Consider the following 72,089-nt stretch of genomic DNA (forward strand, 5'->3'; position numbering starts at 1 on the left):
GCTCAAAGGGGGATTAATAGACACACTCAGTTGAGTCTGGAAACTAATCATACTTTTCAAGTATTAAGAGGGGAAAGAGTAAGGGGAGTAAAGGAGGGACTGGCAGAAGGAAGGGAAAGAAGAAAGGGGTAAAGGGTGAACACATTGAAAGAGGTGGTACTCAGAAGCAAAATACTGGGAACTAGGGACAAGGGGGAAAAAGGGGAAAAATATACCTGAGGGAAAATATTATGGAGGGCAATAAAGAGTTAGTAATTATAACTTTGAATGTGAATGGCATGAACTCTCCCATAAAATTGAAGTGGTGGATTAAAAACCAGTATCTTATAATATGTTGCTTATAAGAAGCACATTTGAAGCAGAGAGATACATACAGAGTAAAGGTAAAAGGCTGGAGCAGAATATATTATGCTTCAGCTGAAGTGAAAAAGGCAAAGATGGCAATTCTATTTCAGACAAAGCTGCTGAAAAATTGGATATCTTCAAAAGACATAAGGAAGGAAACTATATCCTCCTAAAAGATACTATGGATAATGAAGTAATTTCAATACTAAATATGTATTCACCAAGTAGTATTGCATTCAGATTCTTAGAGGAGAAGCTGAATGAATTACAGAAAGACATAGACCACAAAAATCTACTGATGGGAGACCTCAATCCACCTCTCTCAGAATTAGATAAATCTAACCATAAAATAACAATAAGGAAATTAAGGAGGTTAAATAGAATGTTAGAAAACTTAAACATGATAGACCTTTGGAAAAAAATTGAATGGGGGATAGAAAGGAATATACCATTTTTCCTGCAGTAAATGACACCTACACAAAATTGACCATATGCTAGGGCATAAAAACCTCATAATCAAATGAAGAAAGGCAGAAATATTGAATGCATCCTTTTCTGACCCTTATGCAATAAAAATTGTGTGCAATAAAGGGCCATGATGAGATAGACCTAAAACTAATTGGAAACTAAATAACCCAATTTTAAAGAATGAATGGATCAAACAACAAATCATAGAAAGAATTAATGATTTTGTCCAAGACAATGACAATGAGACAACATACCAAAACTTATGGTATACAACCAAAGCAGTTATTAGGGTACATATCATATATGAATAAAAGAGAGAGGAAATCAATGAACTGAGAATGCAACTATAAAAATAGAGAAAGAACAAATTAAAAATCCCCATTTAAAAACCAAATTAGAAATTCTGAAAATTAAAGGATAAAATCAAAAAGCAAGAAAACTATTGAACTAATAAATAAAGCCAAGAGTTAGTTTTATGAAAAAGAAACAATAAAATAGATAAACTTTTGGTTAACCTATTAAGAAAGGAAAGAAGAAAACTAAATTACTAGTATAAAAAATGAAAAAGATGAATTCACCACGAATAAGGAGGAAACTAAAGTAATAATTCAGAACTGTTTTGCTCTACCATGTGCCAATAAATTTGATAAATCAAGTGAAATAGATGAATATCTACAAAAATATAAATTATCCAAGTTAAAAGAAGAGGAAATTCAATAAGCCATTGTTGAACTCCCTAAGAAAAAAATCTCTAGAGCCAGACGGATTCACAAATGAATTCTATCAAACATTCAAGTAACAATTGGTTCCAATTCTATATAAACTCTGAAAAAATATGTGAAGATGGAATTCTACCTAATTCATTCTATGACACCAATATAGTGCTGATACCTAAATCAGGAAGAGTCAAAACATAGAAATAAACTTATAGACCAATATCCCTAATGAATATGAATTCAAAAATTTTAAATAAAATATTAGCAAAGTGATTACATCAAGTTTTCACTAGGATAATACATTATGCCCCAATAGGATTTATTTCAGGATTTGGTTCAAAATTAGGAAAACTATCACAATAATTGACTATATCAACAACAAACCTAACAGAAATCGTATGATTATCTCACTAGATGCTGAAAAAGCCTTTGACAAAATGCAGCATCCATTCCTTCTAAAAAACACTCAGAAAATGTAGGAATAAATGAATTGCTCTTTAAAATGAAACCATCAACAAACATTATATGCAATGGTGACAAGCTAGAAGCATTCCCAATAAGGTAAGGGGTTAAACAAGGATGCCTGTTACCATTATTATTCAATATTGTGTTAGAAATGTTAGCTTTAGCAATAAGGGAAGAATAGGGAATGAGCATTCTCAGAACTCACTGTTTATAGATGATATAACTAGAGAATCCTAAAAAAATCATCTAAAAAAACTACTGGAAACAATTAGCAACTTTAGTAAAGTCACAGGATATAAAAGAAACACACAAATCATCAACTTTTCTATATATTACTAACAGGATACTGCAGCAAGAGATAGAAAGAGAAATCCCATTTAAAATAACTTCAAACATAAAATACTTGGGAGTCTACCTACCAAGGCAGACTCAGAAACTCTATGAAAAGAATTGTAAAACACTTTTCACACAAATAAAATCAGATCTAAATAACTGGGCAAATATCAACTGCTCATGGATAGGCAAGGCTAATATAATAAAAATGACAATTCTACCTAAATTAAACTGCTTATTTAGTGCCATACCAATCACACTTCCAAAAAATTACTTTAGTGAGCAATAAAAATAGTAACTAAATTCATATGGAAGAACAAAAAAATCAAGAATATTAAGGGATTCAATAAAAAATGAAAAAGAAGGCAGTTTAGCTATACCAGATCTAAAATTATATTATAAAGTGTCAGTTATCAAAACTGTCTGGTACTGGCTAAGAAACAGAGTGGTGGATCAGTAGAATAAATTAGTTACAAAAGAGATAGCAGTAAATGATTATAGTAATCGTCTGTTTGTTAAACCTGAGGACTCCAGCTTCTGGGATTAGAACTCATTCTTCAATAAAAACTACTAGGGAAAATTGTAAGATAGTATGGCAGAAACTAGGATTAGACCAACATCTCACACCCTTCACTAAGATAAGGTCAAAATGGGTGCAGGATTTAGACATAAAGGACAATATTATAAGCAATTTAGGAGAACAACAAAAATAGTTCATCTGTCAGATCTATGGAAAGTGAAGAAGTTTATGACCAAAGAAGAGATAGAGAACATTATAAAAACCAAACTGGATATTTTTTTAACTTTTAATTTTATTTATTTAGAATTTTACAATTTTTCCCCTAATCTCACTTCCTACCCCCTCCCCCCACCACAGAAGGCAGTCTGCTAGTCTTTACATTGTTTCCATGGTATATATTGATCTAAGTTGAATGTGATGAGGGAGAAATCATATCCTCAAGGAAGAAAAATAAAGTATAAAAGAGAGCAAAATTAAATAATAAGAGAAAGTATTTTTTTAATTAAAGGTCTTTGTTCAAACTCCACAATTGTTTCTCTGGATGCAGATAGTATTCTCCATTGCAGATACCCCCAAATTGTGCCTGATTGTTGCACTGATGGAATGAGCAAATTCAATAAGGTTGATCATCATCCCCATATTAGAGGTAAATGTTCTTCTGGCTCTGTTTAGCTTGCTCAGCATCAGTTCATGCAAATACTTCCAGGCTTCCCTGAATTCCCATCCCTCCTGGTTTCTAATAGAATGTTAGTGTTCCATGACATACATACACCACAGTTTATTAAGCCATTCCCCAATTGATGAACATTAACTCAATTTCCAATTCTTTGGCACCACAAACAGGGCTGCTATGAATATTTTTGTATACATTATGTTTTTACCCTTTTTCATAATCTCTTTAGGATATAGACCCAGTAGTGGTATTGCTGGATAAAAGGGTAGGTAAATTTTTGTTGCCCTTTGGGCAAAATTCCAAATTGCTCTTCAGAAAGATTGGATGAGTTCACAGCTCCACCAACAATGTATTAGTGTCCCAGATTTTCCACATCCCTTTCAATATTGATCATTGCCCTTTCTGGTCATATTGGCCAGTCTGAGAGGTATGAGAGGGTACCTCAGAGATGCTTTAAATGTGCATTTCTCTAATATGTAGTGATTTAGAGCAATTTTTTTCATATGACTATGGATTGCTTTAATTTCCTCATCTGTAAATTGCCTTTGCATATCCTTTGACTATTTGTCAACTGGGGACTGGCTTGCTTTTTTTGAAAATTTGATTTAGTTCTCTGTATATTTTAGAAATGAGTCATTTGTCTGAAATACTAGTTGTAAAAATTGTTTCCCAAATTTCTACATTACCACTACAGTGGTTTTGTCTGTGCAAAAGCTTTTTAATGTAATGTAATCAAAATTATCTAGTTCATTTTTAATGTTCTCCATCCCTTCCTTGGTCATAAACTGCTTCCCTTTCCATAGATCTGATAGGTAAACTATTCCTTGATCTCCTAGTTTGCTTATCATATTGTTTTTTTTATGTCTAAATCCTGTATTCATTTTGATCTTTTCTTGGAGTAGAATGTGAGGTGTTGGAAAAGTGGATATTTTTGATTACACTAAATTAAAAAGCTTTTGCACAAACACTACCACTGTAACCAAGATCCCAACTCAGGCACATCAGCTGTATGACCTTTGGAAAGTCATTTTCTTAATTTCTGTCTTATTTTCCTCTATTAAAAAATGGGGATAATGATAAATATCTGCCTCAAAAGAGGATCAAATAAGATAATATTTGTAAATTTTCACAGAGCCTTACAGTCAATCAGTATCAAGACATTTTAAAAGGATTATTTGCCAGACAATGTGCAAAAAGAGGTAAAGGATGGTCCCTCCCCTCAAGGAGCTTATAATCTAATGCAGTGATAACATCTAAACAAATAAATAAATACAAAACAATCTATATACAGGTTTAATAGGAAATAATTATTGAAGGGAAGAAACTGGAATTAAGAGGGTTTCAAGAAGGCTTCCTGTAGATGGTGGGTTTTAATTGGGACTTAAAGGAAGCCAGGGGAAATCAGTAGTTAAAGCAGAAAAGGAGAGAATTCAAGGCATACTGGATAATCAGAGATAGAGTGTCTCATTTGTGGAATAGTGGTCAGTATCATTGGATCAAAGAGTACATGTTGGGTAGTAAGGCATAAGGATATTGAAAGGGGCTAGATTATGAAGGTCTTTGAAGACCAAAAGGATTATTTCATATTTGATTCTGGAGGTGATAGGGAGACACTGGATTCTGTTGAATGAGAGTGTGGGGTGTGGTCACATGACATGGGAGGCACATAATAAATGCTTATTTTCTTCTTTCTTAATCTGTCTCAATTTCCTCATTTGTAAAATGAAGATAATAGCAGCACCTCTCTCCTGCACTGGTATAAAAATAAAATGAGATGCTTGTACAATACTCTGCAACCTTTAAAATATATGAATGTTAGCTATTAATAGTTTAGCTTAAATTTCAATCACTGCAATCCTGTTTTATGTCTGCATTGACCTGACAGAAAAGGATCTGTAGGTGTATCTCTCTATGAGTGTAACATTAATTCAATTGTTAGCACTCTAATGTAAGATTCTTATTCAAAGACCCTTGTTTATCTACTTCCATTACTAGATCAAGTGTTATTGACATTTTGGCAATAAATGAAAACCAAATTTGAAAATTTCTTCATTAAAACAGGGTATATGAATGGAAAAGCAAATCAATGAGTAGGTAAAAATAGGTTCTTTGTGTCCCTTTGGGCAACAAGGAACATTGTGGTAAGCCACTGTAGAAAATTAAAGGTCTACACAAGATTGAGATCATATATTTTTTTTTAATATGGATCACTGTGACTTTTGAAGATACTATCATCTATTTGTCATATCTATAGAATATAAATATTTTGAGGTCAGTGTCTATTATGTTTTTGTCTTTGCTTTTCTGTCATCTAGTTCAGTGCCTTCTTTTGTCCTAGGAACTTAATGAATATTTGTTTAATTGAACTGAATTAATTTCTGTATACTTAGAGAGATTGGTCTGCAACTGACAAATATTCTCTTACCTGACACATTTTAAATCTATCTAATGAGATACATATATAGAGTTCCCATTCGTTGGATATCTAGCCCTTTGAAACCCCATTTCATCTCTATGACTCATCTGACTAGGAGTTTTGTGGAGAAGACCTCTAAGAGTGTAATCAGCATTAAAATGTTTAATAACATCATACTTAGTAAAAGTGTCTAGGAAAATTATTTGATAGAATTTAATAAAGAGAAGAGTACATGCAAATGAATGGGAGAAAAGGTATGGAAGGCAAACAGGCTGAGCAATCAGTTAATACCATAATACCAAATGGCATTTTTCTGGTTTGTTTTGAGAGAACTCTACTTTAAAAAAAAGTATTGATTTACTTTAGGTATTCGAAACAACAAAGTGAAGTAGAAAGAATAGTTAGTTGGAATCAATAGACTTCGAATTCTGGATCTGTATCATTTTGGGTAGTTACTTAGGCTTCAGTTTTCTCACCTGTTAAATGATGAGGTTAAATCGGATAATAACCAAGGTCCCTTTTTGTTCTAAATCCTATCTACAGAGGAGGATTTTAATCTAACTTAATACTTTATTATAACTTTAGGTAACTATTTCTATTCATTCATTACATATTCATTTAATTCTAGTAAGCTTTTACAGATAAAGCCAGATTGTTTTATCTGAAATCTCTTTGATTACATATCATTAAGGATCTGATTATCTTGACATTTGAGGTTTTTTATTGGTTTCTTTAAGTGTGAGAATTCTACTGAAATAAATTTTACAGCTTTGGTTTTAAGTGATGAGGAAGAAATGTAATCTTATAAATAGAGCAATTTTCATTTATTGTATAATTATTCAATTTATAAAATCATAGTCATCACTAAAGCTTCACTATTTACAAACTACCAAATAAAAATTAATTTGTACAATTGTACAATTTCCTTGGAAAAATCTTGTTACCATTCATGTCTGCCACTATTTTGATTCAGGAGATCCTCCATTCCTTCACCTCTTTGAATTTCCTTTACCTATGGTGCCCCAAATCCAAAAAAAAAGTTTAACTCGATTTTTCCTACTCCTGTTTCCTCCTTTTAGGATTATTTTTATTAATGACTTAGATCAGGTAGTGCTTTTCAGGGACAATATTCTCAACTCCTTAAAAATATAAATATTAATTTATAACAGCTTTTTCACATTTCATGGACTTTAATGATGATTGGGTTTTTTAAACTGAATTTGTATTTAAAGACTTATGTCTGATTTTCTTTGAAGGATTGGTTGAAAATTTGTGACACTTCTGAATATTCATCTTTTTCAAGAGGAATATTGACTTTTTGGGATTATATTTGGAAGAATTTCATTTTTTTGCAGGTTATTTCAGCATTTTCTTTTATTTGTTATTCATAAGTAATCCTGTGCTATTCAAATGAGAATTTTTTTCATGTGGTAATCATTTAGATCCTTAATCTGGAACTTGATTTTGACTTTTATTTTGGTAGAGTTAAATTGGAATTTCTCTCTGAGAATTCTCATGATTTGCATTTTGCCCTCTTTGTCCCATACTTCTAAGCAATATTTCTTTTTACAATTTCTTGAAATATGATGGAATATGAGATGCCTCTGCATGTAACAAGATTGTTCAAATGCAACATACTTTAGTTGGGATCAATAGTCCTTGTATGAATTCAGTTTGAAGATCGTTTCAATTCGACTCTTAGGGAGGCCAGAAAAGACACATTTCTAGTGTTGCCTTCTCATACCCTTTTATATATAGGAAATTTTAATAACTGTTAGGAAGAGAAGTAGGAAGTTGTGATCAGAGCTAATCTTTCAACAAAGAAAAAGGGTAAAGGACTGAAATTCATATGATTATATATAGCTTTAATTTCTTCATTTGAAAACTGTTTATTCATATCCTTTGACCATTTATCAGTTACAGTATAACTTGTAATCTTATAAATTTGATTCAATTCTTTTTTTTTTTTAGGTTTTTGCAAGGCAAATGGTGTTAAGTGGCTTGCCCAAGGCCACACAGTTAGCTAATTATTAAGTGTCTGAGGCTGGATTTGAACTCAGGTACTCCTGAGTCCAGGGCTGGTGCTCTATCCACTGCACCACCTAGCCACTCCCCCCCCCACCCCAATTCACTTTTAAAGTTAAGATTACTAATTCTCTGTTTCCCTCCATATTTTCTTTACCCATTTATACTTTCCTCTTATCATTTTCCCCAATGTTTTGCTCCCTTTTCCCTTTAACTTTTCTTTAAAATATTTACTTTAAATCTACTTTCATTTATACCTTCACCTTCCCTTTTATTAGTCTCTTTTTCCCTTTTCTCCCCCCCCCACTTTCCTGTAAAGTAGGATAAATTTTAAAAATCAATTGGGAATGTATGATATTTCCTCTCTAGACTGAATCTATAGAGTAGGAGTTTTTCACCTTCCCTTCTTTCCCTTTACTATAGGTCTTTGTGCCTCTTTACTTGGTGTCATTTATTCATTAATGCTTCACCTTTTCCTAGTATAGTCCTTTTTATGTTTTTGTTTTAACTTTGTCTTGTAATTACATCCCCTTTTTCAAAACATAATCTTTTTGTCTGACTTGATGGAAGAACTATTCTGAAAAGTTGATTGATTGATTACTTTTGTTTGATTGACAATCACCATTGCCTCATAGTCAATAAAAACCCTTCCCTCTTCTGTCTCATTAGAAAAACACTTCTCAAGAGTCATGAATTACATCAAATTATAATCACTTTATTCCTTACCCACTTTTCAAGCACCCTCCATGGTCACACAATGCTCTTGAGACAAAACATCATGCAAAGCCAAATCATTTCATGAACCATTCATACATCTCACCCCTGAAGCAAACTCCCTTCAACATCAAGCAAAACAAAATTTCTTCATTTTGTTTTCATGTTCATTCCCTTTAAGTATACTCTTTCCCTCTCTCTAAAGAACTCTAACTGTAGCCAAAGTTCTCCCTAACCAAGTATCAGGTACATTCTTTCTCACTGTCCCTTTAGTATCCCTATCATGGTTCTTAAACCCTCATTGAATAAAGTATGGATTAAGATCAGATCATTTCCTAATCTCTTTATGTCCAGCCCTTCTAAAGTAAATTCCCATCTTCTACCCCCATTGTACTACAAATTTCTAAGTATTTAATAGTCAAGTCACTTCTGATTTAATTATGTATAGAGTAACTTGGTCTCTCTTAAGAACTTTAGAATTGATTTCAAGATGGGAAACACTGGCCAGTAGCAATCAGCATAGGGTACCCTCATCAGAGAAAGTCCTGAGCTCTATGAGCAAGGCAGAATTAAAGTAACTCAAAAGAAATGTGGGATATATAAGCTCAGATTGGTTTTATAAGCCACAGTGGGACACACTGTAATTTGTCTCAAACATAGTGATGTCATTTTTGCCTTCTTCAATAATGAAGGGCTTAACCCAACCATACCCATATCATCTAAACACAATCTCTTCAACTATATTCAATCCTTTAACTATCCTTAGATGAATGAAATTCTCAAGAATTTCAAGCGTTATCTTCCCTTGTAGAGTTATATACATTTTAATGCTTTTGACTAACACTTGGGTTTTTTTCCCTGTTTACCTTTTTATGCTTCTCTTGAGTCTTGTATTTGAAGATCATATTCTCTGTTCTGTTCTGGTTGTTTTATCAGGAAATTTTGGAAGTACTCTATTTCATTGAACATCCATCTTTTCCACTGACAGAAATAAGCTGAATTTTTCAGGATAATAAATTCTTGGTTGTAATTCAAGGAGCTTTGCCCTCTGAAATATCATATTCCAGGCCCTCCATTCCTTTCATGTTGAAGCTGATAAGTTCTGTGTAATTCTGATTGTGCTTCCTTTGTATTTAAATTGCTTCTTTTGGGCTACTTGCAGTATTTTTCTTTTATCTGAGAATTCTGGAATTTGACCATGATAGTCCTTGGAGTTATCTTGGGGTCTCTTTCTGGAGATGATCTGTGTATTTTTTCCAAGGGCTTTTTTGTCTTCTTAATTTAATATATTGGGACAGTTTTCCCTGATAATTTCCTGAAAGATATTTTCCAGGCTCTTTTTTGGTCTAGGTTTTCTAGTAGGCCAATAAATTTTAAATTATCTCTCCTGGACCTATTTTCTAGGTCATTTGTTTTTCCTAAAAGGTACTTTATGTTTCTTTGGGGTTTTTTTTAGCTTTTTGATTTTGTTTAATGGAATCTTGGTGTCTCATAGATTCATTAGTTTCTATTTGTCTAATTCTAATTTTTAGGCTTTTATTTTCATCAGTTAACTATTGTATTTCCTTTTCCAATTGGTCAATTTTAATATTTGAAGAGTTACATTCTTTTTTCCAGTTGGTTATTTTTACTTTTAAAGGAGTTGATTTTTTGGTTAATTTTTTTATAATCTTCCTGCAAGGCTCTCATTTCTTTTTTCCATTTTTCTTCTTCCTCTCTTCTTTGGTTTTTAAATTATCTTTTTTAAGTGCTTCTATGAGGTTTTGGATTTGAATCCAATTCATAGACTCCTTTGAGACTTCCCATGTAGGTAATTCTTCACTGCTTTCTTCTTCTGAAATGGCATTTCTATCAGCTCTATCTGCATAGTAGCTTTCTATGGTTAGCGCTCTTTTAGTTTTTTTTTCTCATTTTAATTGTTGAGGTATAGGGAGTATAGTCCCAGGCTTTTCATGCTGGGTCAAGGATCTGTTCTCTGGCTTATCACTGGCCAAGATTTTGCCTATGCATTTCTGATGACCCCTATGCTAAGGTTTGTTACCTCCTTTATGTCCAGGATTTCACTGTGTAGTAGTATGTTCCCAGCCCAGTCCCAACCCTTTTATCCCAATGTTCCCAAGGTTTGGACTTTGTCTGAGCTTGGAATCCTTTCTGTTGGCTTACTATCTAGTTGTTGGCACTTGGACTACACTATGGCTAAAAGCCTACTACTAGCTTTCCCACTTTCCTGCCTAGCTGGGTTTTACTTCTCCTTTTCCCCTGAAAAGATAGACCTTCCCTGAAGATTCTCTATGATATCTTCAGTTGAAAACTTGTTTTGATTTTTTTTGGGGTGGGATCTGTAGCTTTAATGTTTGTATAGAGGCTTCATTCAATGTGTGTAGGGAAAAGCATGCTAGCTAACAATGTCACCATCTTGGCTCTGCCCTCCTTGAACAATATTGCTGTTACTATATACAATATTCTGTTGTTCCTGCTCATTTCACGGCAAAATTTCATGTAAATCTTTCCATTTTTTCTAAACCCAAGCTGCTCATCATTTCTTACAGTTCAGTAGTGTTTTACCAAAATCATATATCACAACTTATTCAAATTGAGGGTGTACCCTCAATTTCTTATTCTTTGCTGCCACAAAGAGCTGCTATAAATTTTGTTTTTTAGGTTTTTGCAAGGCATATGGGGTTAAGTGGCTTGCCCAAGGCCACACAGCTAGGTAATTATTAAATGTCTGAGACTGGATTTGAACCTAGGTACTACTGACTCCAGGGCCGGTGCTTTATCCACTGTGCCACCTAGCACCCCTTACAAATATTTTTAATTTTAAAATTATTTTATCTTTTCTAATTATTTTTAAAACTGAATGTTCACTTTTAGAAATATTTGAGTTGTAAATTTTCTTCCTCATTAAGAAAGCAAGCACTTTGATATAGATTATCCATATGTAGTCACATAAAACATATTTCCATGTTAGCCATATTGCAAAAGATAGCACAGATTAAAAAAGGCAAAAGACAGACTTTTTTTTTTTAAAAATGTGCTTTTATGTTAAGTGACTTGCCTAAGGTAACAGCTAAATAAATATTAAGGGTCTGAGGTCAGATTTGAACTCAGGCTCTCTTGACTCCACGGCTGGTGCTCTATCTACTTTACCACCTAGTTGCCCTAAAAATATGCTTTAATCTACATTCAGACTCATTTAGTTATTTCCCTGGAATGAGATAGATTTTTCACCAAAAAGTCTTTCAGAATTATATTGGATCATTATATTGCTGAGTATAATGAAATTATTCACAGTTGTTATTACTATGAACAATGTTCCCCTGATTCTGGTCACTTCACTTTGCATCAGTTCATACACATCTTTCCAGGTTTTTCTGATTATACTCTGCTAAACATTTCTAATAACAAAATATTATTGTATCACAATCATATAATTCAGTCAATCCCCATGTGATGGGTATCCCTTCAATTTCCAATTCTTTTCCATCACAAAAAAGGTGCTATAAATAGTTTTGTACAAATCTGAACATTTTAAAACATCACTATAGGATAATGATCTAATGGTCAGATCTAATGGTGGTATTGTTGGGTCAAAGGTTATGCACTGTTTTGTTGTTCTTTGAGCATAGTGAGAAATTGCTCTCCAGAATGGTTGGATCAGTTTATAACTCAACAACACTGCATTAGTGTCCTAATTTTCCCACATCTCCTCCAATATTTATTATTTCTTTTTCTGTCACATTAACAAATCTGATAAGTGTGAACTGGTACCTCAGAGTTGTTTTAATTTGCATTTTTCTAGTCAGTAATGATTGAGAGCATTTTTCATGTGCCTACTGGTGGCTTTAATTTCTTCTTCTGGAAACTGCCAGTTCATATCTTTTGACCATTTATCAATTAGAGAAGACTTGTATTTTTATAAAATCGACCCATTTTTATATACTGAGAAATGATGCTTTTATCAGACATATTAGCCATAAGAATTGACCCCAGTTTCTTACTTTCTGTCTAATATTTATTGCATTGATTTTGTTTGTATAAAATCTTTTTAAATTAAGGCATTCAGAAATTTACAGATTACAATCTATAATGCTCTTTTTCTTTTCTTTGGTTATTATTTATATACAGATCTAACAGGTAAAATTTCCCATGCTCCATTAATTTGCTTATGGAATAACCATTTATGTCTAAATCATGTAATCATTTTTACCCTTCCTTGGTATACAGCATGATATGTCTATGTCTATATATCTATATATCTATATGTCTATATGTTTATATGTCTATACTTAGTTTCCTTTTTTTGGCAAGGCAATGGAGTTAAGTGGCTTGTCCAAGGTCACACAGCTAGGTAATTAATTATTAAATGTCTGAGGTTAGATTATACTTACTTTCTGCCACATTGTTTTCTAGTTTTACAAATAATTTTTTGTCAAAAAATGAGTTCTAACTCCCAAAGCTTGAATCTATAGGCTTTATCAAACACTAGATTATTATGGCCGTTTACTACTATATAGTATACTTAATCTATTTCACTGATCCATAGCTAATACAAATATTTTTGGGATTATCATTTTGCAATAAAGTTTGAGACATGGTATTGCTAGACCACCTTCCTTTACCTTTTTTCCCTAACTTATTCTGGATCTATAGTTCTTTCAAATGTGTTTTTTATATTTTTTCCTAGCTCTACAAAATAATTCTTTGATAGTTTGTTCAGAATGATATGGAATAAGTAAATTACTTTAGGTAGAATTTTCATTTTAATTATATTGACTTAGCTCATCCATGAGCAATTAATATTTCTTCAGGTTATTTAACTTTATTTTCTTTTTAAAAGTGGTTTTTATTTATATACATATAGTCCCTGGATTTGTCTTGGAAAGGATACTCCAGGATATTTTATTTCCTATATTTATTTAAAATGAAATATCTTTTGCAGTCTTTTCTTTCAAGGCTTTGTTGGTAATATATAGAGAATACTGATGATTTATGTGGGTTCATTTTATATCTTGGTTCAAGTAATTTTTAATTGAATATTATGGATTTCCCCAGCCTTCCATCATATTAACTGCAAAAAAGAGAAAGTTTTATTTCCTCAGTACCCATTCTGATAACTTCAATCTCTTTTTCTTCTTTTATTGCTATTGCTAGCGTGTCTAGGACAGGATTTAATAGTGATCAAAATGGATATCCTCACTACACTCCTGATCCTATCAGAAAAACTTCTAACTTATTCCCCTTATAGATAATGGTAGTTCATGATTTAGGTAGATGCTTCATATCATTATAAGGAAAAAATCATGTATACTTATGCTTTTAAGTGTTTTTAATAGAAGTGAATGTTGCATTTCATAAAAAATCCACTACTTTTTCCTGCATCTAATTACCATATCTACAGTTATGTATATCATAAATTATGTTGACAATTTCCCTTATATTGAACCAGGCTGAATTCTTATCTAAATCATTCTTGGTCACAATATATAATGTCTGTAATATGTTGCTATAGTGTCCTAGGATTTTTCACCAATATTTATTAGTGAAATCAGTATCTGTTTTTGTTCTTCCTAGTTGAAATATTAGATCCATATTTGTTTCACAAAAGGAATTTTGTAGGACTCCTTTGCTTATTTTTTCCAAATAATTTATCGAATATTGAAATTAGTTGATCTTTAAATGTTTGGCAGAATTCACTTATAGATCCATCTGGTCCTTATGCTTTTTCTTAGGAAACTCATTTATGGTCTGTTCAATATCTGCCCTCCCCCAAATTTGGCTTATTTAGATATTCTATTTCTTCTTCTGTTAATCTTGAAATGTATTTTTGTAGATATTTTTCCATTTCACTTACGTTATTATATTTGTTGGCATATAATTAGGTCAAACAACTACTAATAATTGCTTTAATTCATTTTCTTTAGTGACATATTCACCCATTTAATTTCTGATACTAGTGATTTGATTATTTTCTTTTAAAAATCTTATTAACCAATTGTTTACCTTTTACTGTTTTTTCTCATAAATCAACTCCTAGTTATATTATTAATTTAATGATTTTATTCTATTCAATTTATTATTCACACATTTAATTTTGAGATTTCCAATTTGTTGTTTAATTGATAATTTTAATTTTTTTCTTGTTTTTTAAATTGTATATGCAAATCATTGATCTCTTTCTCTATTTTATTAAGTTAAGCATTTAAAGATAAAAATTTTCTTCTGATTACTATACATTTTAGTATGTTGACTCATTACTATCATTCTTTTTAATACAATTATTTGCTTCTTTGATTTGTTCTTTGACTCATTTATTCTTTAAAATTAGGCTATATGATTTCCATTTAATTTTTAATTTGTGCTTCATGTTTCTCTATTGATGTAATTTTTATTTCATTATGCTATGAAAAAGATGCATCTAATATTTCTGCTTTTCTGCATTTAAATTTAAGATTTTTATCTACTGATTTACAGGCTATTTTTGTAAAGGTTCTTTGAGGTAAAAAGTATATTCCTTTCTATTTCCATTAAGTTCTCTCCAAATGTCTTTCATTTCCATCTTATCTAAACTTTTATTCATCTTGACTTATTTTGTATTTTTTTGATAAATTTATCTAATTATGAGAGGGGAAAATTGAAGCTTCCCACTATTATGATTTTGGTATCTATTCCCACTTATAATTCATTTATAATTTCCTTTAAGAATTTATAAGCTATGACAGTTGGGACATACAAATTTAGTTTTTCATTATCCATTGTATTTTATTTAGCATGATGTAGTTTCCTTATTTATCTGAGATCATGACTGCTACCACTACTTTTTTTTACATCTACTGAAACAAAATAAATTCTACTCCAGCCCTTTATTTCTACTCTATGTGTGTCTCTCATTTTTAAATGTGTTTCTTGTATATTTCTTGTTTTGTCTTTTTTTTGATCCATTATGCTATTATTTTCTATTTTGTGAGTTAATTCAATTCACTTTCAAATTTATAACTTCTAGTTTTGCATTTCCCTCTATCCCATTCTTTTTTTTTTTTAGATTTTGCAAGGCAATGGGGTTAAGTGGCTTGCCCAAGGCCACATGGCTTAGATAATTATTAAGTGTCTGAGGTTGGATTTGAACCCAGGTACTACTGACTCCAAGACCGGTGCTCTATCCACTGTGCCACCTAGCTGCCATTGTATTTTATTTAACATGATGTAGTTTCCTTATTTATCTGAGATCATGACTGCTGCCACTACTTTTTTTACATCTACTGAAACAAAATAAATTCTACTCCAGCCCTTTATTTCAATTGAAAATTACAATAACTTTGAGATATTTTACACCTACTGCCAGTTTGACTAAAATGAGAAAGGGAAAGTGAAAAATAGTGGAAAATTGGAATACTAATTTGTTGGTGGAATTGAGAACTGATCTAATCATTTCTGAGAACAATCTGAAATTATGCTCAAAGAATTATTATACTATCTTTATCCTATGACTTGACGATACTACTATTTGGTCTATGTCCAAAGATGGTTAGGGAAAAAAAGAAAAGAAATTATATGTTCTAAAATGTCTATAGCAGCCATTTGTGGTGACAAAGAACTAAAAATTGCTCATCAGTTGGGGAATGACTGAACAAGTTATTATTTATGATTGTGATGAAATTCTACTTCACTGTAAGAAATCATGAACTCAATCATTTTAAAAAAACCTGGAAAGACTTGCGTGAAATAATGAAGAATGAAATGAGCAGAAGCAAGAGAACACTATAGTAACAGCAAAATTGTTTTAAGAATGACTTTGAATGAATAATTTATTTTGACAATTAAAAATACCCAAATTAAATATAAAGAACATATGAAGAAAGATGTTATCCGTAACCAGAGAAAGAACTGATGAATAGAAGTATACATTTTTGCAACTTTGCAACTTAGCCATAATCTTTCTCTGAGTTTTCACTTTGGGCTCTCTTTTAGGTAGTTAATGGGGAATTTTTTCAATTTCTATTTTATTCTCTAGTTCAAATACTTCAGGGAAATTTTGTTAATAATTTGTTGAAGTATAATGTCTAGATTCATTTTATTATCATGAATTTCAGGTAGTCCAATAATTCCTATTTTATTTCTTCTCATTTTTGTTTTCCAGGTCAGTTGTTTCTCCAATAAAATATTTTTATTCCCTTTATTTTTAATTCTTTTGATTTTTATTTTATTCTCTTTTGATGCTTTATGAAGTCAGTAGCTTCCCCTTGACCAATTCTAATTTTAAGGGGTTATTCAGTAGATTTTCAAGCCTCTTTTTCCAGTTTCTTGACTTTCTTTTCAAATTCTCTTGCATTACTCATTTCTTTTCCCAATTTTTCAAATAGATCTCTTTTTTTTTGTAAAAGTTCCCTTTATGGACATTTTACATTTTCTTTGAAGTATTACAAGAAGCCATTTTGTCTTCACTGTCTTTTTCTGAGTTTGAACTCTGTTCTTCTTATCACCATAGTAGCCATTTATAGTCAGGTTCTTTTTATCTTGTTCACTCATTTTTAGCAGCTTAAGTGTTGACTTAGTAGTTAAAAAGAATTTTACTTAAAGAGTTGTCAAAAAAGATGAGAAAATAATGGTAATTTGAGATACAGGATACCATTACAGTCTAAATTCTCAGTTTTTACCATCACCTATGCAAAAGGTCCTATGAGTCCAGGTAGAATAGATGCCACAAGGAATTGATTTTGAGACCTATTGATTGTCCTCAGAACTCAGAGCACTTTTCTCCTGGTAACACTCTGGTTACCTGAAGTTGTATCAAAAGATTCTAACCTCTTTTTTATTCTTTTTAATTTCATCTTTACATTTTTGTATTTTTCTGTAATTTTCTTTTAAATAATAATTGAAAATTTCTGTCATTTTTTCCAAATCATTACTTTTTGAATTTCTTTAAAAATTTTTCTTTTAGAGCTCAAATTTTCCATCTTATTTCTTTTGTAACTTCTTTTAAATTTTCAAACACACTAGAGATTCTGTAGAGAATTCTGATAGAGGAGTATCAAGTTGTCATTAGAGTATTAGTCCTCTGCCCTATAGATTTATCTTCATTTTCTTCTAGACTATAGAATTTATTCAAAGTGTTGAGTTTTTTGTCCTTTATTTCACCAGTCTCTCTGATAGTTTTTCTGTTACTTTTTATTATTGATAATTTTTTCCTTTCCTCTCTTTTCTTTTTTTGCATGTAAAAGGATATTAGCCAATGAAGGCTTAGTCCTAGGAACATATACATTTGGTGAAGTTGTTTCTGGAAGTGTCTGATAATGTGGAATGAACAATCCCATTGTTCTCCACTTAAGTACTAACATGGATTCTTTAATGATTTTTAGGCTATTAACCACCTGGTAAAGAAACAGAGTTTGATTGACTGCTAATCTGAAGCTGTGTGTGCATTCAAAAAGCACCAACTGACCAAAATAAGTCTCCCCCCCCCCCATTTTTTAAATTCTATGCAACATTTAAGAGAGGAGGCAAGGGTTGTAAATGATCATTTGGGGAAAACATACTCTCTTACCATCAAGTGGTTCTCAAAGCAATTTTTTTTTGCAAGGCAAATGAGGTTAAGTGGCTTGCCCAAGGCCACACAGCCAGGTAATTATTAAGTGTCAGAGACTGGATTTGAACCCAGGTACTCCTGACTCCAGGGCCAGTGCTCTATCCACTGCGCCACCTAGCCTCCCCTCTCAAAGCAGTTTTACCAACTATTTGTGCTCTCATGACTAAAGGCACAATGACTATTTCTTTGTTACAATGTAGTTTTATTTTATTGGTCCTATTTCTTTATGTTTCAATATAATGAAAGGAATCTGGACTTAGAAACAACCTAATGTTTAGGTCTCCTTTCTGCTGTAAATCTCTGCCATGGCTTTTTTGTGATCTACATTTTTCTAAAGAAATATGATAGTAGGGGCAACTAGGTGGCGCAGTGGATAGAGCACTGGCCCTGGAGTCAGGAGTACCTGGGTTCAAATCCGGCCTCAGACACTTAACAATTTACTAGCTGTGTATCCTTGGGCAAGCCACTTAACCCCATTTGCCTTTCAAAAGCCTTAAAAAAAAAGAAATATGATAGTAGTTCAAGGTTTAAAGAATAACCCTTTTAAAATGGTTATTTCTTTACAGCAACTTTAAGTTTTCTTTCCATCCTGTATCTTGTTTCTATCTTTCTGAAGCTTGCTTCTATTTCTTTTAATACTCCTCCAAGATGTAAGGTCAGTAATAATATATCCATTCTTCACAGTGTCTTTCAGATGGGAGGCACTCAATAAATATCTACTTAATGCAAACATTTCAATAAATTTTTTATTGAAATCCACTTCTCCTATCAAGGGAAAGTGAAAAATTTGACTCACCAGATAAACAACTATAAAAATTACTTTTTCTGTCTATGCTCAAACTATGGAACAGTTACATGCTTCAACTTTATAGTATGTTCTACTGTAATTAGAGCATTTGATTTGAAGTTAGAAGTCTTGAATTTGAAATATAGCTTTGCCACAAATAGTTCTCTGAGGTTGGAACTAGATGATCTCTCATGTTACTTCTAATTAGCACAATTCCTGGCATATAAGTACTTAACAAATTCTTGACTTGATTTGTTATCTTAGGAATGACTTGAAAATGACCAAGGGAAAGTTTGTGTCTGTTCACTATCCTTTTTTCCTATAGTAGAATAATTATATTAAGATTGTTCATTGCATATTTAGTGTGTGTGTGTGTGTGTGTGTGTGTGTGTGTGTGTGTGTACACATATGTAGTCTTCATTGAATGTTACTCCAATCTAACTGACTAGTAAGCCATGCAGGTAAAAAAAAAAGTTATATTAATCAGTAGAAAGTAGTGGATAGTAACACATTGACATGAAAATAAAAATAAAACAAAACAAAAAAACCCACAAAAAACCAAAAATAAAACCATTTTTCTCTAGTGGTCTAAAGAGCCCCCTGGTGGTGTCCTCTTGAGAACCTAACTTACAGCAACAAAGTCCAAGAAATAAGAATGATACTGTTTTTCTTTGCAAACTATCTTGGCTGAAACTATTTCTTAACTACTAAAGCTTGCAAATATGTTACAGGTCTGAATCTTAACCTGACATTTTAAGATGTATTTGGAGACTACTTTTAAGAGAAAGAAGAGTTAGGCATGGTCATTTAACCAAAGTAAAAAAACAGACAGCAATTTTGCAATTCATTTGGAAAAGACATTTTTTTCTTGGTACAAAAAGTGCTTCAATAAGTGGCCAATGGGAAAGAAAGATTGCATTTGGAAGATTTTATTAATCCTACGTTATAGACTTATTTCAGTAGGCATTTCTACCTGTTCTTTTCCAAAAGGAATAAGTGCTTCCAAGATATTTGGGTATTCAAAGTCCCACAAATCACAGGGCACTAAAGAAAAACATCTCAAACTGACCAAAAAAAATGAGTAGATGACATAATGAGACTTTCTCATCTCCAATATCTGTGAAACATATTATTTAGTAATACATCATAGACTAATATGTAATTTTAAGTAAATTAATATTTTGAGCAGAAAAAAGAAATATTTTAATCCTTCATTCCTATGTAGTTGGTATGAAATGTTTTGTGTTTCCATAGCATTTTTGTTCTGTGGTCTGGTTTAGGCAGTAGATAGATAATTCTCTGCCTAGATCTGTCAGAGGCTTGAGTTGCTCAGTGATTAATTTGGCTAATTCATTATAGTTCTCTTATTCTCAAGTTCATAATATGTGTAGTAGTACTATAATACTTTTCCATTGGGGAATCATATAAGTATTAATGAGAAAATATCTATATAAATTTCCCTGTTGCCAGGAATCTGTGCAGTGACTTAGGTAGTAGAGTTTAGAGTCCTTAGGATTTATATGTAGGAATATACTTAAATAGCCATTTCACCTGGGTTAGAAAATGGGTGCATGCCATTGATAATCCTGGATAATTTCCCCATTTCTGTGCCTATCCACTGGTTAGTATAAATAAGTTGTGGGAATTGGAGTGATTTGTCACCTCTTGAAAAATCTATGATATAGATATCCCAAACCCATTCTAAAGAGTTGAGAACAAAATCAGAGCTTTGGCAAAATATATTTGATTCATTCATTCAATATAAAATGCCCACTGTGTTCTAGGAACTGAGACTCCAAAGAAGAAAATGGAACAATCCTGACTTCAGGGAGTTCCTATTCTTTCTATTGCTCATTCTTCTTGAGGAAAAATCTTGCAAGAGAAATGTGATCAGGCCTATGAAAGAAGTTGAAGAAGCTTCATGGATTTGAACCAGTCTAAAAGTTTGTTTTGTTGTTTGATTTCTTTTTTTTAGAAACTAATCACTTGCTCAGTGGACAGAGTTCCACAGGGAAAAGGTACTACAAAAAGAACTTCCAGATTCCTCTTGTTTTTAAAAAATGACACAAACCAACCAAAAATCCTATTGTGCTAGCAGTATGCTTGTAGCAATTAATTAGTTTGAGAATTTTATCAGAAATCAGAATAAGGGTGGCTAGGTGTTGCAGTGGAAAGAGCACTGGCCCTGGAGTCAGGAGTACCTGAGTTCAGCCTCAAACACTTAATAATTACCTAGCTGTGTGGCCTTGGGCAAGCCACTTAACCCCATTTGCCTCGCAAAATCCTAAAAAAAAAACAGAATAAACACAAAGGCAGCAACAGTGGATAGAGCCTTAAGTTGAGGCAAGAAAAAGGGCCTACTGGCACAGCTTAGATAATTTGTCAGATTTTGAACCAACTCTACTGGTCACCTGTCAGAGAAGACCACTCTGTGTGAACTCCTACAATCAGAATTAGTTTGGTTTCATATGAACTAAATCCTCCTCAAGGACAGAATATGACAGTGTTGGAATTCAGATTTAATTATTATATAAGTTACACAATGCAGCAATTTTAACACAATTTTATTTTGACTCATAATGATCATTATTCTTTTAAGTGGGGGAGTGGCTTCAGTTTATTAATTTCTTTATTCAACAGAATTTCCTTGGATTATGAGTAGAGACTAAAATTAATAGAAGTATGACAAAACTAAGTTCATTTTGTGCCATTGTTATGTGAGAGAGAAATAAGGAATTCGGTTTTTTAAAAGAGTAACTATAAAATGTCTCAATGCTGATGACATGAAAATCAATTGAAGAAATGGGAGATGTATAGACTTGAGAAAATAATTCCTGGGATTCTGTCAATTTTACCTTCACAATTTTCTCATAAATCCTCCCTTCTCTCCTCTTTGTACTTCAGTGCAGGCCCTCATCATCTCACCCTCAGACTATCAAAATAGTCTGCTGCTCAGTTTCCATCCCTCAAGTCACTCCCCATTTTAGCCCATCCTCAATGCAGCTGTCAAACTGATCCTCTTAAAATACAAATCTGTCATGTGACCCGCCCCCCATTCAAAAAATTACAGTGTTTATTTCCCAGTTATTCCTTGCATAAGAAACCCCATCTCTTGGCTTTGGGGATTTTCTCTGGATATCTCCCATTTCCAGAACACTCTTCCTCAATCCTATCTCCTGAATTCCCTGACTCCCTTCAAGTCCCAAGAAATGTCTCACCTTCCATAAGAAGCTTTTGCTAGCCCTCCTTAATCTTAGTGCTTCCCCCTCTGATTTATTCTGAATATAGTTTGTATATAATTGTTTAGATCTAGTCTCCCCCATTAGAATGTAAGCTCCTTGAGGGCAGGAATTGTTTTTGTTTTTCTTTGTATCCTCAATGCCTAGCATATTATCTAGCACCTATTAATACTTGTTGACTGACTGACATGATAACTGGGCAGCTAGTTAGGGCAGTGGATAGAGCACCAGCCTTGGAGTCAGGAGGACCTGAGTTCAAATTCAGCCTCAGACATTTGCCAGTTGCTAGCTGTTAACACTGGGCAAGTTACTTAGCCCTGATTGCCTTGCATTCAGGGACATCTCCAGTTTTCCTGATTCATATCTGGCCACTGGACCCAGATGACTCTGGAGGAGAAAGTGAGACTGCAGACTTAGCACAGCATCCTCTCATTCAAATCCATTCATGTACATATCATGGCATCATCTCCCTGATGTCATGGTCTTCTTCATGAATGAAGGACAAACAACAACATCAAAACAACAATGACATGATGACTGTCTTTAAGTAAAGTCAAAGGCTATAATATTGAAGAGATTAGATTTGTTAAGTTTGGTTCCTCTAAGATAAGAAGTATGAATATTATTGGGGCAGTTATGTGCAACAGTGGCTAGAGTTCTGAACCTGGAGTCAGGAAAACCTGAATTCAAATCTTGAATGACCTTGGGAAATTCGCTTAACTCCTGTGGACCTCAGTTTTCTTATCTGTTAATTGAGGATAATAATAATACCCGTCTCTCAGAGTTGTGAGGATCAAATGAGATAACAATTATAAAGTGCTTACTTAGCACAATGCCTGGCCTATGGCAAATAAGGCTCTGGGAATTTAAATGGCCACACAAGTAAGAATTGTATTAGACAGGTCTGACCTATATTAAATGAGCAACTGGAGTTAAGTGGCTTGGCCAAGGCCACACAGCTAGGTAATTATTAAGTGTCTGAGACCAGATTTGAACCCAGGTACTTCTGACTACAGGGCCGGTGTGGTGCTTTATCCATTACGCCACCTAGCCACCCCTCCTTCTCTTCTTTCCTTCCATATCCTGATTCTGAATTTAGTACTCTTTGATCTCTATAGTTTTGCTTGAAGGAAAAACTAAAACATTTTCAAAAGTCTACTGGACTCCATCAAGAGGTATTGCGATACTCTTCACTACAGGTCTTCAAGGAGATAGGATAACTACTTGATATCTTCAAGAGAAGTCTTGATCAGCTATGATTTGAATTGAGCATATTCAAATCTCATGATTCTTTGAAGATAGGACTTATGTTGCAATAGTTCTCTGTACCATGGAAAACAATGCTGCACATGAATGAACATGATATGTAACTTTCAGAAATGAGGCTGCTCATCTTAAGCTATCAAAAAAAATTGGAATGTAGAGTTGTAAATAACAGGCCCTGAAAACAGATACTATGACCACAAACCATAGAAGAATTTGAACATACATCCAGGCCACCCAATTGTCTTTTCAGCAACAGGGATAGCATTTCTATCTTCTAGGGAATCACCAATTGCAGATACAAAGAATGCATATTTTTCTCCATGAGGCTAAAAGCAATTTCATAGTCAGTCCTTGTCAGTCCTTGGCAAGGTGGCAATATGAAATGGCCACATGATCACATTTATTTTCATACTATTGTGTGACAATAAATGGACTAAGAGTTATTGGATTGGGGACAGAGAAGAGAATTAATGGCATATTTCTTGAGTGAAAATGCTTGGATGTTTTATTTGCTGAATTTCGTTCAATTATTCAGAGGCTGCAATGGAAATTTGACCCAAGATTCCTTATAACAAATACTGCATGTCATTTAGATTATGCTGCCAGCTAACTGTCATTGATTCCCTCCACAAGAAATTTTTGGGGTCTTTAGATAAGTGCACTTGGCACATTCAGTTTATGTTGTTAATATGTTGTTCCTAGAAGCATTCACTATGGATTGAAGGGACTACTAAGTGCTCTTGTTTGAAGCTGGTATTGAACTGATATTGCCACAAAATCTATAACACTGAAGAGTCTCATAAATGAGAGCCAAAATCACCCTGCAGAGTAACTCTCATCAAGGAAAAATCAAGTAAATGAAGAGTTGCTCTCATCAAGGTAAAATCAAGTCTGGAAAATTATTACAGTCCTTGGCATACATTTAAATGTACAGCAATAGATTCCATCTTTGTGGGCATATTTATAACATATGTTTGTATAAATATATATGTATATAAAATATTTACCTTCCTACATTTATGCATTTGTATGTGTGCATATTTTATACATTTGTATGTATGTACTCACACATGTGAGTAAGTATATATGTGAATATTCAAGTTTTAGTTATTATTTTTCTATATAGATATATGGTATCTATAGGCTATCTATTCAAGTGTATACTATAATTTGGAGGATAAGTAGTCTTCATTCACATGTCATACATGCAAATATATATATATATATATATATATATATATATATAATGGACAGATATTGTAAAAAATAATGAATTAGACCCATGATTGATCAGGTAGGTTGTCTTATGTTTGGAAAATGGCAAAGGTCTTTTAATGACCTTTTGTTTCTACCTGAAACAAAGCCCCCCTCTTTTTAATACTACCATTTTCCCTTTGAATTCAAAGGTTTCAAATAATAGAACCCTATAATATCTGAGGAAATGAAATTGAAGATTATCCAAAGGACAATGCAGCAATTTAGGGTGAGTGTGATCAAACTATAATATAACACAAATACAAAATTATGAAGGAAAACCTGTGTAAAGAATGTCATCCTTTGTAAAAATTTGAGTAGGAAAAATAATTGGGCTTACCATACACTGAGAGCAATATCCACTGGGTAACCCATATGCTCTATTCATAGTCTTATAATATCAGAAGAATTAGGAGTGAACACCCATTCATGAATATAGGATTTTGAATAGACTAAAAGAGACAGAAGCTAGATACACAGAAGAGTATCAGAATTCTATCTAGTCCAAACACTTCACTTTTTTTGACTTTATTTTTATTTTATTTTAATTCTCATTTTGTACAAATGTTTTTTTTTACATTAATAAAATATTCTTGTTTAAGAGTAAACAAAATACCCCCCCCAAGAATATAGACTTGCTTGGGTGACAAAGGGGAGAGGAAAAAAAATAAAATTAAAAAAATAATAGTAATAATTGTAGGTATGGCCAGGTGGGGCAATGGACGAAGCACCAGCACTGGAGCCATAAGCACCTGAGCCCACATCCAGCACCGTAGACCCAACAATCACCCAGCCATGTGACATGCAAGCCACCTGATCCCCACTGCCCTGAAAAAACGAAAAAGAAGAAAAAAAAGACCCAAAATAAAATAAAATAGTAATAATAGTAGGGGTGGCTGGGTGGCAGACAGAACATTGGCCCTTGAGCCAGGAGCACCTGGGTCCAAATCTGGCCCCAGACACCCAAAGATCACCCTGCTATGTGGCCCCAGGCAGGCCACCCAGCCCCATTTGCCCTGCATCCTCCCCCAAACAATAATAATAAAAAATGTGCTTCAGTCTTTGTTCCAACACCAACAACTCTGTCATAGGTGGATCTCATTCTTTATGGTTAAGTCCATCGCAAAAGTTACTTCCATATTTTTCTGACGTTGCCATTGCTGATTGCAACTCCCTCCTTTCTTATTTCTCCATTACCATGGACTATATTTTCTCTCTCCTTTTACTTTGACTCTGCTGTAGGGTCTCTGAGTGGCACAGCAGACAGATCCCTGGTCCTTGGGCCAAGAAGCCCTGAGCCCCCATATCACCCCTTAGGCCCAGAATCCACCTGGTCCTATGGTCCTGGAGAGGCCTTCCACTCCCAGCCCCTTGCAAGAAGTATAAAAGAAAATGTGTTATATCTGACCACTCTCCCCCATGGTCCATCCTCTCCTCCTTTATTCACATCCCCACCCCTTCCCCCTGCTCCTCCCTCCTTCTTACTCCAGATGCTATACCCCATTGAGTAGATATGGTGTTTCCTCTCCTAGCCATCTCTGATGAGAGCAAAGGTTCCCTCATTCCCCCTTGCCTCCCCCTTCCATATCATTGCGATAGGTCATTATAATAAAAAAATCTTATTATATGAAATATCTTGGCCTATTCCCGCCCCCCTCTCCTTTTTCTTTCTCCCATTACATTTCCCTTTTTTTCTATTGACTCCCTTTTTTACACCACATTTTATCTTCAAATTCAGCTTTCTCCTGCGCTTCAACTATAAAAGCTCCCTCTACCTGCTCTATTAACTGAGAAGGTTCATATGAGTATTATCAGTGTCATTTTTCTATGCAGGAATACATGCAGTTCATCATCATTAAGTCCCTCATATTTTACCCTTCTCCTCCAATCTCTATGCTTCACCTGAGTCCTGTATCTGAAGAACAAACCTTCTGTTCAGTTCTGGCCATTCCAAAAGGAACCTTTGAAATTCCCCTGGTTCATTGAAAGTCCATCTTTTTCCCTGGAAGAGGACATTCAGCCTTGCTGGGTAGTTCATTCTTGGCTGCATTCTAAGCTCTTTTGCCTTCTGGTATATATTATATTCCAAGCCCTACGAGCTTCCAATGTAGTTGCTGCTAAGTCCTGTGTGATCTTGACTGCAGCTCCATGATATTTGAACTGTGTCCTTCTGGCTACTTGTAATATTTTCTCTTTGACATGCGAGTTCTGGAACTTGGCTATAATATTCCTGGGGGTTGGTTTTTTGGGATCTCTTTCTCGGGGGGATGAGTGGATTCTCTCCATTTCTATTTTGCCCTCTGCTTCTAGAATATCAGGGCAATTTTCCTGTAGTAATTCTTTGAAAATGATGTCAAGGCTCTTTTCCTGATCATGACTTTCAAGTATTCCAATAATTTTCAAATTATCTTTCCTAAGTCTGTTTTCCATATCAGTTGTTTTATCAATGAGATATTTCACATTTTCTTCTAATTTTTCATTTTTTTTGGTTTTGAACTATTGATTCTTGATTTCTGGTAAATTCATCAATCTCCCTGAATTCTATTCTTTGTCTGAAGGATTTGTTCTCCTCATAGAGTTTTCTTCTCTCTTTTTCCATCTGGCCAATTTTGCTTTTTAAAGCAGTCTTCTCCCTCAATAACTTTTTGAACTGTTCTATCCATTTGACCTAAGCTGGTTTTTAGCAGGCTATTTTCTTCAGCATTTTTTTGGATTTCCTTGACTAAGCTGCTGACTTAATTTTCATGTTTTTCCTGCATCTCTCTCCTTTCTTTTCCCAGTTTTTCTTCCAACTCCCTCATTTGATTTTCAAAGTCTTTTTTGAGCTCTGTCATAGCCTGAACCCAATTTCTGTTTTTTCTTGGAGTCTTTAGATGTAGGAATTTGTGCTTCCTCATCTTCAGACTGAGTGTTTTGATCCTTCTTGGGCTTATTTGCAAAATATTTCCCAATGGTCTTCCTCTTGTTTCTCTGTTTATTCATTTTCCCAGCCTGGGTCTGGTTTTGGGGTACTTCCTGAGCTTTTGGGATACTCCCACAAGGGTCTCAGAGTGTGAGGCTCTGTACTCCCTCCTGGTCTGTGAGTAACCTTATGTGCCTCCCTCTTCCACGGGGCTGAGGTGGAGGCGGCCCCTGCTGTTCTATGCGGGGGGGGGGGCGTGGCTAGGCTGCAATCAGGATCTGAATGTGGTCAGAGCCCCAGAATCCTGTTCCAGGGGCAGAGGACAGAGTTCTGCAGTCTCTCTTCACTCCCCTCCCTCAGCTCAATGGGCTCATGCCCTGGGGGCTCCTGCTTACTGCTCTGCCTGCTTCTGTTTCCTGGATCTGGGCTGAAAGATCAAGCTGCTAGCTGTGTGCCCTGAGGGCTGGGCTCAATGTGCTCACTCTGGCAGAGGTCCCCCCGCTGTTCCCCCACTTTGTGCCCGGTGCTCCCCGGAGTGCAGCTCAGGAGACTCCCCCGCTGCTGTGAGCTGTGGCTCCCAGCGCCCTGGGGCTGCCTCCAGGAGGCTGAAGTTCTTTTGCTCTGGCATGCCACCCCTCCGACCCAGGGAGCAGAGCCTTTCTGCTCTTTTCCAGGTTACCTTGAGTAGGAGAACTGCCTCACTGGGTCCCTTTGTGGGTTCTGTCTCTCGAAAGTTTACTTAGAGTCCTTAGTTTCAAGTTTTATCAGAGAACGCCTAAGACTCAATCCCTTCTTGTCACCATCTTGGCTCCGGTCCCAAACACTTCATTTTTACAGATCAAAATTCTTCCAGAGAAGTAGTACTACTACTACTACTGTTCTCCTTTAGTATGGTAGAAGACAACATTGACAAACCAAGGGATTGGTGGCATGCATTGCACAATTATGTTTATTATAGAGAGGTGTATCCTTTGCAAGACATCCTTCTCATTTGCCTTAAACAGTACTGTGTCCTCTGATTGATAGGAAACAGGACTATTGGAGATGCTCTGGTTCCTATGGGAGTCTCTTGATCTTAAACTGGTTTTGCTTTCTTTCATGTCAGAAAGGCACCATGGTACATTATTAATGATGGATAAGTACCAACATGTCACATATGGTGGCAGTATGCAACTATCCAATATTTCCTATCCTTTCTTTCTATGGATTAATTCTAAGAAGGCTGAAGCAGAGAAGTGCTTTATCTGGACAGCAGTTGAACATGGTCAATTGGTCCTGAGAGATAGGCTAGTGCCATTCTGAAGGTATGATCAATAGTTTCTGTTTCCCTTGGGTGATCAAAAGGGAGTTGAGTTCAGATCCTTGAATTGAGAGTGGTAGTCAGGTGCCACCAGGCATCCAATGTGGTCCCTGAGAAGCTGAGGGGAGCCCTAGGAAGAGTTATCTTTTCTTTGTGAAGGGCAGGGTCCTTCTGGAACAGGTTCACCCTAGCCTTGGTAAGTGATGAGATCAAGTTCTAGGGAGAGCAGTATAGTAATATAAATCACAAAATAACATTATCCCAGTCTTAAAGTTGTTGCCAATCATGTTAAAATTATTGCCAATTGTGTCATAGAGAGGTAGTATGACATGCCCAAAGGAAGGAAATATGTATGGCAACTATATATGGCAGGCATTTTCCTAGGAATCTTACAAATATCTTATTTTATTCTCACAATGATCTTGGATGGTAGATGTTATTATTATTATACCCAATTTATAGCTGAGTAAACCAAGGCAAATAGAGATTAAGTGACTTGTCTAAGGTCACACATTTAGTAAATATCTGAGACTGTATTTAAAAATGAGTTTTTCTGAATACAATCTCAGCACTCACAATATCTCCTAGCTTTCTTAGAAATCTGGAAGAAAACCCACCACAGAAATTTAGACCCTTGCTCTGAAGGTGATGGAAAGATTTTATGATAGCTTACAGCAATAATGTTCCATCAGAGCACTGAGAAAGAGACAGAACTGGGAAGGGGTCCCATTGTATTTGCAGGGCTCTATCAGACCTGAAGAAAAGGGACTGAGTAATGAGCTGAGGCTAGTTTGCCCTCAATCCACAAAGTCAATTATGATAATTTTTTTAGGCTGGTTGTGATTTCTCCCAGCAGTGGAGGAGGGGTAACTACAATCAAAAGGGAAAGAGTAAAAAAATGAGTGACAGAGGAAAAATGATTGAAATTATAAGAGGAGTAAAACTCAAAGAACCTGAGTATAAGCAGAAAAATCAATAAGGAAGATATTCATAACAAAAGGGAAGATGATACTCAGATCATCAAAATGAGTCAAAAAATAAAATAATATTTGTAAGATAAATTTTGGATCATGTTTCAAGATAAGGGAAAGTTAATTGATATGAATAAATGTTGTAAAAATAGAGGAAGATCATTTGACACTTGATAAAGCTGAACTCCTTCTGGATTACTAAGGGAGACATTACCACTTCAGGATATTTTTGAAATACTACTCAGAGAGTAATAATATTCACAAAATGTATGGTTTGGATAGCATAAATATTCTACAGAATAACAATATCCATTATGATTCCTATCTATAATGACAAATATCACCAAAGCTCTCCATATACTAAACAAAAATATACAAAGGAAAGGACTTGACTACTTAATAAGGAAAATCAGTTGATTTGGAAACAAAAATTGCACAAATCATCTCCAAATACAAACTATATGCTGCAAACTCCAAAAGACATAGTAGTTGAATTTTAAAAGTTCAATAAAAAATAGCAATTTATACAAGTGGCTATGAGAAAGAAAAAATATAAGGGAAAAGATATTCAAATAATACTAGATCTATCCACCCATCAGGAACCATAGAAGGGAGTGAAATAGTGTATTTTGTAGATAAAGGAGCTGCAATTGCAATGCAAGGTAATATGCCTTGCAAACATCAACCTAATCATCAATTTTAAAAGATAAACATTCTGTATGAGAAGAGAAATTTAAATAATTTATTAGAAACAAATTAGCTTATTATTTGCCTCTCAGACATCCCTGATCATAGAAATAGAATAAAGACAATAAATATATAAAGCAAAAAAGGAAGATATAAGTAAAAAAATAAATTATACCAGAAAAATCCTAGAAAGATAAAAAACATTATAGGGTTAACAGTGATGATGATGATGATGATGATGATGACACGAGCAACAAAAAAATAATAGAAGGATAGTTAGGAGATTCCTTTCTTAAAATATATAAGGAGACAAGGGTGAAAGTAGAAATCACATTGATTAGGGATGGTTGAAGAACAGTTTTGAAACAAGGACTAAATCACACAATACTCCACTTACAGGTGAATCCATGTTCTTTTATGGAATTACCCTTTGGATTGGAATGACATGTAAAAGAGGAAAGGAAAATAAGAGATGGCATATGTGATGAATTTTATTCAAGACAATGGGTAACAATGAATGGAAAATAAATTCTATTTTCTTTTAGGGGAAAAGGGAGAGTTGTATGAAAATGGGTGAAGTGGCAAAGAGCAGTATTGAAATGGAGAAAAAAGGAAGGATAGGTATATATAGGGTATTCATGGAGAACTAGTACCTAGTACTAGGACTGGCTGAACCCTTCTCAAGGCTGCTCACTCACCTTTGGTATCCACCTTCACTCAACTTTTACATATGGATCCAAGAAACTGAAGCATATGCAATGGCCACACCATGGTAAATTGTCTCTACGGATGGTCACAGATACCAAATCTGTCAGTAAATTAAGGGGATGTCTATTTAAAGAAGACTTCCACTAGTGGAATGGATAAATGAGAAGAACTATTTCAATAAGCCATTAGGTGGCTGAAACAGGTATTGTGGGACACTTAGGGTTTGTTCGGGCATTGAAGACACTGCCAGTCATCTTAACTTTGGTCATGTTATTGGATTTTTATGACCTAGGAATCATTTGTTGATGCCTTTGTAAAACTTTGTCTCATTTAAATCCAATGCATGTGCAAGTCAAAACATCACCTGCAATGTCCTTGATGAACGTCTTTGAAAATGAAGAATGAGCAGCAACAACAATAACCATTGAGAAAATGTTGAGCCTCTATGGCTCTCTTTATAATCTCTAATAGCTAATCCTATTCAGGGGAAAGGAAATCAGGATTCCTGGGAGTGATAGATATACAGAAAAGTAGGAGAACACAGACTCAAAGAAAAAAAAAATTTCTATAGGAAATAAGAAAAATGATCATGACGAAAGCAAGGGGGTGATGATAAACTATACAATCTGGGACAAAGGAAAATTGCTACCATTGATCAATACTTCTATCCTCTTTGTCTTCTATAGGAATTGTATTTCTAAAAGTGAGCCATCACAGTAAAAAGCAGGCAAACAAGCAAAGCTTTATAATACAAAAGCATAAAAAGTAATTAGAAAAGGAAATTCTAAGTAGGTACCTTATGAATTTTAATTTCATTAGGAATACAAAGACTACTAAAGGGATGAAATGACTAAAAGTCTAACAGAAAGAGAACAGAAATAATGAAAAGGAGGGAAAGAAATCATTTTTAGAAAAAAGGTGTAAAAAATAAAATTTAAATACTAGCAAACAATACAGTTGAAAGGTAGAAGAGGAAGAAGGGGTTTACTTGAGTACTTAATAAGGAAAGAATTAGTGAATTACATGGGAAGAAAAAGTAAAGAGGAATTAATTATTTAAGTAAAGCTCCAAAACTTAGGAAAAGGGTGACAAATAAGATTGGAGAAGTGTAGAATGAGGGTGAAGATGATGATATGATGGAAATAAGGTTGCTTTAAATTATATTAGGCAAAAATAATTGAATAGGGTGACTGGGTGATACAGTGAATAAACTCATCTGCTTAAATTCAAATGTGGCCTCAGACTCATATTAGCTGTGTGACGCTGGGCAAGTCACTTAATTTTGTTTGCCTCAGATCCTCATCTGTAAAATTAACTAGAGAAGGAGATGCTAAACTATTCCAGTTTCTTCACTAAGAAACTCAAATGGGATCATGAAAAGTTAGACACAACTGAAGCATTTGAACAACAGTGTCAAAGATTGGATGAATAAAGTACTACCTTAACAAAGGAAGAAAGAAGATTTTAAATTCAGGGAAAAATATTGTTAGAAACAAATCAATTAAATATAAATCTAACTTGTAAGTTTAAATAATTAAATAATCCTACAAAAGAAAATAATGACAGATTGCATAAGGAAAAAAAATCCCTCTATATTCTGTTACTTACAAAAAATCCTAAAATCAATGAATGAATAAATAGGATGGGTTTGCAAAATTTTACTATGCATTAAATGAAACCAGAAAAGTAGGAGTTGTAATCATACTATCAGAGAAATCAAAAACAAAAGATTCACAACACAAAAAAAGATAAACAAACAAAATATATAAGATTGAAAGGAACAATAGACAATACATCAATATCAATATAAAATTTATTTGTTGTAAATGCCTTAGTTTCTAAATTTATAAAGGAGAATTTATCAGAATTAAAAGAACACACATATGTATTATATATATATACATTAAATATATAAGAAGACATATATATTATATATACATGTATATATATACATATATATATATATATATATATATAATTGTGACAGAAGATTTGGAAAAAATCTAACAGAAAGGCAAACAAAAGGAAATATCTAAAATTGAATAAATTGTTGGAGAAACCAGAGCTAAATGACTTTTATATGGGATTGTTAAAGAATATAAATATTTATTTTTACAAAAATAAACTATCTAGAGATATTGATAATAAATATAAAAAGTAAGAAATAGTAAATATAGTCTTATAGGACATAAAGCAACCAAAATATTTAGTTCAGCAACACAAAAGATGAAGACATAGATGAATAGTTAATGAAATTATAAATAATGAGGTCAAAGAACAAATCTTAGAAAACAATAGCTATGAGAAAAAATAAAGAAATAACATATCAAAATTTCTGGATTCGATTAATGTATATTTCATGGGAAAATTGCATCCATAAAAATGTACATTAACACTAGAAAAAAATGAAGATTAGACTGAATATTCATTAAATTTTTTTTGTAGTTGCTTATTGTTCAATTCAATTATTTCCATTTATGTCTGATTCTTTATGACCCCATTTGGGATTTTCTTAGCAAAAACACTATAATGATTTGTCATTTCCTTCTCCAATTCATATTAAAGATGCAAAAACTGAAACAAAGAGGGTTAGGTTATTTACCTAGGATCATATAGCTACTAATTGTCTGAGGCCAAGTTTGAACTCAGAAAGATAAGTCTTTCTTATCTTCTGACCCAGAATTCTTTCCACTCTGCTATGTGACTACCCATTAAAAATTAGAAAGCTAAAAAAATAAATATATAAGCACAAAAAAGGCAATAATAAAAATTAAAGGAGAAATTGTTAAACTGAAATAACTCTCTCCAAATTATAGATGTGGTAAATAAAACTAAAAGCTGGTTCTTTGAAAAAATTAAATATATTGATGGCCCTTTAGTTAATCTGGTAAAAAAGAAAAAGGTGGAAGATTAAATCAATGGAATAGTAATCAAAGTGAAACTACAACCATTTTGGAAGGAATTTCTGTTGGAAGGTTCTTTAGTGACTATTTAGGCCAAACTATTACCTGAAAAATAAAACTCTCTTTGCAACTAGTGATCATCTAGTATTTGGTTGAAGACCTCTCAAGAAGAGACACCAGATGCCTGCCAAAAGAAGTACATTTATTTTTTGATAGTTCTGATTGCTGGGAAGTTATTCCTTCAAGTCTAAATTTGCCTCTTTGCAATACGCACACATTATTTCTAGTTCTGTTCTCTGGATCTTAATGAAGAAGTTTGTCCCCCCCCCCCCCCCCCCCCCCCGCCAAGGTGATAGGTCTTCAAATATTTCAAAATAGCTATACAATCCCTTCTAAGTCTTTTCTTCAGGTTAAACATTTTAAATTACTTCACTTGACTGTCACTTGGCATGAACTCTAGGCACTTCATCATCTTATTTGTATTCTTCCAGATATTGTTTCTGTTTCATTCTCTCTTCACTGAAATGCTCTCTGCCTTGCTTCCACCCCAGTTACTGGACTAATGTGAAAATATATATATATATATATATATATATATATATATATATATATATATATATATACATATATATTCCTTTTTTGCTGTTGTTAATTTTTTTTAGTTTTTGTGGGGTTATGGGGATAAGTGACTTGCCCAAGGTCACACAGCTAGTAAGTATCAAGTGTCTGAAGCTGGATTTGAACAGAGGTCCTCCTGACCCCAGGTCCTCCTGACACCACCTTGTGGCCCCTGTATTCTTAATATATAATGCTTTTCTACTATACCTTTTAGCTTTTTCTGTTCCTGTTGTATGTCATAGCATTCAACATATTCTAATCCAAATTTGCATTCTATTGAGTAAAGTTGAATTTACCTTTGTTTGTATGTGTTTATACACATATGTATATTCTAATGTAAATATCTGGAACCGTTAAGTATGATTGGCATCTAAGTATAAGATTTTGTCTCTTTTGGATTTCTTAATACAAGTATTGCTATTCCCCAAATTTGTACTTCTCTCTACTTTTGTCTGTTACTTAGATTGATCACTATACACAGTTAGTTTTCTCTCTTCTTTCCCTTTCAGTTAAAATTTTCCTAATCCAATTGTAACACTCCAGCCAAATACATTTTTATCAGTTCTCACACCCTATTCTTAGCCAAGAATTCATCATACTTACTTATTATGTCCTTTTCTCAGACACCATTATCCTGTCCCATTCATTTTCAAAAATTTATTTTTTTGGAAAATCTTGCCTTTAAATGTTAAATAATGAAAATATTGCATTCTCCCAAACTCTTGATTCTTTTCCAAGACTTCTTAATATCAGAAATATTTTCTAAGTCTCTTCTTCTAGAATTATTTGTGTCCATTCGAATCACCACATATGGGTAGAAGTTATCAAGTTTGACAAATGCTGGAAGATACTCCTTCACTTCCCTGCATGTATGCCTTCCCTGGGAAGACAGCCACCCTTCCTTCTGGTTGTTAATAGACAGTTCAAAACACCTGCAAACAATTAATCAAAAAGTATTTATTATGTACTAACTCTCTGCCAGGAAATCTAACAGATTTATTTTTTACCACCATTGGGCCTCTTCTTCTCCTGTTAGTAGCCATCTTTCTTTTGTTTCTATTAGTGAATCCATATCAACATTTCTTGGAACACAAGCAGCTACTACCTCCTCAGGAGGTACAGTGACTTCCTCTGAGAAGACCTCAAGTCTGTTACTCAACTCAAAATGTTGCTTTTTCAGTCTCACATCTTCCCAATCTACTCATACAAACCAGGATTCCTTTCTGTTCTTTTAGATCCTTTTTCTATTTTTATTTTCATTTTGTTTTCTATTTAATTTTCATATTAAAGCTCTTCTTCATTTTCTTTTCACTGCTTTCTGATACTCTAGAGAATGTAGGAATATTCCTAGGCTAATCCTTTTTACCTTCTTTTCTATCAATCAATAAGCAAAAATGATTACTATTCTTTATTATTATTAAATCCTTGCTATGTATCACACATGTTGACAAGTGCTGAAAATTCACATACAGGAGGATCAGAAAGTTCTTGTTCTTATACTCTAAGTAGGGGAATTAATAATGAAAGGAAACTAGAAAGCATTGTTTTGATTCCTAGAAAGATGAGTCAAAAATCTCACCTATTCCAAACACCATGATTGTTCCAAGGCAGAATCCAACGTTTCAGTGGGAGGGAGTTGAAGATGATGAAAATGATAGGTAGAGTTCAAGTTGCATGGTTTGAAAGAAGTCAAGAAGTAGCATAGAGGTATAGCATCTGTCATTTTCAGATGATATGATCAGCAGCATAGAAGAGTGGAGAAAGCTGGTTTTGGACTCAGGAAGACGTGTCTAATACTATCTTTGACACACATGCTGACTATATAATAATCTACATAATCTAGATTACAAAATCTAGGTGGGTCTCCCACACTCTTGACTGTCCAGACTTTCAGATTCTTAAATCATATATTCATTAATAAAGGGATTATCCTCAAAAAAATTCCTTATATCAATGTAATGAAAGATGTGGTTCCTCAAAAATTGTATCATGGAATTGCTAAGAGAAAATACAAGACAAAAATTGAACCATTTGGGCTTTCATGGACTTTGCATTGCATCAAAGGAAGATTGTTTTATACTTTGTGAACAATTAACTATTACTTGGTTATGTGGGAAACAAACTTTATGTACATTATGTAGGTCACTGAAAAATACTTCTTTTCCTCTATACTTATTGGAAGAGGGATAGTCTTGAGTCTCTCCTGACTCTCCTGAACTTTTTCTATACTTTCCCAGAAAAGTCAACCTGGGAATTTTCTCTGAATTTCCATACACTGGAACTATTCTCCACTTCTTTGACATTTCCCTCTTATGAACTGGGTGCTCCTAGAACCTCCATTCTGGAGGAATTAACTGGTCATGTTTTCATATTTTTCTAGGGGATATTCTTGATTTTACCTACATTATCCTTCTATGCCCCTGAACCAATTTTCTGCATCTCTTCTTCTTTCTCCTCCCCTTTCCAACTCTGCTATCTTCCTTTTCTGTAGAATCATCCCCTATCAGAATATAAGCTTTTTGAAGGCAACGACTTTTTTTCCACTTGTATTTGTAGCATTTAATGGATACTTGTTGACTTGATTTAACTTGATTTGAATAAGACCTTTATGGTAACTCTCAATGTTTTATGTTGTGTTAAACTCCACAACTTCCAATAAATAGTTTCTATGAAAATAGATGAGATTTGTAAAGTAAAACTTTGCTGAAAGATTGGTAACAGTTAATTACATGATGAATACTACTGCTATAAGCTAAACCTCCCTTGGTATTTAAGTCATGCCACACATAACCCCATTGTTAGATCATTTTTTTCTTTTGGATAAAATTTTTGTTGGTCACCTTTAAAGCTGCATCAATCACTCAGTAATGGAAAAAACAAAGTCAGTGTAATGAACTGCTTTGAAAATAAACAGTATATAACTTGACTTTGGCACCAAGAGCCTATTATCATGTGGTCACATCATTCTAGTCCAATGACATTATCTGCTAAGAATATGAGATGGTGGAAATTATTTCAATTTTGTTATCCGAACAATGGACTATGATATTTAATTATGGAAAAGTTTGTTTAATTTGAGAAATCTGCTATTTTTTATCACAGCTAACTTACCAGAAGTTCTATTACATTAGTAATAAAGGCAATAAGAATTAAATTGGATGATAATTAATAACTACTCCAGCCTATTGACTAAATACTTTATCCTTCATCCCATATCTTTTCATTTGTAATGTGAAGACATTTTTTCATTTTGTCATCTTCTCTTTTTTCTTCTTCCCTTTCTTTCTGTCCCTCTCTTGATCCTCTCCTCCCTCCTCCATTCTTTGTTCATTCCCTTCCTTCCTTCCTTCCTTTTCCTTTTTTTCCTCTTCCATGCCACCAAACTTTTTCTAAATAATTACTATTATCCTAGGTATTTCTAAAACTACAAGGGAAATTATATATATATATATATTATATATTATATTGTTGTATATATATATTTAATATGCATACTGTAAATGTAAATTCTAAGAGAATTTAAGATAAGGCTGTGTAGTAGAGCCTTGTAGAATGAACATGGGCTAGCTTTACCACTTCCACCACTTAAAATGACATGGAACATATCAGAGATGAATTACTTAGAAATTTTTTCTAGAACTGGCCCACTTATTAGTGGAGCATTCTTGAAACTCTCTTTTATGTTTACAACTTGGATGGGTGGATTAGTAAGACAAAAGAGAAAATTGAATAGTGGCAGGCTTATTTTGCAGCTATGCTATTAAATATCAATTTTCATAATATTATGAGTCTTGTTAGAGACTGTGTGTGTGTGTGTGTGTATGTGTGAGCTGTAAATGATCTTCACCTGGTGTCCTTGAGCAGCAGAGTCTTATCTTACTAAGTGCCATGAGAGTGGGATTGGATAAGAAACTGGGGAGGTATTTAAGCATTGGTATTTGGTTCAATAAATGGAGACCTCAAAGTACTTGGAGACCTTGGTGTGTAGGGGAAAAACTTGTCTTCCTGTCACCTGCCCCTCCAACACTCACCGGCAGAAGATTGAGGGAGTTCAGACAAAGACTCAACATATGATGTCTGAACTGGGACTCAACAGAGTCTGTTGACTTCAAGAGTGACCACAATGACCTTGAAACTAAACCTTTATATACAAGGTTGGTTTAGAAGAATGAGTACATATACATGTATGTAACATATGTAATATATTATATATATATATACTCATGAGAATTTTGTTCTTAATAAGATAATGAGAATGGTGAAAAATCTTTTCTATAAGATGGATAGCTAGCTTTCTGACAGAAAGCCTCAACTGGTACTTGTGACCCATGTACTTAAAATGTAGTTTACAGTGAATTTGAAGTTGATTTTGACAGTTTGGGTCATCAGTGGGAACATGACCTTTTGTCTTAGATATTTGAAACTACAAATAATTTGTAGCTTATTATTTGGCATGCAAATGGTTTCTGGGAATAAATTATTAAAAGAGATCTGTTAAGACAATTTGAGGGAAAAGCATATAACATATAAACTATTTCTTTATTGGACAAAATAATTAAAGTAATTTATATCAATGTTTCTTTTATCCTATAACAATTTTTACCAATTCAGAAAATCCAATAGTAGGTTTTTATTTATTTACCAAGAGTTACCTTAAAAAGGTAGCATTATGAATAGCATTTTTAACAAGATTACAAAGATGCATCTTTGATTAGCAAATTCCTATTAATATTTACATTTTCATGAATAAAATATTTTGTTTAGTCATGGAAATTATCTTCCAGATGAACAAGTCTGTATTCAAATGGCATAGTGGATAGACTGCTGGAGCTGGAGTTAGAAAAACCTGAGTTCAAATCTAGCTTAAGAAGATTTAGTTGTTGTATGACCTTAGGAAAATTATTTTATCTCGGTCCACTTCAGTTTCCTGATCTATAAAATTGTAATCAAAATAGCATTTGGTTCCAAAGATCGCTCTGACAATTAAATGTGGTAATATTTTAAAGTGCTTTGTAAATCTTAAAGTATTATTAAATACTATGAATTTTTAATTACTAAAAATAATTTAAAGTAAATCACAAATGGAGTTTGCCATTAAAATTTTGAAAAAGTAAAACATATCTACAAATATATATATATATATATATTTTTTTTTTCATATCAGTTTTACAAATGAGAAAACTGAGGAGTAGCGAGGTTAAGTAACTTGCCCAGGCTTATACAACTAGGAAAAGTCATTAAAAGACATTTTTATTTCTTAAAAAGAGATTCTACCTGCAGACTGCCATTGATTTTCTTTCTTTTGAACAAAGGTGTCTTATTATAGTAGCAAATTCTATTGGATATGGATTGGACAAGATGGTCCCTTCCTACTCTCAGATTCTGTGATGCTTTGACTCTGAAATCCCTTAATTAGCCTTTTGATCAAATACTTTGACCATTGTCAAAATATTTTCTCATATTAAAAGACATCATTTTCACAAATAGAAGATGGGAGTGAGTTGTGGCCAGCTAACAATTTGTATGAGAAAGCTCTGAAGGTTTTGGGAGATTGTGATACTGAGAAACACATGGTAGTTGTTTGAACTTGGGCAATTTACTTAATTTTTCAGTGCACTAGACAATTTTATAAACCTATGAAGAGTGGATCATGTGCTATTGTGCTGTTATAGAGGAAGTTTTTTCTCTGGGAATTCCTTATACAAGTGAATTCACAAGTCATTTTTTAATAACCCAATTTTGTTTAGAGCAATATGGTATCAATATACTAGATTACTTGAATTTTGGATTTCATGAAGTGGGTATAGCTTCCAGGACTAAGAATATGACTTTCCTACTCCTTTGCCTTAGTCACACAAAATCTGGACTATTGTATCCAGTCCTGAGATCTCCAGGTTGTTCTTTAGTCATTTAGTCATATACTATTCTTTATTACTCCTTGGACCATGGTATGTTAGGCACTTCTATTATCTATTATCTCATAAAGTCTGTCCAAGTTCATGTTGGGTGCTTTTGCTATACTATCTAACCATCTCATTTTCTGCTGTACCCTTTTCCTTTTGTCTTCAATCTTTCCCAAAATTAGGGTCTTTCTTCTTAATGAATTTTTTCTTCTCAATATATAACCAAAATATATAAGTTTCACCTGCAGTATTTGGCCTTTCAATCCATAGTTAAATTAATTACTCAAAGTATTGCCTGATTTGATTTCCTTGCTGTTCAAGGAACTTGTAGAAGTCTTCTCTGGTACTGCAATTATTTTTATTTTTTTCCTTTTTGAAACTTAATAGTATTCTGCTTTTTCTAATTACATGTAAAGATAATTTTTGACATTAATTTTTATAACCATTTAGATTCCATTTTTTCCTCCCCCATCCCAAGATAGCAAGCAACTTGATATAGGTTATAAATGTACAATCATATTTAAACATATTTCCACATTAACCATGTTGCCAAAGAAGAATCAGGACAGAAGGAAAAAACCACGAGAAAAAAATGTGAAAACAGTATGCTCTGATCTGAAGTCAGACTCCATAGTTCTTTCCCTGAATGTGTTTAACATTTTACATCATGGATCTTTTGGAATTGTCTTGGCCCATTGAATTGCTGAGAAGAGCTAAATCTATCACAGTTAATCATTGCATAATGTTGCTGTTGTTTGTCCAGGTTCTGCTCACTTCACTCAGTATCAGTTAATGAAAGTATTTTCAGAATTTTCTGAAATCTGCCTGCTCATCATTTCTTATAGCATAATAGTATTCCATTACATTTATATACCATAACTTGTTCAGCCATTCCCTAATTGATGAGCATCCCTTCAATTTTCGATTCTTTGCCTCCTCAAGAAGAGCTACAAATATTTGCTTTGCTGTAACTTTTCTTCCAAGAAGCAAGCATCTTTTAATTTCACAGCTACAGTTGCTGTCTGCAGTGACCTTTGAGCCCACAAACATAACGTATAACACTGCTTTCCTTTCTTCTCTAGGTTAGAAAAGATATTAATAATCTAGAGGATGTTCACAGGAGAGCAATCAAGATGATGAGGATGGTAGGATAGATTGGTAGAACCAGGAAAAGAAAACTCAAATTTATAGCTTTCTTTGAAAGGCTATCTCATGGAAAATGGGTTAGACTTGTTCATTCTGGCCCCAAGGGAGAAAACTAAAAGTAGTGAATAGAAATGGCAAAGAGAAAAATTTATACTTGATGTAAGGAACAACATCCCAATAATTAGAGCTATGTTAAAGTGAAATGAGAAACCTTGATAGGTTATGAGCTCCCCCCCTTAATTGAACATCTTCAGACAAAAGTAGATGATAACTATTATGTCATACTAGGAATTCTTTTTCAGTATGAGTTGTCTCAGGCAATAAACATTTATTAAGCACCTACCATGTGCCAAGCTCTGTGATAAAGGATGAGAATACAAAAAGAGGCAAAAGGTAGCCCCTGTCCTTGAGAAGTTTACAATAAATTATATATTGAATAAATAGGAAGTAAATAAAAGAAGAGAGGCGCTATAATTAGGAGGGACTAGAAAAGATTTCCTGTAAAAAATGGGATTTTACTTAGGACTTAAGGTAAGTCAGAGAAGCCAATACCCAGAAATGAGGAGAAAGAGAAACTTTCAGACAAGGGAGTCAGCCATAGAAAATTCTCAGAGTCAAGAGATGGAGTATATTGTTTATGGGACAGCAAGTAGACCAGTGGAACTGTATCATATTGTTCATGGTGTGGTAAGATCTGAAAAGAATAGAATGATAGGAGAGGGCTAGGTTATGTAAGACTTTGTATGCTTTGATCCTGAAGGCAAAAGAAAGCAACTGGTATTTATTGAGCCAGGGATGGACCTGGGAAGTGTGACATGACTAAACCTGTGCTTTGGTATTGGAACTGAGAGAGAGTTGAGGCAGGCAGAACCCACTATGGTAATAGTCTGAACATGGGAAGACTACACCATAGTGTTAGAGGTGTTAGAGGAGAGGAGGGATCTTATTTTAAAGACCTTGCAAATGTGAAACGACAGGTTTTTGCAATAAATTGAATGGGAGAAATGAGAGAAGTAAGAAGGATAATGCATAAGTTATGAGCCTGAGGGACTGAAGAATGGTATTGTCCTCTTTAGTAGTGGGGAAGATAGGAGGAAGAGGGAGAGGTTAGAGGGAATGAGTTCTGTTTTGGACCTGGTGAGTTTAAGGTGTCTACTGGATATACAGTTCGAGATGTCTGAAAGGCAATTGGAGATGGTAGATTGGAGGTGAGCTGAGAGGCTAGACTAGATTAGGTAGAACTGAGAATCTTCAGCATAAAGATGGCAATTAAAACCTAAGGAGCTAATAAGATAATCAATTGAAGTAATATAGTGAAGAAAGTGAAGAGAACTCGGGACAGAGTATCGTGTGTAAGTTAACATGATTACAATGACAACCCAACAAAGGAGACTGTGAAGGAACAATCTGAGAATGTTGTCTAAGTTCAGTTTTCTTCCTTCAAGTAATAAGCAGTAATAATCTATGTTAGAAATATGTATTAATCTGCATATGCTTTCCCAGGTGGTCTGAGAGTAAATTTTGAATCTCAAGTGGTTCCTGACCATTTTGTACTTTTCTGTTTCCTTTATGGAGCATAAATTAAGACTAGAGATCTGATAGTGAACTTCTCCAACTCAAGATATGTTGAGTAACTAGGATACTCAGAGGCTGTCTGCAGAAGCACATGTTGGAAGCAAATTTGCCAGGAGTTCATAAATTCTGGGATTAGACTTTCTGGATTCTTTAGAGAAATTAAAAGAATAATTCACACAGTTCTTTTCCATCTTTCTGTCAGATAGTAAAGCCATGTGCTCCTTGGAGAGGGAAAAAAAGGATAATGTACATTTTTCTTTCTCAGTGTCCTATTTGGAAAACAAAAGTGGTCTATTATTCAGACAGAGCAAGTTTCACGGGAAGGGGATGGCTTTTACTTTTTTTTTAGCAACCTCTAAAGTATGTTTATTTTTTGGGGGGGAGTCTGAACTAGAGGGTGATGCCAGTCTTGAAAAGACTGTATGATCCCGGAATTTTCTGGAATGCCCTAATGTAACAGGGTTGACCTAATAGCAATCACAAATTTAGTTCTATTCTAGAGGGGTGGTGGAGACAATAGAATGTTTAGTGGCTTCAAGTACTTTTTATTGAAATACAATTGGAAGTCCTTTATACCTCTAACATTTTCTTTAGGATAAAATAAGGGCTCTTACTTATTCTACACTTGCTAACTTGAGAACTTATATGTGCATGGGAGAATCTTTTATTCACTTTTGTCAAATGTTAGAACTAGCCTCACCATAATCTAAGAGACCTGAAAAAGCCAGCCTTGATTCCAGACTAAGGCCTACAGACATCATTGAGAGAAGCAATCACTTCCCTTTTTTGCCACCACAAATATCAACAACTCTCCACCCCTGAAGGTATCTTCCCAGAATACTACCCTCTTAATACCAAGGGGCGGGGCTCGGGGAGTGTGCTACAGGGCCTTACCTCCTCAGTACCATAGCTATTGAAGAACCAAAGACAAATAAAAGACCTCACTATCAAAGTTCTTGACATAATCAAATGTGGTAGCTTTAAATAGTTATTGTTCTCATGTTATTTTTGTCTTTCATTGTTGTGGAAGTCCTTTTTTCCTTGAAACGACATTTTTCTTCCAAGATGAAATTAATTTATTGGAAAATGGAAACCTAGAGCATAAATTTAGATCTTAAAGCAACTTCTGAATGTGGAGTCTAGCATGCCCAATTATAGATGCAGAAATTGAGACCCAGAGAGGTGAAATAACTTGCTCAGAGTCATAAAGATGACCAGACCCAAGATTCAAATTCAAGTCTCTTAAACCGAATTAAACCAAATTCCATGTTCTATAACTTTTCATTGAATTATAACAGCACAAAATAAGGAATTTTTTTAGTAATCCAAATGAGTAGCAAAAGGATAGGCTTTTCTAATTCATGGGGTTTTATAAATGTGTCATTAAAAAAATCACTCTTTTATATGATCACAGTATAGTCGGCTAAGGGGCTCAAATCTACATTCCTTTTTTTGGGGGGGGGGGGTAAAATTAACTTTACCAAAAGTTAAGGAGGATAAGAGAATTAAGCAAATGAAGTAGAGATCTTAATTTCTCAAAATGAAGTTCTGTTTGACATATTTGATAGTTGTTACCTATTCCTTGAGGAGAAATGTTTTTAATCCTATGTAAATATTATCTTCTTATTGATGGGGTTTTGGTTTGATATGTAGACTTCCCATTTATGTACCAAATATAACATAGCATTTGCTTGATGCAGTCACTCTTTTTTGGCAGATCATTACCTGGTGCATTTTTGGAAGTTCTTTGGTAATTTTTGGAGTACATATACCTCTAGGAATATATTTGTGTAATTGAGATATCACAGCTAGACAACTTTAATACTTGTATGTGGGGGGAGTCAGCTAAAAGTTATTGGCAGACCCAGTAATATTTGATAATCTTTTTTAGATTCTTATTATGAGAAACTAAAGGCAATGGATAAGAAATACTGTAGCTAAAACCTTTTGTATTTTTGTAATAAGATATTTGTAGCTCATACAAAAAATGATGCTCAGGAACGTAAATAAAAATATAGTGCTCTGATTGTAAAAAAAATCTTAGGATATGTGTGGAGGGAACAAAATTTTTCTTTTTTCTTTCTTTTTTCCCCCTGAAAATTTGAAAAAGTCTGAACCTAGTAGTGCATCTTCTCTATGCATAAGATGTATCCTTTTATGAAAAATTTGGGGTCTAAAAATTGGGAGTGTCTTATACAGTGATTGCAGATTTTTTTTTACTTTCATTTCTTGCTTTTTAGTGCTTGTCTTTGTACTCATTGTTTCACATTTGTTACTGGTATATTAGATTATGTTTTACCACATTCTGCCCAGAAATGACTCAGAAAAGATTTCTGTACAGTGCTGAATTCAAGTTAAAATTGATCTAGTTTGCAAAAGTGAATAGAAATCATGTTGCTGAAGATAAGTTTGGTCCTCCTCCAACTGAGAAAACAATGTGAGACTGGTTATGGGGGAAAAAGAAGCCATCCTGAAAACTACATGGCAGAAGAAGGCCATGAGAGGCAAGTCAGTAAAATGTCCTGATTTAGAAAGGGAATTAAAGCTAAGATTGAAGAGCAAAGGGCAATTGGAATTCCTGTATCTGCAAAGGTGGGTCACCAGGAGCAAGAAGAACTGTTGATGAAAAAGAAGTGAATGAGTTCAAAGGAGGACACAATTGGTACTTCAGGTTCATGAAATGGTATGGACTAAGCATATGTCCAAATGCCAGACTTGCCCAGGGAGTGCATGTGATCAACCACAGACCAGAGCACAGTTGGGAGAGCAGTCAGAGCCTCTTCTAAGACAGTGATTTGTCATCTAACACAGATGAGGATGAGCTAATAGATGGGCATTTTGACAGTGATGAGGAGTTGTATGAATTTTATGATGAAGAAAACTTGAGTTCAATAACTTTATGTAATACATTTTTTTTCAAATTTCAGGCCCCCAAATTAAGATGCATCTTATACATGAGGAAATATGGTATATGTTAACAGAAATAAAATGGGCTTTCCCCTAGTTTCTTTCTTTCTTTTTTTTTTAAAAAAAACATGGCTTTATTATCTCTAATTACATCAGGGATATTAGAACTGAAAGAAACCTCAAAGGGTGCCTCAACTAACCTAAATCTGAACAAGAGCTACTCTATAAATACCTGGAAAGTAGACTTATAATGTTGGATTGGAAACCTGCCACCTCTGAACTTGGAATCAGGAAAACTTGACTTCATTTTTTGCCTCAGATATTTTAAACTATGCAATACTAAGTATATCACTCAACTTCTCTGGACCTCAGTTTCTTCTTGTATGTAATGTAGTTAATAACAACCCCACCTTATGGGGTAGTTGGGAAGAATAAATATATTGTAATCAATAGTAAAATATATAGCTTCTATGTAACATATAGTAATACCTTAAAAAGTTTCATAGATGCTATTATTATTCTTATTTCTTTTTTAAAATTCTAAATAGTTCATTCCATTTTTGTGTATCTTCTTGTTTTCTTATATCATTTCAACTTTAACTCTTAGCTACTGTAGTCATTGTTTCCCAGTCTTTCCTCCTAGGTGATGTAGAATAAATCTAACAATAGTTTTTCCCCATTAAGGCCTTTCGATTTCCTAAAGATAACATTGCTAAAACTTCTCTTCTTCAAGCAAAGTACCCACATTCCTAAATTCATTGAATAGTAGTCATTAAATGAATATCACATGCTAGGCACTAAGCTAATCATTAGGGATACAAAACTAAATTGTCCTTGCCATTAAAGAGCTTATTACATTTGGGGGGTGATGAGTGGTAGTGAACTCCCATATATAGAAAATATGAGTATACATATATGTGTGTACATACATATATATTTATATATGTACACATATGTATATATATATATATATATGTATTTCTGAGGGTTATACACAAACAACTAAAGAAGACAGAAGAAGGCTAGGTTTCCTCTAGGAGCAGAAAAAAGCTGAGCTTTGGCAGAAGCTTATGATTCATGAAGAGTAAGACTGAAACCACTGAACAACAACAACGATTCTATAAGAGAGAACATATTAAACAGCATATTAAATAACTGTACAATAGTACAGAGATAGGAATTTGGACAATGTATGAGGAATAAGAACTAAATAGTTTTAGTTGGAATTTAGAGCTTATGAAGGAAATTAATATGTAGTGAGCCTGGGAGGCAAAATTTGTCAATGAATACCAAAGAGAGAAGTCTATATTTTATCCCAGAGGCAAGTGGCAGTCACTGAAGCTTCTTGGGCAATGGGGAAATATAGTCAGATTTCATCACTAGAAATATCATTTTGTAGTTGTAGAAGATATATTGTAGAGGAGAGAGACTGAAGACTGGGAAATGAGTTAGAAGGTTAATGCAATTATCCTGGCAAAAGGCAATGAGTCCCTGATTTATACAGTTATAATATTTTATATTTGAGTGGAGAGAAGTCAACAGATGAGAGACAGTAAAGTAAGATCAACAAGATTTGTCACCTTATTGGATGAGCAGTCTACAAGGAAGGAGGCTTGGATAATTCTGAGGTTATGAATCTGGGAAACTGGAAGAACAGTGGTACCAACAGGAATATGCAAATTAGAAAGAAGTGTGTATTTAAGAGATAGAGCAAATAACTTCTGTTTTGAACCATTCTATCCAATATCTTTCAAAAGTTTATCAGGGCAGCTAGATGGTGCAGTGGATAGAGCACCAGCCCTAGAGTTAGGGGACCTGAATTCAAATTTGATCTCAGATACTTATGCCTAGCTGTGTGACCTTGGGCAAGTCACTTAACCCCATTACCTTAAATTTTAAAAAGTTTATTAACATTTCTTGATCTCTACAATCCTGATTAAAAGTTGTTCTATTAGCCTCTAATTGAGGACTGTAGGTTTCAGGATGATTACTTCTGCTCCCCTACAGGGTCTGTTCTTTGAGATTGATCTGAGGGAAAAGCCGAAAATTTGCATCTCAAGGTTGGCTTCCAATTTTGTGTAACAATCAGATGAAAGACCAGAAAACTGCTATGGTTATCTAGATGAGAGATGAAAACACCTTGATAGACAAGGAGACAGTAATCCTGAAGGAAGGAGAACTTGTCACTTTGATACTAGAACAGATCTTATGAATGGATCAGATATTCATTAAAGTAATTAATGTTATAAAAATGTGTAGCCTGATTGGTTGGTCACCAAAAGTTTTATGACTCTTGTGGATTCTGTATAAATTGCCCCCAAAATTTGGTGAAAAGTTTGGCATTCACAAAGATGCCATCCACCCATGGGTTTGGTAAGATCCTAGAGAATTCAATTTCATTTATAAAACTAACTTTTTTACTTCATTTTTAGCTTAAGGGAATTATGGTTAATAGTTAATGGTGCCGTGACTCAGATCTAGGCTTGAGTATGAAAAAGGATAAATTTTTCCATCAAAGGGATCCCTAAGAAAAAACCAGGACACCTTTTAATCTTGTCACAAGTGACTTGTCTAAAGGTGAGATTGTTATTTTTCAAACTCAAATTGCCCTGGTTTGCCCTGGTTTCTTTTCTGAAGTGAAATTTTCTGGGATTGTTATGAGGGTTTGGACAGTTTCACAGGTTGGTGAAATTTTGCCTGTTTTGGGGCTTCTAGCTGAAGTAGATATCAGGGCTTATTTCTAGAGCTAAGGGAGGTATTTTGTTTGGTAAGATATTTCAGTGATTAGATCTCTGAAATTTTTGGTTTGATAAAAACATCAAGGAATATTTGCCTGGCATCTTTAGACATAAGTCTAGTGGCTATTACATGTTATTTGTTTAGTGCTTTATGGTATTTTTTTGTGTATAGTTATTCTTGATAGACTGTTGGAAACACGAGACAACTAGATTCTAAAATCAGAGATCAAGTAGAGCAAACTCCTGCTTTCTACATGACCTAACATTACAGTTCCTAGTGATCACATATTTTGTCAGAAATGGCAAAAATGAACCTAGTGACAATCCTCAGCTGAGCTGGCCTAGGTGGAGATTGTTTGACAGGACTAAAGTTAATTATCTTAAGACAAAACTAATTTTAAAAACTAGCAAAATGTCTTAAAGGGAATGGGAAGGTTTCTATCACTGGTTTGGCAAAATGATAGAAAGGGAAAGAAAATCTGAGAAGGCCTCATTTTGGACTTGTAGAAAAATTTCTCCTTCAAAATCCCTTTCCCCTGATCAGACAGAAGAGGCAAAAAGCCTCCTATTTGAATTAGTTTCTGATTTTCCCCTAGTCTCGGTCTCTGCCCCTCCGCCTATTGAGCCATGAGAGCTGGCAGTAAGCATTACCTCTCCCTCTGCTTCAAAGGTTCTAATCCCTCAGCCCTCTATGTTTTGGTTCTTTATCCACCTCCTATTTCCTCTCATTTCTCTCCCACTTTGCATGTTCACGCTTCTTACCCTCCTACCTCAAATTCTCCTCATTTTAGATCCTCTCCTTATACTCCGATGTATCCCATTCTCCCCTTCTTATGTTCTTCTATTCTAACTTCTTCCTACGTTTCTTCTACTCCTCCTTCTTTGCCTGCCTGGAAAGATCCTGTTCTTAGTACAATTTCCTTGGCTCCAAATAAAAGTCTGAAGCCTGAAATAGTAGGTATTCATCCTTTCAAGGTAGTCAACACACCATGTCCTCAGGCTATTCAACCTGGTAGAGGGAAGACAGGCTGGATCAGATGTTAAGCTTTACATTTATCCTCACTATAAATTTAAGCCGTGAGACAAGGATGAGTTGCAAGCGTTGAAAAAAGGATTTTCCAAATTCACACAAGAATTTAGAATTACTCTGCAATCTTATCACCCCCAAATTCCAGATATTTGCCAGTTAAACTGTAGCTTTAGTAGGCAAAGGGGAAGTAAAGAATTGGTTTAAAAAGGCAGATATCAAAAGTACTTTTGAAGAGCTCCAAAGCACAGATTGGGTGGCAATCTTGTAGATCAGAAAAGGAATTATGTGGAAGCCCAAGTTATAAGGGATGCCCTTTATGAAGCAATTCCCCTGGCATTTCCCCGACCAGTGGACTTTTCAAAAATTAAAACTGTTGTTCAGAAGTAAGATGAAACAGTGTTTCAATATTTTAATTGCCTAGCAGAGGTTGTTGAAGGAAATTCTGGCCTAAAGCATGATAAGGAAGGAAGAGGACAAAGTTTCTCTCTTATTTTGTTAACAATCTACAACCTATTCTGTCCAGAAATATTAAAAGAAGTGAGCCGAGCTGTCAAGATAAACATCCTTAATACATTGTTGAGTTGGCTCAGAAATTGAGTCTGAATTTGATTGAGCAAAAAGAATCAGATCTCAAGCTAAAGGGAGAATTGTGAACAAAGCAGGATAGTGCTGACTATGCAGCTCAAGCAGCTGACAGCTCCCATCTAAGACCCTCCTGTAGCTAGGGTGCAGTCTGAGAATCCAGCAACAGGGTTTGTCTTAACTGCAAAAAGCCAGGGCATTGGAAAAAAACAGTGTAGATCCCTTCTCAGAGATTTAGAAAATAGTAAAAAGCAGAAATTAAGAAGTCCTTCCCCCACAGTCTTTCCAAGTTTTTAAAACTCCTCTTTCTGTTCCTCTTGGACAGAACCATATTCAGTTATTGTCCTGCCCCCCTCTCCTGTGTTGTCCAATCCTCCCTCTGCTACAGTACTCACTTGTGACTCACCTTTGCACTGTTTATTTTTTCATACCTATAGTAAATACATTTTTGCTTTTTTCCCTTAGTTTTTGCAAGGCAGTGAGGTTAAGTTATTTGCCCAAGATCACACATCTAGGTCATCATTAAGTGACTGAGGTAATATTTGAGCTCAGGACTCCTGACTCCAGGGCCGCTGCTCTAGCCTAGCTGCCTTCCATTTTTACTTTCAAATGAGGTCAGCAATTTGTGTGGAAGAATTTATTTTTAAAAATTGCATTGGAATGTAATGTGATTCAACTCAGTTGTTTGTAATGTTCTCTGGTTTGTTGGAGATTTGTCATCTTTGGTAGTTTTGTTTTTATTTTCTGACTGGGGAAGGTGCTGAAGACTTATTCTTAGATAGGCATAAAGGAGTTGTCTGGCACCCCCTTTTCTTTATCTGTGTTGTGTTTAGGAGACCCTCTGGTGTGACAGATGTGTCTGTTTTCAATTGTGTGTTCTGTGTGATATAGGGAGAGGTGAAGCTCTCAGTTGTCTCTACATGGTCAACACTGCTGTCATGTTTCTGGTTCTGATTAGCCAATTTTTCTCTTCATTCTCCCTTTTCATAAGTGGATCTTTTTCTTTTCCAAAAAACTCATGTCTTTTTAAATCAATTCTTTACTTCCCCTTTGCTTAATAAGTCTACAGTTTAACTGCCAAATATCTGGGATCTTGGGGTGATAAGGTTTTCCTGAAAATCATGTTGTTTTTTTGGGGGGGAGAAAGGAGTTCTGTTATTTTCTATTGTTTCTCTTCTGGTCTGATTGACTACACACACACACACACACACACACACACACATATATATAATATATATGAGTCTGATTGACTACTTATATATATAAGGGTCTGATTGACTAATTATATATATATATGTATATATATATATATATACATATATATATATATAAAACCTAAAGAAATTAAAATTGTCCCTAAAATTATTTTTTGACTGGTCTTAATTAGTATGTTAAAAAAACTAATAATAATTTAGATTAGAGGTCTCTGTGTGTTGCTCCCACAACAGCTCTTCTTTAGTTTCCTTTGTCCTGGAGACCTAAGAAGAGGTCACTGGACCTTTTTGGGGGGCATTTGGGAGGGCTAGGCCAGAGCCCCTAAAATGTCACAATGCAGGTTGTCAGTATTCAATCTTTGATCTACTAAAATTGTGTCTCTAAATGGTGTTGGTTTGGTGAGTTTTCATAAAACAACTAAGTGTTGATTTCAGAATAAAGAATGGCAGCTGAAAATTTTATTCTGATACTGTTTCTCAGTTAGAAACTGAAGAAAAATTTTTTTGTTTTGTTTAAAAAAATGAGAGGAATATCTGTAACTGATATGGATATGTTAAGGACCTAGAAGTACATATTTGGGGTTAATTTAATCCAAAATTTAGCTCTGAAGGGAAAGGTAACAGGACTATATAAATTGAGAATTATATTAAAACCATATAATCACTTTTTAATGATATAACCATGCATGGCTTGATTTTCTATGCATTATTAAGTTTATAGATTGTTTAACTTGAGAAGTTTTTCTTTAAGTTGGAAATAGATAATTTAAATCATGATGTTCATGATGTCCCAATAATAAGAAATACTGCTCAATAACTGGAAATTTGAACACTGGGCTATTAACAAATGGAATGAATGAAGAAAAACTAAATGTCTTATGTAGTATTGTTGTTGCTTATTATAATCATAGTTTTTGAAATTTGACTCATGAATTTCATAAGATTGTTAAGTACAAAGAAAATCTTGTAATCATAAAATAAAAGGAGTTTTAGAACTATCAGGTCATATATCTTTATCAAAAAATTTTTCTGAGGGGTAGCTAAGTGGGGTACTGGATAGAGTCAGGAGGACCTGAGTTCAATTCTGGCCTTAGACACTTAATAATTGCCTAGCTGTGTGACTTTGGACAAGTCAGTTAATCCCATTGTCTTAAATAAAGAAAAAAAATAAAAAAAGAATTTTTCTGTAAGACAATTTGATGGACATTTAACAATTTTAGACACCCAATTTTAGTATTTTTAATTAACTTAATTGTCAGTGAATGGGTTAATTATATGATGCCATTCTTTAAAGCCAATATTTGAAAGGAATTTGGCTTAAGGTTTTTTTGGTAAGAGTAATTTAGTTAGGTATATTTCTCCATGTCTTAAACTAACAGACACTTCCTTTTAATTACATCCTCAAGTTCAAGGAAGTTTGTACTTAGAAGCTTTGTGATAATTGAAATTTTTTGCCTGTGAAGAATTTGTGGGGTTAGTTTGTATAAGGTCTGCTAAATTTTCAAATCTGTAATCTAATATACTACAAATAATGTGATATATTTGTTTATAACTGTCATAGAAATGTTTCTATATTTTAAAGGTTACTAATTTGTTAAACAATTAGCTATTGGGTTACTATTAAGAGCATTTAAAGTTTGCAAATAGAGAAGTTCTTGGTATGTTTTGAAATGATCACGTATGAGATTAAATTCCTGAGGAATATCATTTTCTTTTTGAGATTAATGTAAGTATATTTGGGTAGAAGTGAATAAACTTATGAAATTACTAGATGTTCTACTACTTTGGTGAATAAGGTAATGACATCAGTAGTCATATTGCCTGGGATGGAAGAGATAAATGCTCCATGGTCACATGAGCAATGTTTAAAAGAAATTCCCCTCATATTCTCTGAGGAAATGTAAAGGTGAAAAGGTCCTTTTCCCTTCTTTTGGTCTGCAGGTGGCATTATATGCCTCTTTGACTAAAAAGAGGGGGGGGAGTGACTGAGTGATAGTGATATAAGATTTAATATGATTATTTGCATAATTTTGTAACAGTAGTTTTGCATTTTAAAATATGGTAGTAGATATTTTATAATAATCAAATATATTATGAATAGTGTTCCCAGCTATATATGTATATGTATATTAAAGAAAATTTTTGTTTCTATGTATTATATATTGAAAACCTTTTGTTGTAAAATCACCTATACAATATGAATAACAGTTTGTGAATTTTCCTGTAGTATTTCATTGTTGCCACTATATGATCATAATGAAAGTATGGCATTATTTCTGATCCTTTAGTCTATGAAGTTAAGAGATGAATCTCTGTCTGATTATAGGAAATTGCTATTAAAATATCATGGGATTAAATTGGCTTTCCAGCTCAAGTATGAAATCCAGGCATCAAAGGAAAAGACTGGTGGACCATAGTTCATAGAAGCCCGAAAAAGAAAAGAAACCCAAGAGGGATTTGTTGAAATGTATAGGTGAAAAATTTTATTGGGGTAAGAGTTGAAAAAGGAGCTTTTCAGTATGATCTGAAGTTGGATTTTTTCCTGACTCAAGTTTCCCATGATTGTGACATTCAGAAAAATGTCTCTCACCTGGCAGAATGAGAGTCTGACTTGAGGCACTTGGCTACTTATGTGACCTCCACCTGGAACAGTTATCTAAAATACATAAGGGACCATTTTCATTTCTTATGTCCCTTATTTTTGGTGGTAAATTGCTATGATAATGTCAGACAATATTAAAATCATGTATAGAAATTTAAGCAATATTGGCCTACACTTATCTAAATTAAAAGTCAGCTAAATTAGTGTGCAATTTGACATAACTATTATGAAAGTTTATTTTGTTAGGTGTGAAAATATCCGCCAAAGGGGGAAATAACAAAAATAATGATAATAATTTCTGTGTAACTGAATTATCTGTGAATAACAAATCAAATTGTAAATCATCAAGCTCTAAGGGATTTCAGAATTTCATTTTCTAGTAATGATAACAGCATCGATTGTTTTAAGAAGTTTCAACAGAAAAAGGAAAAATTTCTACAAGTAACTTATATTGAGGAAACATCTGAAACTGTATCCTAAGCCATAGAACTGTACCGTGTTAAAGAAGAAATGGATTTGAATCTTTCCTTGCTGCTGTGCACTTTTATCTATGTGATATATATGTATAAAAAGAAAAGGAATTTTCTCCTTCGAATCTCTGTAATTTTTTATTGTATTACTCACTTGTATTACTGTGATGGATTTCACAGTACTTGCCCATGATTCTTAGAAAATCTAAGTCCTACTGATATATTATTTCCTCTCCAATACACTCATTCTTAAAATTTTTATGATTGATTTATAGATGACACAATGTTTATCTAGATCAAAATGGGGGAACTGTCTAATCTAATATCCTTTCAAAGTTTATTTAACATTTCTTGATCTCTATAGTATTCATTCAAGGTTGTTCTATCAATCTTTAATTGAGGACTGTGAGTTTTAAGATGTTTACCTCTGCTGCTGCTAACTGTTCTTTGAGATTGATCTGAGGGAAAAGCTCTGTATTTGAAATTTAACCCTTCCCTAATTTGCATTTCAAGGTTGGCTTCCAAGTTTGTGTAATAATGAGATGAAAGGCCAAACTAAGAAGACAGGAACACTACTCTGGTTATCTAGATAAGAGATGAATAAACTTTGATAGAACAGGAGACAGTAATCTGGAGGAAACAGATTTTGTTAGTTTGATACAGGAACAGACTTTATGAATGGGTTAGATAATTATTAAAGTAATCAATGGCATACAAATTTGTAACCTGATTGGTTGGTCACCAAAAGTTTTATGACTCTTGTGGATTCTGTATAAATTGTCCCCAAAATTTTGTGGAAAAAGTTGGTATCTACAAGGATGCCATCCATCCATGCATTTCATAAGATCCTAGAGAATTAAACTTCACTTATAAAATTAATTTTATTATTTCATTTTTTAGCCTAAGGAAGTTATCATTAATAGGACATATTGTGTTTGAAATATCTAGAGAACACTGAGGTTTTAAACTCAAGGCTAAGGTTTTACATTTCTCCCATTAACTTTCATCTGACTTGATTTGTCTCAATGTTTGTGCCTATAAAGATCTGATAGAGATATTGATTATGGTTTTATTCAAATTAGTGTTAAAAGTATGAAACAGCAACATAAAGTATAGTTTATTGGAACCCTCCTTGGTTAAACCACTTGTACTATTGACTATCCTAAATCTTTTTTGCTTAAATCACTTGCATTATTGACTATCCTAAATCCTTAATTTCTCCACAAGTACATGATAAAAGACTTCACTGAATGCCTTGCTGAGAATTAGGTAAACAGTACTTACATCATTCCTCTTATCTACTAGGTTAATAACTAACAAAAAAGAAATAAATTTAGTCAGGCGGGTCCTGTTCTTGATGAAGGAATCTGTTATTTTTCAATCACTTCAGTCACACCTGACTCTTCATGGCCTCATATGGGGATTTTCTTGGTAAACATACTGAAATGATTTGCCATTTCCCTCTTGACCTCATTTAACAGATGAGAAACAATCAAACAAGATTAAGATACTTGCCCATTAAATATCTGAAGTCAAATTTGAACTCAGGTCTTCCCGACTCCAGGCCTAATTTTCTATCTGCTGCATCACATAGTTGTCTTCAATGAAGGCATATTGGTTCTTGTGATCACATATTCCTTTTCAAGGTATGTTAATTTGCCAAGCATTGGCAAATTGGAATCAAACTCACTAACAGAACTTCTCTTTTCTTCTCTTTTTTTTCCTTCTCTTCTTTCTTCCCAAAAAGCCCCAGTTCAAGTAAAGATGAATAGATGAATAAACCAAAGAAGCCACTGATCCAAATTTAAAAAAAAATCATAGATCCAGAGATATCTAAAATCCAGATAAGAAGGTAAAAGTAGCTCTGAAACAATAGTAAGAAATGATACAAAAGAAAAAAAAATGAATTCCCTACAAATTCCAATTGATATAGAGAAGAAATGGAACAAGTTTTGAAAAATGAATTAAATTACTAGAGGAAAAGACTAGAAGGAAAGTAAATAGCTTAGATGAGAAATTTTACCCAAGTAACAAATTTGCTTGTGTTCCTATGAGAAAGAAGTATTAGAATAAAATCAAAGTATCTTGAAAATATTAAGGGGGGAATATAAAGTATATGATTTTTTGAAGTGACTTGCAGAGATCATTTAGATTCACTAGACTTCCTGTAAACCATGATTTTTATAAATATAATATTTTATTTATTTTCAACAACAGTAGTATTTTTCAACAATAGTAGTATTTTTCAACAACAGTAGTATTTTTCAACAATAATAGTATTTTTCAACAACAGTAGTATTTTTCAACAACAGTAGTTTTCAACATTTTTTTGCAAGATTTCAAGTTTTATATTTTTATCCTTCCCTCCCCCCACCATCTCCCCCCTGATAGAAAGCAATCTAATATAAGCTATACAAATATAACCATGTTAAACATAGATTCATATTAACCATGTCGTGAAAAAAAGAATCAAATCCAAAGGGGGAGAAACATTAGAGAGAAAAAAAGACAATTTTTAAAAATTGAAGACACTAAGTTTTGGTCTACATTTAAATTTCTTTCTCAGGATATGGATGGTATTTTCCATCACAAGTCTTTATTATACTGCTATTATATGTGCAAATCTAATATGTTTGATCATCACCAATGTTTCTGTAAATGTGTACAATGTTCTTCGGGTTCTGCTCACTTCACTCTGTATCAGTTCATGCAAATCTTTCCAGACTATTCTGAAGTTCCTTCCCTTATAATTTCTTATAGAACAATAGTATTACATCACATTTGTATATCACAATTTTTTCAGCCATTGTCCAATTGAGCAGTATCCCTTCAATGTCCAATTCTTTACCACTATGAAAAGAGCTGCTATAATTTTTTGTACATGTGGGTTTTTTACCCTTTTTGTAATCTCTTTGAGGTACAGATCTAATAGTAGTAAACCATAACTTAAAAAAAAACTTAGGCAGTATGTTTTCAGAAATCATAAATGCAAAAATGATAAGAGAGCAGACCTTGGACTTTGTGGTTCACTCCACTTTCCATCAGCATCTCTGCCTGGATTCAACACCACAAAAACAGAATGCCCCACGGCAGGTATCCCCATTTATCCTTCCCACTGCTTTCTAAATTCATTTTGTGTCTTATTTTCTTGCATTAGATTGTCAGCTCCTTGAGAGTAGCAATTCTCTTTCTTTTACTTATTTATATTCCCAGCACTTATCACAGTGTTTGGTATATAGTAGGTTCTTAATAAATGTTTATTTAATTGACCTTAATAGAACCAAGGGACAATATGAAGATAAAAATAATTCAAAAATCACCATCTAAAAGAAAACCAAAAGGCAGAGTCCAAGGAATGTCATAAGTCAAAATGAAGATCTTCCATGTTAAAACAAAAATATCCAAACATCCAGAAAGGATTTTAAGTATCTAGGAACCACTGACAAGATCACATAAGACCTGGAATATTCTCTTATACCAAGGGGGAGATATCTGAATACAGTATTACAAAAGGGAAAGGGTAAAGGTATACAATTAAGAATAACTTACCCTGTGAAACTGAGTATAATCTTACAGAAGGTAAATGGCTCTTTAAAGGAACAGAAGACATGTAAATATTTCTGATGAAAAGACTAGAGATGATTAGAAATGTTGAAATAAGAGTTCAGAGAAATTCGAAAAAGTAAATTTAATTGAAAACTGGAAAAAGTTGTATAATGATGTAGTGCTAACATCCTAATGGGGAAGAAGCAACAAATGTCCTTCCAAAACCTTTATTCCTTTAAAGGATTTTGAGGAATTTAGATTAGAAGAAACAATGGATTAGGAAAGAACTGGTTTTTAATGAGAATTTTGATACGGGAAAATGAAGAGAAAATGTAAGGAATAATTAGTGTATAAAAATTAAAGAAAGAATAATACTTGAATGCATGAAAAGCATATATAACAGCACAAAAAGAGAAAGGAATAGGCATCAGATCGGCTTTGTCAAGTAGAAAAAGTCAAATAGACATGTAGAAACAACTATTTTGATGTAAAAATATATCAAAATTATCAGAGATATAAGAAGTTAGGGAAGCATAGTCAAAAGCAAAACAATCTTTCTGATCTTGAAGATGTAGATAAAAGTTTGGTGGGGGGATTTGGAAATAATGAAAGAATTAAAGTAAGTGAATGTAATAGAGTATTACTGAACATTAAAAAATTCTGAAGGACATGATTTAAGAAAATTCTTGGTAGTATGAAATAATGAAGAGTGAAGTGAAAAGAAAAAATTTATATAAGATCATCAAGATTGTAAAGTAAAATAACTGGGAAAAAACTTAAGAACTCTGAACAATGCAGAGATTGATTTTGTCACTAGAAGATAAAATAAAAGAAGTTATTTCACGTACTGATGGAGAGATGGTAGACTCAGATTCAGCAAGAGATAAGCATTTTTCTTCATTGTTATGATGTGGATTAATTGTGCTTGAATATGTGCATTTGTTACAAGGGGTTTTCTCCCTCTTATTTTTAATAAGAGGAGAAATGGAAGGGAGGATATAATTAATAACTGTGATAGCAAAAAAAAAAAAAACAAATGGAGTCCTTAAAGTATATTTTTTTAAAAATGCTTAGGAGAGAATAGAAGGGAATTTAGAAGAAATAAAGGGAAGCAGGGTACCTTTGAAAGTCACCTGTGGAACTGATTGTTCTTTTTACCAAAAAAAGCCATAGAAAATTGAATTTCATAGATCTGTAAACAATCAGCTTGTATTCTGCTATTAGTTTGAAAATGAACTTATTTTGCTATTTAAATTTATATAATAAATAAAACTTTAAAGACAAAAGAGAAATAAGAAATGATAAATTCTGCCTTTTGTCATTCATTGTCCAAATGTGTCTTTCCCTTTTGTAACCTTTACCTTTGAATGGTAGTGATGATTAAAACACTTTGCAAATTATGATTATTAACAGGAAACATATCAATTGTTAGTTATTATTTTGCCTGAGATGCCAATGTCTTCCATTATTCCTCCTCTTTTTAACCAGCTATTATTTAGAAATGGGTGCCATCCACATTGCTCTTTCTTCATTCTCAACATTCCAAATTCAAAAGTGGCATGTAGGGGCGGCTAGGTGGCACAGTGGATAGAGCACCTGTAGTCAGGAGTACCTGAGTTCAGATCCAGTCTCAGACACTTAATAATTACCTAGCTGTGTAGCCTTGGGCAAGCCACTTAACCCCATTGCCTTGCAAAAACCTAAAAAAAAAGTGGCATGGAGAACTTCATGAGAATTCTAAAGAGGAAACCAAATATTAGATATCAGACTATTAAGAAAGGAAATTACAACAATTCCTAGGTTGAAGTGCTTTTATAAAAATGTGTTTTTGCTATAACATGATTCTTTCCTTACCATTAGGAAACACTTTTCACAAGAAGTGGAATGTGTCCATCATAAGAGGTCTCTGAAGAGTCAGAAATTCTTTTTCCTGCTGTCAGAGAGAAACTAAGTGCAAACTATTTCCTATGGCTTGATCCTACAATCTGAGCCAATGGTCTCTTCATATTAAAGAAAAACATATGGCAGAACCCAGACCATGAACCCTGCCTTTTATATTATTTCTTAGGAAGATATTACTTATAGCTTTAGGTGTTTTTGCTCTAAGCAGAACTTTGCAGGCAAATATCCCTACATGACTACTAAAAATGGTTTTAGTAACTATTCTTGGCAGAATGGATAGACTTCAGTGGGCGACCACCAGGGCACTATTTATTCCCTAATATTATTTGTGTGACTCACACAACTTTTCTGCTACTCATTTTTTTTTCTTGTGAGTGATATGAGGAGACTGAACAAGATAATTTTTAATCCCCTTTCTGGTTCAGAGACTCTTTGATTTCTCTGATTTAAGTGGGGATTTGTTTTAGAGTCTAAAGAAGCAAAAGCATATATGGGGGTTTACTTAAAAGTGAATCTCTATGTATTTGCAATACTCATAATAAATTAGATGAAAAGTTATTTTCTGTCTCTATAGATTATAAAAATAGAAACGAACTATTCTATAGCTTAAAGAACTTGGATTAGATAAGAGGAAGACTTTTACTATCTTAGGGACTGTTAAATTCTTAAAAATTTAATGAACAGTCTTCTGCTATGTCTTGAAAGAAGATTAGATGCCTGACTCCTTTCAAGTGATTGCTAGTAAGCAATCACTATTTTGATGGATCTCTGATAACATCCCTGTCCCATTTTTATATCCCCAGTGCTGTATTCTTGTATTCCTGGGCACAATATCTGATAAATAGTTAGTGCTTAATTAATACTATGAATTGACTTTGAAACTCTTCTGCAGGTACTCCCATAAATCCTCCACAGTACTAACTAGTTTTCTGGCAACCTTTTTTCTTCTTCTTGATATTATGTGGATGGAAGTGGAACATACAAACTATATGAGTTTTAACTTTCTTTTCTATGTGATTGGATCATATATGTTTTGATGACATCCTTAATGGAACCTCTCCTCATTATTTTCATATTTATTTTAAATAAAATTTTATTTTTCTATTATCAGCAACTTATTTTTTCTCCTACTACTCCACTGAGGATATTGAACCTGTCAAAAATATATGTCCCATTCTGCATTTTGGTCTATTACTTCCCTGTATAAGGGAGAAGGGTACTGTTGACAATTGTTCCTCTGTAACCATGATTGATCATTGAATTGATCAGAATTCTTATCTTTGAAATGTTCACTTTTAAAATGTTATAGACTAAAGTGTTCTCTTGTTTCTATTCTTTTAACTCCATCAATTCATACAAATACTCACAGGCTTCCTTAAAGATGTCCCTTTCATCATTTCACATAACAAAAGTGTTCCATCACATTTGCAGTTCACTTATTCCCCAAATGATGGGTATTTCTTAATTTCCGTTTTCTTGTCATTATACACAAAAATCTTCTGTAATTTTTTTTACATTATTGAAACTTTTCCTCTTTCCAGGAATCCCATATTTGTTCTCTTTTGAAGGGGGTATAAACTATGGGACTTGTAAAAAGTATTTTTACACATAGATGCTATATAATTATTTATTCTCTTTTGGGGGGGGGGGGTGCTGCAAGGCAGTGGGGTTAAGTGCCTTGCCCAAGATCACACAACTTAGTAATTATCATGTGGGATAGAACACCTCAGGGTCAGTGTTCTATACACTATGTCATCTAGCTGCCCCCAAGTGTTTATTCTCTTATCTTTTTCCTTCCATAAATCAGCTAGAGTATATAAGGCTTTGGGGTGCTAGTGATCCCTGACATTGGGATTCACTGGAGCAGGAGACAAATTGTATTGATTATTGGTTATTATTATTCAAAAAAAGACTTTCCTATATAGTATACCTTATGATTTTGAGTACTTGTATAACCCTTTTATTTAGACTGGCAAAGATTTAGACATGAGATATACTCAAAGAATATTCTTAGATATCTTAGAGGCAATTGAATGTGGAAATAACCCCCAACATTATATTGCTGATATACTTATGGTTCCCATAAATCCATTGTTTGGGGACCATGGGTTGTCTCCATAGTCCTCCTCTTTTGGGGCAGGGCATAAGTCTGCAATTATTTCAAGTTTCCTTCTACATTTATATTTTCCCCATTGTACTTTCGATATATCGTGAGTTAATTAGTTGAACAGAAGGTATAAAAAGAAGAAAGCCATTTATAGATCTATGATGTCAACTTCAAAGCATTTGCATATACCACGAGAGTCAGAATCTCTCTTGTGCAGAGAGTGCAATATTCTTTTGGGTGCAGAATTGTTAAAAAAAAAAAAGGCAAGGGGCAGCTAGGTGGCACAGTGGATAGAGCACTGAAGTGGATAGAGCATTTCCTAGAGTCAGGAGGACCTGAGTTCAAATTTGACCTCAGACACTTAATAATTACTTAACTGTGTGAACTTAAGCAAGTGACAACCCCATTGCCTGAAAAAAACCCCAGAAGCATCAAAATATCTGAAAACATGATCAAATAAAAAACCTGCATATAGAAAAGGCATTCTGGTAGACTGAATACTAGAAAAAGAATTAGTCCTTAAATGATTTTTTTTAGGTTTTTGAAAGGCAATGGAGTTAAGTGGGTTGCCCAAGGCCACACAGCTATGTAATTATTAAGTGATTGAGGCTGTATTTGAACTCAGATCCTCCTAACTCCAGGGCAGGTGCTCTATTCACTGCTCCATCTAGCCTCCCCTTAAATGATTTTTTTTAAAATAATTTTTTTAAAAAAAGAAAAAAAGAAAAATGGTTGAAAGGTCTATCCCTATGGATTTTCAGGCTAGCAAAATTGGTTTAAAAACTTTTCTAGAAAGGTTTACTCCTTACAATGTAAAAATAATGGGAAAGATGGCATCAAGAGGCAGGTAAAGAATTTCCTGAAAACCCGAAGAAACTAATTGAAGACAAAGACTACAAAACAGAAAAGATATTTAATGCTGATGAAACTACTCTATTTTGGAAAAATAAGTGTCACAGAGGACATACAACAGCCAAGAAAAGAAATGAATTCCAGAATTATTTTAATTTGCTTTTCTTTAATCACTAATTATTTAGAGCTATTAAAACAACTCTGAGTTAACACTTCATACCTATAAGATTGACTAACATGACAGAAAAAAGAAAATGACCAATGTTGGAGGGGATGTGTAAAAATGACTAATAGGTGCAATTGTGAACCTAGTTCAACACATACGGAAAACAATTTGAAATTACACCCACAGGGCTTTAAAACTGTACATACTCAACAGTTATATACTCATCATTACCATTACTAGGTGTTTATCCCAAAAAAGATCAAAGAAAAGGAAAAAGACATATTTGACCTAAACTATTTATAGCAACTCTTTTTGTGGAGGCAAAGATTGTGAAAGCAAAGGGCTACCATGAATTGGATAATGGCTGAACAACTTGGGGCAAATGATTACTATGGATTGTGCTATAAGAAATGATATATAGGATGGTTTCAGAAAGACCTGAGAAGATTATATGAACTGATGCAGAGTGAAGTGAGCAGTACCAAAGGAACATTGTATGTAGTATATAGACAATTCCAAAGAACCCATGATGAAAAACACTATCCACCTCCAGAGAAAGAACTAATGAACTCTAAATGCAGATTGAATTTGTTTTTAATTGTTTGTATTTTATTAAACATACATAACCAATAGGTATGTTTAAGTATAATCTCACATGTAAAATCAAAATCAAAGACTTGCCTTCTCAAGAAGGATAGAGGTATGAAAGAGAGAGAAAACATTTGGAACTCAAAATTTTAAAAAGTGATTGTTATAAATTCTTTACAAGTAATTAAGAAATATTTAATGAAATAAAAAGGAAAACCTAATTCATGCGTCAATGAAAAATAATGACCACGTTTTGAAAATTAGCATAAAATTTTTATAATTAAAAGAACTCTGAGATAACACTTCATACCTATAAGATTGACTATCATGACAGAAAAAGAAAATAACCAGTGTTGGAGGGGATGTGGAAAAATTAGATGACTAATGCACTATAGGTGCAGTTGTGAACCTAGTCCAACACATACGGAAAACAATTTGAAGGGTATCACCTGTTTATGGCATCCTCTATATTCATAGAAATATGCAGAGTGCTAAATAATAGAAATTTTCTGAAACATGTAATGGAAAGAGGTATGTGAACTTAGACAAATCACCATTCTGGGCCTCAGTGTCCTCATCTGTAAAGGTTTCTTCTAGCACAATAGCACAATGAATCTAACCACAAAGCCAACTGATGCTGACAACAAGGCAGGCTCTGTGGCATGCAAACATGGACACAAATAGAAACCCCAAATCTTCAACCTCAGTTCAGCTATGAAATAACTATGAGCTGAGAAATCATTTGGGACTATTGGCAGGAGCAGGAAACCAAACAAACACCCTAATCTCCTCCATGAGTTCCCAGAGTACAGCCAGATCATGTAATTTTATCAATCAAAGCCAGACTTTTACAGACCTAGTTGGTAATCAGGGACACTTATTTTTCTTTGAGGCTTGAGTGGCAGTACAGTATATTCAAATGTGGTCACTGGGAAAGCATAGAGCATGACATGTTTTAATTTAATTATAATAACAATGAGTAACATTTGTATAACTCTTCAAGTTTTGTAAAGCACTTAGACACTAATATATCATTTCATCCTCATCCTGGCTCTGTGAAATAGGTGCTATAATCCATCCCATTTAAACACCAGAAATTATGACTTGATTAGGGATACATAGATAGTAAGCATTTGACATAAGATTTCAATTAAAAACTGTGGTATCTTTTATAAAATCCACAGAGTACTCTTTCAGCTGATACTAAACAATATTTCTTTTCCTCTTCATTCTTCCCTTCTTCCTTCTCATCTTTTTCTTCTTTATTCTTTCTTTTCCTTCTCCTCCTTTTGCCTCCTTTTGTCTTGTTTTTTGGTTGTTCTTGTTGTGGTTGCTATTCTTCTCCTCATTTTCTTCTTTGTCTCTGCAGTTTTTGTTGCCATTCTTATTGTTCCTTTCCCTTTAACTCCTCCTCTCCTTTCTCCTCTTTCTCCTCCCTTCTTTCTTGCTTCCATCCAATGAATGATTCCTATATCAATGCTTTTGTTCATGTCATTCCTTTTCTTCAGTCCAACTTCAGTACTTCACCATGACATGAAATTGAGTTTTCTTTTATTTATTTATCTTCTTTTATTTTATTTATCTTATTATTTATTTATTTATATTAAAATGATTTTTATTAAGATATGTTAAAAAATGGCACACCTCTCTCATGGTGGGAGAGAGGGGCCAAAATTGGGTTTTCTAAAGTTATGGTATTAATACTCATGTGCTGTCATACTCAAGTAATTTGCACATGATAAAAACTTAAAAAGTATCTCATGGAATCATTAACTTCCATTGAACCTGAAATTCTAATTTTCAAAATTTATTTTTTTTTCAGTTTTTTGTGTCTTTTTTTAACCAAGTTGTTAATTCTTTTTTCATAATGCTCTCAAATTGCTTTCATTTCTTTTCTTAATTTTTTATTTACCATTTTTATTTGATTTTTAAAATGATTTTTGTTCTCTTTATCTCTTTCTTCAATACTTCCAAGAATATTTGTTGACTTTGGATCCAATCTGCATTATTCTGTAGATGTTTTCATTGCCTCCTTCTGAGTTTGTAACTTGAGTTTCCCTATCACCACAGAAGCTTTTTTATAATAAGATCATTTTTTATTGTTGTTTATTCTTTTTCCAGTCTGTTTATTTTGACTTTATGTCTGGGAGTTTGTCTAAACTGATCTTTTGACTTTTATATTCTGCTACTTTCACAATTAGTTCTTGGGACTTGTGATTTTTTTATACTTCCATAGTAGTAGTATTCAGGGAAAATTCTGGTCATTGTTTTGATAGTATGTGCTCTGATCCTTACCCAGGTGAGGCCTCTGCTCATTTGCACCCATCCAACCATTTCTCTCCTTCCTGGAGCTACAATTCACAATTGAGTAATAAGTGGCAGAACTGTCTAATGGCACCTGATCCTGTTCTCAGTTCTAGCACTGAAATCCCCTAGAATCTCCTTCTGATCAGGTATTCAGTTGTCTTACAATTCCTGTACTCTGGGCACTCCTGACACTGCTTTCCCTACTGCCCCTTGCGCCAAGGCAAATAGTACGTGCCACTTCTTATATTCTCAACCAGTTCCTATCCTAGTGTTCACAGACCTCTAAACTTGTGTTCCTAAGCTGCCTTAGGCTATAAAAATTACTCTAACCAATCAGTCTTTCAACTTATATCTTCCCAAGACCTGTTCCTTCACTCTACCTCAGCCACACCTGTATGATCAGACCCTTTATCTTGCTATCAATAAGAAATGAAACATCTCTATCTTCAAGAATCCCAAAATCCACTTATCTGACCATCATCTGTTGACTTTCCACCTCTCTCTCCTTTATCAAATTATTCTATTTGTCAGTTCCATTGCCTCTAGTTCTCTCCAAGACTATTGGTCTGCACTAGATGGTTTCTCTTATTTTTTCCATCTTGACCCCTTGGTGAAGCAGTTCAACTCTACAAACATACCCATGTTTCTGATTCTAAAAAACCCTCTAGATCCTTTCATTCCTGCTATTATAGTACATTTCTTTTGCCTTTGCAATTAAACTTCTTGAGAGATTTTCTATAATAGATAACTAAACTTTCTTCTCATTCTTTTCTTAACCACTTATTAGCTGGCTTGTAACCTTATCATTCTAACAAAACTCTGCTCTTCAGAGTCATCAATAATCTTTTAATTGCCAGATCCAATGCTTTTTTCTCTATCTCATTCTTCTCACCTTTCTACAGCCTTTGAACAGCGATGATCACCCTCTTTTCCATTGATAATCCTTTGTTATAGGTTTTTGGTACACCACTCTCTCCTGATTTTCCTCCTACCTATCAAATTATTCCTTCTTAGTTTCCTTTGTTGGATCTGTACTCAAATAGCTAGAAGTTCCATGGGTTCCTTCTTAGGTCCTCTTCCTTTCTCCCTCTATACTACTTCCCTTGATGATCTCATTAGCTCACTTGGATTTAATTCTTATCTCTATGCTGTTGATTCTCAGATCTACTTATCCTGTCCTAACCTCTCTGCTGACCTCCAATTGCCTTACAGACATCTCAAATCAGATATCCAGTAGGCATCTTAATCTCAATATGTCTAAAACAGAACTCATTTTTCCACTTAAACCTATTCACCTTCCAAACTTCCCTATGGCTGCCAAGAACATCATCATCTTCTTTGTCTTGCAACCTAGAAGTCCTTCTGGATTCCTCACTATCTCGCACATCTCCCCCACCCACACCCCCATATTCAATTTGTTGTGAGTCATTCAGTTTCACCTTTGCAATATTTCTCACTACTGCTTCTCTTGTGCAGGCCCTCATTATCTCATTCTGAATTATTGCAATAGCCTGCTAGTGGGTTGACCTGCCTCAAGTCTCTTCCTACTCCAATACATTCATTCAACTGCCAGTGATTTTCCTAAAGCACAAGACCAACTATTTCTCTCTCTCTCTTGCACACACACACACACACACACACACACACACACACACACATACACACACACAAAACAACTTAATAAACTCCAATGGCTCTCTCTCAATGACTCCCAGACCTACAGGATCAAATAGAAAACCCTTTGCTGGAGGTTCAAAGTCCTTCATACTCCCCTCCCCCTTCAACATTCAGTCTTCTTGCACTTCATGCTCCCATATGTTCTCTCTTTTTTAATTTAATTTTATTTTTATTGTTAAGGCAGATTTATAGTCAGAACAACACCAGAACATACAAAGCTGTAGCCACAACTCTTTACATTAATAAAATATACTTGTTTACAAGTAAACAAAATACCCCTCCCCCCACGAATATAGATAGACTTGCTTGGGCAAAAAAAAGTAAAGGGGGGAGAAAAAAAATTAAAATTAAAAAAATAATAGTAATAATTGTAGGTATGGACAGGTGGTGCAATGGATGAAGCACCAGCCCTGGAGCCACGAGCACCGGAGTCCATATCCAGCCTTGTAAACTCAATAATCACCCAGCCATGTGACATGCAAGCCACCCGATCCCCACTGCCCTGCAAAAACCAAAAAAGAAGAAGAAAAAAAAAAGACCCAAAATAAAATAAAATAATAATAGTAGGGGTGGCTGGGTGGCAGTCAGAGCATTGGCCCTTGAGCCAGGAGCACCTGGGTCCGAATCCAGCCCCAGACACCCAATGATCACCCTGCTATGTGGCCCCAGGCAGGCAACCCAGCCCCACTTGCCCTGCACCCTCCCCCAAATAATAATAACAAAAAATGTGTTTCAGTCTTTGTTCCAACACCATCAACTCTGTCGTGAGTGGATCATATTCTTTATGATAAGTCCATCACAAAAGTTACTTCCATATTTTTCCAACGTTGCCACTGCTGATCGCAACTCCCTCCTTTCTTATTTCTCCACTACCATGTACTATATTTTCTCTCTCTCCTTTCACTCTGACTCTGCTGTAAGGTCGCTGAGTGGCGCATCAGACAGATCCCTGGTCCTGGGGCCAAGAAGCCCTGAGCCCCCATACACCCATTAGGCCCAGAATCCACCTGGCCCTATGGTCCTGGGCAGGCCATCCAATCCCAGCCCCTTGCAAGAAGTAAAAAAAAAAAAGAAAATGTGTCATATCTGACCACTCTCCCCCCATGGTCCATCCTCTCCTTTATTCACATCCCCACCCCTTCCCCCTGCTCCCCCCTCCTTCTTACTCCAGTTGTCTATACCCCATTGAATATATTTGCTGTTTCCTCTCCTAGCCATCTCTGATGAGAGCAAAGGTTCCCTCATTCCCCCTTGCCTCCCCCCTTCCATATCATTGCAATAGCTCATTGTAATAAAAAAAATCTTATTATGTGAAATATCTCGGACTATTCACCCTCTCCTTTTTCTTTCTCCCATTCCATTTCCCTTTTTTTCTATTGACTCCATTTTTGCACCATATTTTATCTTCAAATTCAGCTTTCTCCTGTGCTTCAACTATAAAAGCTCCCTCTACCTTCTCTATTAACTGAGATGGTTCATATGAATATTAGCAGTGTCATTTTTCTATCCATGCAGTTCATCCTCATTAAGTCCCTCATATTTCCGCCCTCTCCTCCAATCTCCATGCTTCACCTGAGTCCTGTATCTGAAGATCAAACCTTCTGTTCAGCTCTGGCTATTCCAAAAGGAACCTTTGAAATTCCCCTGGTTCATTGAAAGTCCATCTTTTTCCCTGGAAGAGGACATTCAGCCTTGCTGGGTAGTTCATTCTTAGCTGCATTCTAAGCTCTTTTGCCTTCTGGTATATTGTATTCCAAGCCCTATGAGCTTCCAATTTAGCTGCTGCTAAGTCCTATGTGATCCTGACTGCAGCTCCATGATATTTGAACTGTGTCCTTCTGGCTGCTTGTAATATTTTCTCTTTGACTTGGGAGTTCTGGAATTTGGCTATAATATTCCTGGGGGTTGGTTTTTTGGGATCTCTTTCTCTGGGGGATTGGTGGATTCTCTCCATTTCTATTTTGCCCTCTGCTTCTAGAATATCAGAGCAATTTTCCTGTAGTAATTCTTTGAAAATGATGTCAAGGCTCTTTTCCTGATCATGACTTTCAGGTATTCTAATAATTTTCAAATTATCTTTCCTAAGTCTGTTTTCCATATCAGTTGTTTTTTCAATGAGATATTTCACATTTTCTTCTAATTTTTCATTTTTTTGGTTTTGAAGTATTGATTCCTGATTTCTGGTAAATTCATCAATCTCCCTGAATTCTATTCTTTGTCTGAAGGATTTATTCTCCTCAGAGAGTTTTCTTATCTCTTTTTCCATCTGGCCAATTTTGCTTTTTTAAAGCATTCTTCTCCTCAATAACATTTTGAACTGTTTTATCCATTTGACCTAGGCTGTTTTTTAGCATGCTATTTTCTTCAGCATTTTTTTGGATTTCCTTGACTAAGCTGCTGACTTCATTTTCATGTTTTTCCTGCATCTCCTTTCTTTTCCCAGTTTTTCTTCCAACTCCCTCATATGATTTTCAAAGTCTTTTTTGAGCTCTATCATAGCCTGAGCCCAATTTCTGTTTTTCTTGGAGTCTTTAGATGCAGGAGCTTGTGCTTCCTCATCTTCAGACTGAGTATTTTGATCCTTCTTGGGCTCATTTGCAAAATATTTCTCAATGGTCTTCCTCTTGTTTCTTTGTTTGTTCATTTTCCCAGCCTAAACCTGTTTTTTGGAGATGCTTCCTGAGCTTTTGGGACACTCCCACAAGGGTCTCAGTGTGTGAGGTTCTGTCCTCCCTCCTGGTCTGTGAATGACCATAAGCGCCCCCCTCTGCCATGGGGCTGAGGTGGGGGGGGGCTCAGCTGTTCTATGGGGGGGCCTAGACTGAGATCAGGATCTGAATGTGGTCAGAGCCCCAGAGTCCTGTTCCAGGGGCAGAGGACAGAGCTCTGCAGTCTCTCTTCACTCCCCTCCCTCAGCTCAATGGGCTCATGCCCTGGGGGCCCCTGCTTCTGTTTCCGGCTCTGGGCTGCTGAAAGACCAAGCTGCTCCCTGTGTGCCCTGAGGGCTGGGCTCCACGTGCTCGCTCTGGCAGAGGACCCCGCTGTTCCCCCACTTTGTGCCCGGTGCTCCCCGGGGTGCAGCTCAGGAGACTCGCCCGCTGCTGTGAGCCACAGCTCCCAGCGCCCTGGGGCTGCCTCTGGTAGGCTGAAATTCTTTGGCTCTGGCAGGCCGACCCGCCAGCCCAGGGGAGCAGAGCCTTTCTGCTCTTTTGCGGGTTACCTTGAGTAGGAGAACTGCCTCATTGGGTCCCTTTGTGGGTTCTGTCTCTCGAAAGTTTAGAGTCCTTATGAGTTTTTATCAGAGAGCTCCTAAGACTGGATCCCTTCATGTCGCCATCTTGGCTCCGCCCCATATGTTCTCTTTAATACAGTGATACTGACTTCCTTACAATTTCATGAACAAGATATTCCATCTCTCAGCTCTGGCTATTTTCTGTGTTTGTGCTCCGTATCTGGAATTCTTTCCTTCCCTATCACTACTTCCTGGCTTCCCTAGATACCTTCAAATTCCAACTAAAATTTCTATAGGAAGTCTTTCACAACTCCTCTTATTCATAGTTCCTTCCCTGTGTTGATTATTTCCAATTTATCCCATATATGGTTTATGTTCATGCTTATTTGTTCTTTTTTGGTCTATATCATTAGATTGTGAGTTCCCAGGAGAAAGCCCGATCTTTTACCTCCTTTTATATTCTTAGTATCTTAGCACAGTACCTAAGAACTTAAAAATGTTCATTGGCTGACTAGCCATTACATCTTCTTTAAAAAGAAAGACTCTTTGACCTCTTCAAATATAGGCTAATTACATGTATATATGTAAGTTATCAATAAAAAAATCAGCATGTTATTATAAAACACCTACTGTGTTTCTGGTTCTGTGCTTA

The sequence above is a fragment of the Macrotis lagotis genome, chromosome X, assembly GCF_037893015.1.
Source record: "Macrotis lagotis isolate mMagLag1 chromosome X, bilby.v1.9.chrom.fasta, whole genome shotgun sequence".
Classification (NCBI taxonomy): domain Eukaryota; kingdom Metazoa; phylum Chordata; class Mammalia; order Peramelemorphia; family Peramelidae; genus Macrotis; species Macrotis lagotis.